The 69,236-nt window shown below is 43.7% G+C and overlaps 2 protein-coding genes across 3 annotated transcripts; both read left to right on the forward strand.

Moving 5' to 3' along the window:
* The first annotated feature begins 10,554 nt into the window (after window positions 1-10,554).
* LOC103711747 (cytokinin dehydrogenase 9) lies at window positions 10,555-12,821 on the forward strand. Its single transcript, XM_008798017.4, has 5 exons — window positions 10,555-11,230; window positions 11,316-11,443; window positions 11,537-11,797; window positions 11,897-12,159; window positions 12,255-12,821. The coding sequence occupies exons 1-5, from the start codon at window positions 10,615-10,617 to the stop codon at window positions 12,571-12,573; spliced, it is 1,587 nt and encodes a 528-aa protein (XP_008796239.1). The 5' UTR covers window positions 10,555-10,614; the 3' UTR covers window positions 12,574-12,821.
* A 16,534-nt stretch (window positions 12,822-29,355) lies between these two features.
* Window positions 29,356-48,066, forward strand: LOC103711698. 2 transcript variants are annotated; one of them, XM_008797939.4, is made up of 11 exons: window positions 29,356-33,292; window positions 33,559-33,798; window positions 36,847-36,976; window positions 41,739-41,891; window positions 42,068-42,312; window positions 42,387-42,483; window positions 43,296-43,502; window positions 44,057-44,292; window positions 45,440-45,518; window positions 45,585-45,722; window positions 47,246-48,066. In XM_008797939.4, exons 1-11 carry the CDS (start codon window positions 29,529-29,531, stop codon window positions 47,432-47,434), a joined length of 5,478 nt encoding a protein of 1,825 aa, XP_008796161.1. In that variant the 5' UTR covers window positions 29,356-29,528; the 3' UTR covers window positions 47,435-48,066. The 2 variants fall into 2 exon arrangements, with proteins under 2 accessions (XP_008796161.1, XP_008796162.1); XM_008797940.4 differs by having other exon boundaries at window positions 42,414-42,483.
* Window positions 48,067-69,236: the final 21,170 nt, after the last annotated feature.

Below are 69,236 nucleotides of genomic sequence, written 5' to 3' on the forward strand. Positions count from 1 at the left end.
TATAGTCTAAGCCTTCATCTTAATTTTAAACTAATTTTCCATGTTTTAATTTTTAATTTGCTTTTGTTGATATTTAGGCTACGAAGTAAGGTTTTCTATTCTTCATCATCCATTATAGAATGCGCATATCGATTTAGTCATTAAGAAGAGCCATGACTCGATAAAAAAAGCTATCATCCACATCAAAAAGCATACGACGATTTACACGCATAGCATGACATATAGAATTGACGACCCTATTATAGGTCCATTATTATTTGCATGCAATATTAACTCTATCATAGGAAAGATTTTTTCATTTCATATTTTTGTGGTAACTCTTTTATATACACGTCCTTGCTATCTTAGTTTACCATGCAAAGCAAGGAGCAGAGGGCGCAGTGAATGTCGAACCTGGAATAGGTGTAGGTGATGTGGAAGGGGTAGAAAAGTTGTGGATATTCCACACCCTACTTATTTCTTCAATTTATTTCTCTAACCAAACAACATGAGAGAATAACTTCAGAATTATCCATCCAATCAAATGCACAAAGTTTTATTCCGCAGAATAGACTATTCCCTCCCCCTCCACAAACTTATGCAAACAACTTTCTTTTATTCCATTTAAATCAAATTTATCTCGTGGCCAAACGCAGTCTAAAGCTCCTTTTAAGATGGGGGCCCCAAGATCCACTCCTATCACTGCCCTTGTCTCCGTGGGAAAAAGGTGGCTTTAGGCTGGTCCTCGCCGGCACGCTGCTCCACCACCACACGCTAGACTCCACCGGCCAAATCCATTGGCAATCCAATATGATGCCACGCCGATGGCCATGCGTGCAAATAATACCGAGAAATTATTCTCTACACTGCATGCACCATATGACTGTATACTTGCATCTACTCGTTTTTATGGGTCTTATTCATCAAATGGTGCATCTTGGTGCACTGCTACAGGAACGAGCGTTGTGATTGGTAGTGTTCATGGTCACGTGGTGTATGGGAATAATTCCTCAAAAATATGGGTCTTATATAAAGATGGCAATTTATTATCCGATCCGCCAACTTGATCCGCAAATGACCTACTTTAAGCAGGTTTGGGTTTGACATAAATAGACTTGGATCATAAATGGGCCAATCTGCCTAAACTTGTTTATTAAATAGGTTGGGTTCGGGATTAAATCTTTAACCCGTTTAACCTGTTTTAATCCGTTTAACCCGTTTAAAAATTGGATCGGGTTATGATGCGGCCCATTTAACTTGTTTGAAACCTGTTTCTGACCTGTTTAACCCGACTTGCTTAACCTGCTTAACATGTTTAAATCTATTTTACCCGTTAAAAATCCGTCTAACTTGTTTAATAAATAGGTTATATAGGTCGAATTGGGTTACTTGTTTAATAAATAAATCGAATTTAGATTTAAAATTTTGACCTATTTAATAAATAGATTGGATTTGGTTAATAAATTTTTGATCCGATCTGCGCATCCGACCGCCACCTCTTGTCCTGTATCAAACCCAACCAGCTGAGGAGAAATGCTTCTCTTATCTCATCCATGACAACTAGATATATCCTCACCGTTCCAACACTGTACAGAGCTTCTGAATAATCTATACAGTAGTATTTGTCATGAAAAGAATTGCTTCATGGACCACTCTATGAGATAGATTATACGGGATAGATAATATAACATAACTTATTATGTCAAGATCGATGCTAGGTTTTAAATTTCAACGTTAATAAAAAGATAACGTCGCTTTAGTTTTCTTATGAAGCTGACGCATGAGATAGCTAGGTTGCATGAAAGAGCTTATCAGCAAGGAGAATGAGGGGCCTTTGGATGATGGATGAGATTTTGGATCCATTATGGAGTGGAAACTGAGTCTTGACCTACCTCTTAGCCATCTTTTAATGCACAAATTGGACATTAATTTGGTGACTGCTGTGAAGATCATAATCCATCATGTAATGCAAGCAAATTCGAAGTGAAAACTTGGTTTTCACTTCCTGGCACACCCAAACCTTATTCTTTGATGAGAAGATTATTGTATTGAATTTAGTCATGGATGTTTTCAATCTCTACTTGTTCTTCTTGGACATGGCATAAATATGCCTGGTGGTTGCACCCCTCCAATATTATATGGGAGAAGGTAGTGGGTTTGGATCTCAGTTGTGTTGTTTCCCAGGTGTCTGACTCAAATAATACTAATTGGTGGTAGTCCAGTTGTTTACTCCATGGTCACATGAGATTGGATTATGTACTTCCTATAATATGACATATCACTTATAGCTTGGACTTGTTTATTACATTAACTAGGTTTTAACATGTCAACTTTATAATTAAAAAAATATAATAAATACATATGAGAAAACAAACTTTACTCCTAAATATTCCATGTCAAATTGTTGGTTCACTAATTACCTAGGTGGTGGGTCCTTTTAGGCAAAATTCCTACTCTAATAACAAGTAGGATACCTCAATATGAGATCTAATATGAGATTGCCCTTCTTTTATAATGGGAAGTCAATTACTCTTTACCCTATTTTTCTTTCTCTAAACTTTAGGCCATTGCTAGCTAGATCCTTCGGAGAAATTCGAAAATAAGGTCGCTTACATGGACATCTATTAATTAAGCACAGAATGATGGAACTCTTGCAGAATTTTTGTTGATAACAAATCTTTATTAGTATAAGCATGACAACAAATGACAAATAGATTGGGCTTAAGGAGGTTATGTTGACACTAAGATTAATATATGCATAGAACTATTTGTAAGTGCATCGAGATCTATTTTTAAGCATAGAGTAGATACATTATTTCCACTTTAGATAAAAGTTGGAGCTAGTTTTTTCAAGAGATTGATTCAAAGCTTTCTAATATCATACTTCATGCATCTTCGCACACGCATGAATGCATACACATGCACACGTGCGCAGACACATTATCTAGTACCTTGATTTAGACAATGCTAGGCTCTATTATGAAATAGAAACTTTATTAATTTCCATTTTATGGGCAAAAGATGGCTTATTAAAAGGGTGGAATGCACATCAAATGGTGATTGAAATGGAGAGGCAGTAGTAAAATTTTCGTGAACAAAGATTAGATACCACATAGTAATCAATCAAGATGATGGACCTCAATTTCTTCAAATATTTGAAGGGGGTCACCTCCTTCCTATCCAAACTTTATATCTTCTGCGGATTTATTTTGACCGACAAGTCTCTTTTCATGGATTTACTTTCGGATCATGCTATATCATGTAGCAAAATCTACCTTTCAAAACTTATATTTTCGTATTTCGATCATGATGCCGGCACAGTTGTCCTCCGATCATTGGTTGAGCATAAGACAATGTACATCCATTTAGTTTTTTTTCCTTTTAGGTGCAGAGCCTCTTAGAATTTTGACTGTATCATATAGTGAAGGCAATCATATGTCACAAAGAAATTTATGCTAGAACAGATGCTAGTAAAGCTGCCATCAAATCATTGATCAAGTCAACGATGACATGCATCCATTGTTTTGTTTGGATTTTTTCTTTTTCTTTTTCTTGGTTGAACAGTCTGCTTATCTTTGGATTGAATTATGTGATATAATAAAGTCTTACCCTCTGCATTTGAGAAATTCATATTTTGAACTTGATGCAAAGAAGCTGCCCTCAAATACATTAATCAAGTAGTTAAAAGCGTGGTACACATTGTTTAATGCAAAAATAAAACCGGTTTATATTTTAAATTCCAATTTCCTTGCTATTTCAGATAATTTCTATTTGTGCTCTTGCATGATCACTCACCAAAAGTTCAAAAGTCGAGATTCTCTACATTACATATTCTGCGACATCAGAAGGCATTACACCCTTGGATAGCTATCATATCATCTATTTTGGATAGGAACAACTTTTTTATCCCCACGAGACGCCAAATCATATTCACAGGATAAATAAGAGCTGCCCATCTCTGAGATCGATGACATTATAGCTAGTAATGGTTTTGCAACCCTCTGCAGTGCAAAACACGCATCATAGAGAATCCGAACTCTAAGTTCATCTTTTGTAGGTGCGCCATCGTTGAGAAATGCCCGTCATCTGCGGTTGATATCACCCTAGAAGCTGTAAAGAGTAGAGACTATAAATGATGGCTTGGCAATGACTAAAAAGGCAGGATGAGGAGGGTGGAGGGATCTGTTTTGCTGGAAAGGCTGGGGAGGGACAAGGAGACAAGATGTGAGTGCAATGTAGTAAGTTGGAGGAGACATTGCAAAAAGAGACCCTCTAGTTTATCTTCCCCTCTCCCTAGTTTTAGATGGTCCTGTTTCACTCCTGTCCAAATAATACTCTACATAATGGACTACTTAGTCTCACATGACATGATGCTGTTGATGGTGGTGTTGATGATGGTGATGATGATGATGATGAGATTGATGATGTGGCAATCTCGAGGACCTGTACATAGGTTGCCATGTGTTGTTTAGTTGTTGGTGACTCCACCAAAAGATGCAGCACAACTCAAAAGCCAATGGAGTACAATAGAAGCATGTAAAGAGAAACACTCTCTTTTCTACAAGAGAGAAAGAATAAATAAACAAACACTTCTGTCTGTTTTCTTTTGCTTCTATGTGGCTGTCATCTCCTGCTAGAATTGCTTCCTTCCAGCGTTCAAGATTCCACTTTGCCACCCTTATCGACTCTGCCACCCCTTCACCCGACTTGCTTCAATGCTTCAAAATTTTTTATTCCTCAGTGGGTGTAGCGATTGTAGGGCAGTGATAACTCTAGTGATACTCTGATTTGGAGAATCCTTATTGGGACAAACTGGGGGCAGAAATAAATAGTAAAAATATTCTCAGACAAAGGAAAACAGGGAATGATAAGGTATCTATAGGTAAGGTGGCTGTCAGCCATGATCAAAACAATGCTTTGCTGATGCTATGTTTCGCATTTTTGCCCTATATGCTAAGTGAGGTAGATTTGATTGGTTCGATATAGGCTAGGGTTCAAATTAGGTTTAATCCTAACAGACAGTCTGCTATAATCTTTTATAGTTATTAATTTTCTTTTTTACACTAGCTCAACTAGGTTTGATTGGATAAGTTCTAGCTTTTAAGTTTTTTTGATATGAATTGAAAATTGAGGTTCGCATATGGGATTTCAAGCCAACCATGTGCCGGATTTTAATTCCGGCTTCGAACATGATCATACTTGCTTCTTTCATCCCTTATGATCGCTCACCCTCTTTTTTTTCTTGTAAATATGACCGAGCTGGATGCACTACTAGTTTAAACCGGCTCATGGAGCAGAAGTTGAATTTGCATCTCGTTATTCATTAATGGTCTTTAAATTAGGTTATATATTAAAGTGTTTTTTTGTATGCATATCTTTTTAAATATTAAAATTTGCATGAATATCCTTTTAAAATTGATATTTGCATGTCTACCCTTATAAAATACTTATTTTGAGTGTATACCCTTCATTTTTCTTTTTTCTTGCATATATGCCCGTACCATCTAACGTTGTTAGAAAATTAGCTATTTAAAATTAAAAAATGACTGAAATATCCTTAATGGATAGATATGCAAAATGAAATATTTATAAGGATAGGTATATGTGTGTGTGTGTGTGTGTGTGTGTGTGTGTATATATATATATTGTTGCTGGAAATTGGACCCGGGGGCCGCCGCGAAGCTGGGGAAGGAGGAGCTCCGCCGCGGGGAGGGCGGACGGCGGTGCGCCGGCCGGCTGCGTCCTCCTGTGCCCTCCTGGGATGTGTGAGAGAGCGGAGAGGAGAGTGCGTCCTGTCCTGTCCCGTCCTGCAAAAAAGAAGCCGGTGGCCGGGCTCCCCGGCGCCGGCCCTCCGATGCTTAAGTCAGAGGGGGCAAATATGTGGAGAGAGCCAGCCAGAGGGTGAAGAAGAATAAGAGGATATTGGTGCTTAATTGTCTGTGCTGTTGTGTTTTGGTCCCTCCTCCCTCTCTTGCCTCCCAGGCTCCCTTTTATAGAGGGATTTTATGTTGCCCGGGAGGTGACAGGGAGTTTGTCCTCTTTTGTAATAATTGGGCACGATTTGGTCCATTAATGGCATAGTGGAAAATAAGGCCGACTCAGACCGGAACCAGGAAGTTGTCACGGTCGATCGGACCTGTTGGAGTGGTTGAACCGCCGGCCGTGGTAGGCCCGGGGTCCATGGATGGTAAGCGCATTTATTACCGAATGAACCGGCGGTCAGGGAGAGCCATACGCTTTGATGGTTCAGTGATCCGGAGATCGTCTTGAGCCGTGTTCATTAAATGACTGAGCGCATCGGAGACTTGAGGAGGTCTCATGCATTAATGGCAGGTCGTGCCAAATACCTGCGGAGATCTTATGCCTTGACGGCTTGGAGATAGCGGCAGGTTGTAGTGGAGTTGTCAAGTCCCTCAGGGGGTTCAGTAGGAGTTGAGCATCTGGTCAAGGCAATCGGCTCGGCAGGGGTGCCGAGCCGAGCTGGTCGCCCAATGGGGCGCCCTGTGGCGGGGTTGCTTCTAATGCTCCTGGTCGGCGCCCTTTGGTCGGCTCTTTCTAGCCGAGCGCCTTTATTCCGCGCGCTTTCCTCTCTGGTCAGCGCCTTCTAATCGAGCGCTTTTCTGGTCGGCGTCCTCTGGTCGGCTCTTTCTAGCCGAGCATCCCTACTTGGTCGTTGGTTGGTCCGAGCGCCTCTTGGCGCTCCGGTCGGCACTCTTGGGCCGAGCATCTTTTCAGATCGGCGCTCTCTAGCCGAGCACCCCTCTGGTTGGTGTTCTTTGGTCGGCACTCTTCGGCCGAGCGCCTTTCCGGTCGGCGCTTTTTGGCCGAGCGCCTCCGTGGCGGTATGACTTGGGGTTTTTCCCCCAACACACACACACACACACACACATATATATATATATATATATATATGCAAATAACACTTTCCGAGGGCATTCATGCAATTTTGCATATTTAAGAGGGTTTACATGCAAAAATATATAATTTTATTTTTTTCCATTTCAAGCTATTTTAACACTTAGATTTGTCTAGTACCTCCTCCTTAATGTTTTCCATAAAAATATTGGTTAAGAGAAAGATTGATTCGACAATCAGATAACAAAAAGAGTTATGAAAATTTTTTTACTAATTATGACATTATTGTACTTTATTCTTCTTTATTTATAACAACCACTATATCTTATTTCATCGAAATATAGCTTATAATATTTATTATTATATATACATATATGAGGCATGCATTAGACTATTAGAAAAGAATTAGAATCTCTTAAAAACACATAATAGATTATAATAATGAAGCTTTCTTACTACTGCTATGCTCATGGGTGAACAACATCAATCATCCCCAAGTAAAATCATTGAAGGACTTCGAACCTTTCAGACTTATTGACAATGTTCGTGGCCATGTGGTAGAAGGCTACCCCATACGTTCTATACCTTAAGCTACTTTTCTTTGGAGTTTCATTTTCTAGAATGAGAAAAGATCTAGTGTAGGAGCTCATCTTGTCACAATAATTTTAAATTAGCCATCAGCCTGAACAAATTTTCAACTCTAAAAAATAGACATTGCAAATCTCATACACTAAAAAAAAATATTACATATCTCTCACAACACCTTTTTTTAAATAATTCATAAAGCTAAAAGAAGAACCTAACCATCTTCATATAAAAAAGGATACAATGAGGGGTTGTCTATGGTGGAGAAGGGAGTCGAGAAAGTGGTTTTGATTCCAAACAGAGAAGTGAAAGAGAAGGTCGAGAGAGATCAAAAAATTTTCCAAAGGATCTGGAGATATTAATTTTCTGTAAGATCTGTCAACCTTTTACCTACTTTAGGAATAAAAAGATGCTTTTATAATTTTAATTATTTATTTATTTAAATAAATATAATTTTGGCTAATCATGTTAGCTAAATCACTATATCAAAGATATTCATACAAAAATAATATTTTGTGAGGGCATGCACATAAATATTAATTTGGAAGGCATTCATGGAAATCCAATATTTAGAAGAATATTTATGCAAAAATCTAAAGATTTTTTGCATATATACCCTCCTAAATATATGAAATTGTATAGATACCCTCCAAAATTGTTATTTGCATGCATACTTTTATAAACATTTCTTTTTGCACATTTATCCATTAATGGTATTTTCGATCGCTAACTTCTTAACGACATTAGATGGTATGGGTATATACATAAACAAAAAAAGAGAGGGGGTATACATACAAAACAAGTGTTTGATAAGGGTATATATATGCAAATATCAATTTTGATACGAATTGTGCAGCTGATTAGGTCGCTTTTTATGCGGCTCACCACTCTGCAAGTTTTGTTTGGAGGGAGCGCGACATAGTACCAGAGTCTCTTTCTGCTTTGTTATTTTAGAATTTTGTTGGACGTATCCACATCCGTAAGGTGTGAGCCACTGTTGTACCTAAAAAAAAAGATTATTTATGCAAATTTCAATATTTAGGAGGGTATGTACATAAAAAGTCCTATATTAAATCTTGTTCGACCAGATTTGTTTTTTTCTTCTAATGTCGCTTTAACTTTTTCATTAAGAAAAATAAACACTTCAACACTTTTTGCCAAGCAATTAGTGCAGACCTTCCATTTGATTAATGGATGCAACACCAGCCATTTGTCATGCTTCGAGATGCATAAGATACGTACAATGTACCCATGTATTGAACATCTTATACAAGCGAAGGACCGGGGGGCCAACGCCGCATTAGCCCTAACATTCTTCTCATTTTTAGCCATTTTGGCTAGTCCAATCTCTTTGTCCCTGCATGATGGAGACTAGTCTAGGCCAATGGATCCAAATCTACAAACAAGTATACCCCTGGTCAAAATTTGGTTTGGACAAGATCATTTATAATCTCCCCTAACCCACTGGCTGCTTTTATTAGTGGACCTCACATGTACTTATGTTGATGACAGACAAATGACAACACAAGTTTCTTTTAAATAGAGATGGCTACAAGTTTCACTTTCTACTCTATGAATGAGGCTTAATAGCCCATGGTGCTACCATGATAATATGTGACCCATCTTTTTGACCTTTTCGCAAGCTGTGGGCTTCTTCCTTCAGTTATTGGTGCAAAAATAGACCCTGGATGCTGAATCCCACCCCTTCGCATTCCCAGGGAAAGAGGCTAAAAAACTAATCAAAGAGAGACTCTGAGCTTTGTTGCTTGCACACAACTGGATGTTAGGCCACAGTTGGCTAAAACTAGTGTAGAAGCATCGACTACTCCCTGATAGAGGATCCCCCATTTGCGTAGCTAAAATGATAAAGTCATTGTATTGTTAAATAAAGAAATGAAAGCTTCAGCACTGTTTAGACTTTACACTCAAGTAGAGCTAGTAGGCTAGGGTGCAAGTTGATTAGTGGGCCCGGGACTGATCTGAATCCTACCTAATTTGGACCTGCTCCAACTCACAAAATTGAAATTTACTGGTCTATGCTTGGGTCCCATGGTTGGTCCCCAGCACAATTAGGTTAAGTTACTTTCGAAGCATGCCATTATGATTTGATGAGATCGAATTAGATCCGAACCGAAATAGTTCAGAGGGAAATGACATGCAGACCCGTCCGTATTCTTACATCTATATAAACAAGTCGAGTTCAGGTCGAAACTTTAGAGGCTAGGTATTGATCGAGATCATTGTACCACATATCCCTAAATTAGGTTTGATAGCTAGTGGCTTGGCCTTTGACTATTGCTGCACGCCGCACCGCAACACGTCACACCATGGTTGGACTCGACTCGAGTCGTTTGCCCAATGATTAGACCTTCATTGATGATTTCCAATTGGCCTAGAGGACGCATATGGTTTCGTTTATTGATCCTTGTCTCGTGCACAGGAAGTAAGGACCCCAAAATTTCAACAGTGCAGCCTCTCTCTCTTTTAAAAGATAACACATATCATTCATTCTTTCATCCCACTCCTCCTCTCATTGGTCACCTAACAACAGGGCTCCAGGCCCACCATTTCCGAGAGCACGTGATGGCGGGCCTCGTCGGACCCGGGCCAACCCCGCGAATCTCAGCCCGGGCCGGCCCGGCAATCGCTCCCGGAGCGGCACTGTTGAGGCCCCGCCCCTTCTGACCACCCAAAAGTCACCGACGAAAGGAACCCACAGGATGATGACATCCCACACCAAGTCATGGTGGGGCCGGTCGGTCACCGTCCGATGTCTTCGACTCGGGACCATGGCATTCTTTCTAGAATGTCATGTCGCCCCTCAGGTAAAAAAAAAAAAAGAAAAAGAAACTTTCGTTTCCTGGCCTTTCTTTCCCTTTGTCTCCATCTCACCTCCATAAGCTCTCCTCCATGAGAACAGAAGCCAGAAAGCAGAAAGGCGAGTAAAAGCTTTCAGAGAAAAAATTTCAACACTCCCCATCCATCATCCATGTAGCTAGCCAGTCCTCTTACGGATTCTTTCGCAAAAAAAAGATTGGTTGACCATCTCACCAGCCAATAACACGTGTGCGACCCCACAACTCTCTCCCTTTAAATCTCCCTCCCTCCCCTTGCATTTCCCCTGCTCCTCCCCTCCCCAACTCCTGTCTTCCAATCCCTTTCACTCCAGTTTCTAGCTGCCACAAATTAATAGCCATGGAACTATCACCCTCGCATTGCCGTAGACAACAACATAACATCGGCTTTCTTAAGCTCTTCGTGGTCTCCGTCCTTAGCTGCGTCACCTTGCATGTTTCAGACCCTGACGTGCCTTCCTCCCTCAAAACACTGAGTCTCGAAGGCCATTTCAGCTTCCACGACACTTCCGACGCCGCCAAAGACTTCGGAAACCGCTTCCGGTTCTTGTCATCGGCAGTCCTGCATCCCAAGTCGGTCGCCGATATCTCTGCCGCCGTGAAGCATGTCTTTCGGATGGGCCTGAGCTCCAAGCTCACGGTCGCAGCTCGAGGCCATGGGCATTCGCTCCAAGGCCAGGCGCAGGCGCCTGGGGGTATCGTCATCCAGATGGAGTCCCTTCGGGAACCCGAGACTCGGGTGCACGTCGGAGATTCCCCGTATCTTGATGCTTCAGGAGGTGAGCTATGGATCGATGTTCTGCTCGAGAGCCTTAAGCATGGCCTGGCGCCGAAGTCCTGGACTGACTACCTCCACCTTACCGTCGGGGGCACGCTGTCCAACGCTGGGATCAGCGGGCAGGTCTTCCGGCACGGACCGCAGATCAGCAACGTCCACCAGCTCCAAGTAGTAACAGGTATCATCCGATGAGCAGCAGCATGACTTGTTTAATGAAACAGCATTAGATTCTCTACTTGATTCTGTTTAACTACTGAGTGCAGGAGAAGGAGAGATAGTGAACTGCTCCGCTGAGGAGAATGCTGACCTCTTCTACGGCGTTCTTGGAGGTTTAGGTCAGTTCGGAATCATCACGAGTGCCAGAATTGCACTCGAGCCGGCGCCAAAGATGGTAATATTGGATATGTATCCAGTCTTTATAATAATGAGAACAGCAAACAGAGCAATGACAATCATTTCTAACATGACCATCATTTCCTCGCAGGTGAAGTGGATTAGAGTTCTGTATTCGGACTTCACCAGCTTCACCGAGGACCAGGAGATGCTGATATCGGCAGAGAAGACCTTCGACTACATCGAAGGCTTCGTGATGATAAACAGGACAGGACTTCTGAATAACTGGAGATCTTCATTCAACCCGCAGGACCCAGTTCAAGCCAGCCAATTCAATTCTGATGGGAGGATTCTCTTCTGCCTCGAGATGACTAAAAACTTCAATCCAGACGAGTCTGACGTGATGAACCAGGTGACTCTCTCGGACCATCATCATTGCCATGCTCGCCGAAGCATGGGAGTGCAGAAAATTATGGTTTCTGAAGCCATGCCCTCCTGTTTTCGATTGCAGGAAGTCGGAACACTCCTGTCGAAACTTCGTTACATACCGTCAACGTTGTTCCGATCGGAGGTGTCGTACCTGGAGTTCTTGGACAGGGTACATGTCTCTGAGGTGAAGCTGAGGTCCCAAGGCTTGTGGGAAGTTCCACACCCATGGCTAAATCTTTTCATACCAAGAACCAGAATCCACGACTTCGCTAAAGAGGTCTTTGGGAAAATTCTTCCAGACAGCAGCAATGGTCCCATACTCCTATACCCACTTAATAAATCGAAGTAGGTTAATTAGCCTGTCCACTGTGATCTCATAACACCATCAGAACATGGTGCCAATGGTTTCTGAAGATATGAACTATATGATTTGGCTGCAGGTGGGACAACAGAACGTCAGCAGTCATTCCAGATGAGGAAGTCTTCTACTTGGTGGCCTTCCTTTCGTCGGCGCCGCCTTCATCCGATCATGCCAGTTTAGAACTTGCATTGAAACAGAACGATAAGATCTTAGACTTCTGCGAGAAAGCAGGCATCCAAGTGAAGCAATATTTGCCGCACTACACCACGAAGGAGGAGTGGAAAGCCCACTTTGGGGCCAGCTGGGAGATATTTGCTCGGAGAAAAGCCATTTACGATCCACTGGCCATTCTAACGCCAGGACAGAGAATTTTTCAGAAGGCAGTACTTTCCTCATGACATCAACTTATACAAAGTGTTCGTAGCGGATGTTCTGAAAAAAAAAACATGATAAGAATAGTTGTTCATACGTACAAGGCTTTCACAGCTTGAGAGAGCCAGAATAGCTAATTGTATAAATGAGAAGGAGAAGAGAGGCTTAGAATCCTTTATGAACCCAGAGACCAAATGACAACACCAGCAAAAACAAAAGATCTATGAAAAGAATCTAGCAGCTCGAAATCATTTTCTATATATATGATGTTGGACAATGACATAAAATCTAAGACATCACCGTCAGATCAGATACTGGAGTAAGCAAATTGGCATGCATAGAACTTCATTTTGCTTGAACTTGAAGGCAATATACTAGGAGAAATTGAAAAAAAAGTATAGATCAATGTTAAATTGCAAAAAACGAACCCAAGAATATATACACATGCATCATGTAAAGGAGATCCTTTTTTTTCATGGTAGGGAGCATCTAGAGGAGATTCAGTGATCATGCCCTACATTCAAGCAGGAGTGGAAACATTGATTTCAAATGACACAGTCCTTCGAATACAGTAATCACCTTTGAGATACAACAGTAATATCCAAATCAACCATTGTTAAGAATTGACAGCAATAGACACCCATATTCTCCTCCTTCAAAATCCCCTTATGTCACAATATGAGGAAGGAACAAAAGCAGCAGGAACAAAGCTGCTAATATCATCTGTTGCTCCAAAACCTCCACATGTTCAGTATTGTTCACTATTATGGCAGCTACAATGTTCACCTCATAGGCAGCATCCTCCAGTCCTGCATTAACTGATAAGCAACTATTAGCAACTACTATTTGATTGCGCCATGTTAAAATATGTTAAATTTTAGGTAACTTGCATCTTGACATAGGAGATCTAGTATCTCCATCACTTGTTTCTTTGTGTTCATTGATGGGAGTCATTCTAACACTTAATCGGTACCGGCTATCTTGAAAATATATTCAAATATGAGAATATAACTAGAGCGATGCTTATGCGAAGCCAAAAAGAAATAAGAAGCTCTTCAAGTGGAATATGATGCGCAATTGTCAGGTTGCCAGTAATCTGAAGAATGTCTAACCCAGATTGCATACAGGTTCGATATCTTGTGAGAGCTGACCGATTAATGGCATCTTGTTTATTAAATTGGTGTTGAGAGTTACATATGGACAATGAAGTCTAAGTTAAAGATTAGAAATTAAACCCAATATTAACTTAGTGAAACAAGAGTTTGTCAAATTCTTTCTGCAGGAAAAGATGGGAAGAAAGCCTGCAGAATTAGATACCATGGTTCTGAAGACACCTGAGTTCTGCACAGAATGCAACAGGTTGCACAATCCAATGATTCAAAATAATGGAAACGATGTGTTGCAGAATAAAAGATAGATAAATGAGCTCGTCTACAGAAAAAAAATAAAATCCAGTACGATAATTTATATATTCTGTGTTTTTGTTCTTGGTTTAAACAGAATTAAAGTTTCATGCATAAAAAAAAAGAAGAAGAAAACAGAATTAAAGTTTCCAGTCAAGTAAGGAAAACCTTGCCCTCTGATCACCTGCATATTCCAACTAAACCAAACTACTATATAATAGTAAAAAAGATTTCCAGTATTGATGTTTTTATTATTTATTTTGCATTCATATGGCTAACATTTCCTTCTCAAACCATGCCTTGCATTATGCAAAATACTTATTTGAATCTTTTCTTTCCAGTTAAGATAATCCTCAAATGCATACATGCCATTTGTTAAAGTTTAACATCCACTGAGTTTGTATAATCCACAAAAGCCATATCCTGGCATTTGATAATTGAATCCTCTTAAGGTGTCAATATACCAAATCAAAAATATTGTATGCCACCATGTGTATATGCCGATAGCTCTGTGTCATGTAGATAGCATGCGATATGAGTTCATGTCTATCTTTTTTTGATGCATAAGCCTACTTGTCATATGATATTAGAAGGAGAACACATCTAAAGCCATTAAGATAAAAAAAGAGACCATGTTGTCCTACAATTGGAAGCAGGAAGATCAAAAATTGTCATCACACTGACTAATAAATTTGTATTTTGACATTTTAAAAATGGTATCTTCTTGCTAGTTCCTAACCTCCCCTACCTTTCTAAATATATTTAAAAGATTACGTGTACATATATCGCCTTTCACTTGTTACAGACTAAGATTGTCATAAGATTCATGTTGGACATTTGTGTTGCCTACACAACATATAGGGTAAGAAAATCGAGCATACGACAAAAAAGAAACAAGATGAGGAGCAATTAAGAATAATCTATCATGAAATCTTTGTAGAGGTTCAAGGAATCTGTCGTTTACAAGACAATGTGACCCACTTTTAGCACTTGTAATATCCTTCATCTTTCTCCATATGTTTAAATATAACAAACGTTTTCCTTTTACCTATTCAAAAGAAAAAAAAGAGCTTATCATTAACAATGTCCCAAGCATTTATATTCATAATACTTAATTCGAATTGAAAGCATGTACCCATATGTGGATTGAAAATATTTGAAGAATCTCAAATATCAAAATGCATGAAGATCCCATTGGCCAATTGAATGTCAGGACCTAGGACAAATTACTTTTAATTTTGGTGTTATCAAAATGGGAGACCTATGGAGAGAGACATTGGATGCAACTGTATTCAGGTTTCTACTCAACTCAAATAAGATTTAATTCCAAACTATTGGGCTCAGCTACATAAATCCTTTTCTCCATTCTGAACTTTATTTATGTTTCCTAATTTGAATATTGGGAAGTCAATTGCTTCCTATTACAGGGCCTTCATCTTTAATTTATCGACTGCACTGGCAAGGCATCAATGGCTCCTTGTTATGGTAAAAATAGAGCTTAAGCCTTACTGAATTAGTTGTCCTTTTAAGCAAAGCCTAAGGATTGATGTCTCAGTTATCTAGCAGCAGCAGTGTCACTGGTTTTCCATGTTCTTATAATATAGAATAACATGACTCTGTCTTTCATCCCTGCATGCCAAGTCTCAGCAATGTGCGTCGATCTTGAAATTTACTATTTGGATACATAGGACTAGGAACATTGTTTAAGACCTTGTTTGAGATGTCACACAATATAAGTCTACTTATATGGATGTCGTTCGGTCACCGGCAAGATAGCTTCCTTAACAAAATTCAGATTGGAGAATCATGATGCATGATCGACATAGCACACACATTCTTTTGCAGCATGTGCATAACCTTGAGTTGTTTTCAACATCTATCACCGATCGTCTTATAAACTCATATGAAGGTCCAACTTCCACACAATACATAACCATGGGTAATTGTATAAAATGTTGAGTGTAGTTTTTGTCGAGTGAATCCTTGCATAAAATGTTGAGTGTAGTTTTTGTCGAGTGAATCCTTGTATAAAATGTTGAGTGTAGTTTTTCAATTTGGCTAATTGAAAGTATTAGGTGATTTTATAATTAGGAGGCGAAGAATTCATTTAGATAGCAAGTTAATGACTGGGGGTGCCAAGTTAAATTTGTTCTTGCTCCATTTTATTTTTTCCTTCATATGAATTTTGATAAAATAGCAAAAAAAAAAAAAAGAAAAAAGAAGGAAGCTTCATGGTAGTTCTTCTCTTTTCTTGTTTGAGAATAGGATGGAGGGAGTCCCATTTGGGCGTCCCACCAGTATTTAACTACCGAGGGAGTCATCCTTATAACATAATTACTTAGGGCAAAGTCTTCGGGAAGAAGTAATATCGCTCGATTATTGTCAAACTGATTGCAAGAACAAATTCAAGACTTGAATCTCAGAATCCTGCTTGCAAGTGGGGGATATGATCACCAAGATAACACTCATGGGAGACCATTAAAAGTCAATAATGAAAGCTAGTTATTTATAGTGTTGTAGTGATAATCTGTTCAAACTTATGCGATTAATTTTTGATAGTTTTCAACAATAGACCAAAATGTTAAGTGTAGAAATCATCCGTTTGTGTTTTTTTTTATATCTTTTTTTTTTTGAATGGTCAATTGATGCATGAATAATATAAAAATAAAATGTTAAAATTTAATTTTAGATGTTTTAGATGCCATAAATCATGACAACAATCAAAATCATCAATCTAGACTCCTCTAGTTAATTTGTATAACTATCCTATGTGTATTCAAGTCATTCTTGCATAAATGTTAGCTTTATAAATTTTTTTTTCAGATTTAGCAAGTTAGTCCCAAAAATGTTTCCTTTTATATGACTTGACCGGTTAATAAGCTAAGCAACTAATGTGGGTGGAAGACTAAATGGGTTGCATATATGACATATGTCATGTATGAGCTACAATCAACTTGATTATACCTAAGTTGGGCATTGCATGATACGTCTCCTAGCACGAAGGCCCGCTCATGATAGCATCTCTCATTTGGCACATCTATTACTTCATATCATGTTGCCATTTTGCACTATGAATCAAAATTATCATTGTCATACAATATAAGATACATGAAAGTGTGAATTAAGGCTTGCCCTACTAACCATACGTCTTGTCCTCGCCACCAGAGGATACAATTTTGATTATTGGATGGTGTGTTTTCAATAATCTAGACGTCGATAATAATAGTGCAATAGGCTTCCTTCCCTTCCTAACAAAAAAAAAAAACTCTCCATAGTCCTAATTTATGATCATTTATTGTATTCCGATGAGTGATTTGCATGCATGAGAAATAATCATGCTAACCAGATGCCCTTCTCTATCACTTTTGGTCATCTACCTGTGCATGCGATTGAAGCAAAGAATTGTTTTTTCCCCCTTTTTTTCGAGCAAAAGATATTCAACCAAAGCAAAACTGTCATGCCCCTGATAAACTCAAGCTGGGCTTGTGACATGGACAAATATTCCACAAGCATATCTCAAAGAATATGCAAAGACTTCAAAATAATATAAAACCCAATAAGGCCGAATAATACAAAAATCATGCTCTAATTATTCCACCTCTCACTCATTATCCAAACTTAGCTGAGTTCTATACATCTTATGGCTCTAAAAAGAGAAATCAAAGAATATTATGAGCTAACAACTCAGGAACAATTTCCTCCATGCACACAAGCATATATTAAATAACAAACAAAATAAAGTATTTAACCCGATTAGGAGTGCAAATGGGTCGAGTCGTGTCAGGTCCTGACTGATCCTGATCCGACTTGGTTTTTTGTTCGAATTCTAATTTTGGACCCAGATCTGACCCGGTTGAAGATCGGATCGGGTCGGGTCCGGGTCGGATCTGACTCCAAGTCGGGTCGGGTTTGGGTCTGAATCGAGTCCACTTTCATTATGCTTTTGGGAAAGAATTTGGGCAAATCTAATTTGGCCATATCATAATTATGAGGTGCTGGGTGACCCATGACTTGAAAGACTTTCAATTGACCTCCCTTCCACACTTGAACCCTACTCCCCTTGGGGGCTTTTCCTCCTCTTTTTTTTTTTTTTTTGGTACAAAGCTTTTCCTCCTTGTTGGCTGTCATTTCCCATCCCTTAGGGAGCAAGCTAACGAGCTCCTAAGAAACCCATATCTCCTTTCTGTCTACCTTGAAAACCCGCCATAAATTCACTCAAAAATGACCAATAGTACCATGACCCACACACACAAAAAAAAAAGAAAAAGACTCTCTTTTGCTTTTCCCCTCTCTCTCTCTCTTCGGGTTCATTCGGACTGGGTCGGGTCCATTCGGTAAACTCAGAACCGACCCAGAAAATGATTCGATTCCAATTTTAGGACTCGACCCGGACCTGCGGGTCCTAAAATTCGGGTCGAGTCGAGTCTACGCGGGTCGGGTCGGGTTGGGTCACGGGTCGACCCGACCCATTTGCAGCCTTAAACACGAGATAACAATTAGAGTATAATAAAGATACCATCATATGAAATGCACATTCAAATAATTGATACCAGAATTCCTCTCTCTCACAATAAGGGACAATAATCAGTAATAATCAAGCAAGTAATTTATGATCTATTCACTAAATTGTTCATTACACATATAATTCTTCTAAAGATTCAATTCGGCGAATATTAGTTAACAAATGTAGTTTTAATTTGAATTCAACTTTGGGCTAATCATGGATGCATTTTCAGTCCATAATAGAGCAACAATTTGCCATATTTCTAGCCTATAATGGAACAATAATAATGCTACATTTCTAGCTCATAATGGCTAATAATAATGCCACATTTCCAGCATATGATAGGGCAATGATGTTAACGAGACTACATGTAGCCCATACCTATCCATATATATTAAAAGTGCATATCAAATATTTTAAATTAGTTTGGTCATATTTTTAGTATGTGATAGGACAATGATAATGCCACATTTTTAGCTTGTGGTGAGACAACCATAATGCCATAATTCTAGCCTGTGATCGAAGTCAAAGTAAACATAACCAATCCATCACCACCACCGATCATCAAATTATACAAGTCTTATTTGTATTAATTTCATGCATCCATCATACTTACATTACTCTGTATAAACTTTATCAAGTTCATTTACTTTTTGTAATAAGCAAATGCATATCAAAATATATGTATATAGAAGCACACATAGCAAATTCTCTTATCTCAATGATCAACCAAAATCCAAACAAGATGTATCAATCTATCCAATAGTCTACCTAACAATTTCCAATAGATTTGATATTTATAATTATCATAATTAAAGTGTCTAGCAATTTAACAAAATTAACCCTAACCGCTAAGTTTTTTTTCTAACCTTCGCTTAACTCAAATTAATTTAACCAAACATTAATTAAATGAGAATCAAAATTTTACTGAAATTCAAAAATTCGACTGTAGGACCCATGCTAGATCGCTTCCTGCCCGGTCAACACACCTCTACAAAATTACTATCACCATGTTAAGAGGAAAAAGAATATGAGAGAGGGATAAGGGATAAGAGACAAGGCCAGTCGAGTGGTGGCGCACGACATTCCAAATTTGATCAGATCTGAGTATCAACCAATAAGATCAAAGATAGGGGGTCCAATCTAAATAGGGGCGATATCATGGCCAAAAGATCGTTGATGGCCAGATCTAGTGAGGCTAGACGAACATCAATGATCGAGTAGTGGAGGTGGCATGTGGATAGAAAGAGAAGAAGATGGAGGGATATAGAGTATTAGAATCCCTTATTCTCGACTTGTGGTACGACCATAGGGTAGGGCAAAGGACCCACCCCCAGCCTCTCATGCACTCGAGGGGGGAAAGATTGTTGGCCACAGAGAAGGTGGTGGAGGCAGTGGCAGTTAGCCAGGTTAAGGGGCCAAAGGGGAGAAATAGGGAACAAGAGATCCATTGGGTCTAGGTCTTGGATGACTACAAATCGCACGGCAGAATCCAGCAACAAGCGGCAGCATGGGGAAGAGGTAAACACGAGAGATTCTAACCCCTTAGATTTAGGGAAAAAGGGGTGGTTGCATAGCCACAAAATAAGGGTTCGACCATGTAACAAAGTTGCAGGGAAGTAGGCTCAGTTTAGCCACTTGGTGGATGACAAGGTCTGGAGAGCATGTTGATGGCACAAGTGGTGGTTGGAAGGAGGGAAAGATTAGAGAAAACGGGGTGTCTTTGAGCTCGGTCCAATGGTGATAGGGGATGCTCTATCTCGACACAAGTTCACTAAGTCATACTCGGGATCGACCACCACCCATGTGACAAGATCCAGCAAGCATGCCGGCGCTTGAAGCCTCTACAAGGAAGAGAAAGAGGCTTGAGAAGAAGGGAAGAAAAGGGGCCTAGCAACTTGGATCTTAAAATAAAGGAAGCACATGATGGCTTACATAACTTTGATATTGAAAATGCATGATGTTGGATCATCAACCGTCTCACCATGCTTAACGAGGAGGAGCTCCGACACCCTGAAGGAACATGGGAGGTGGCCAAAGATCAGAGGAGAGAGATCTAGAGAAGAGAAGGAAAAGCATTCATGGTGGCCATAGGAACAAGGAGAAGAAAAGGAAGAGTATTGCTAATGATTTCGCAATCTCCTTGCACTCACCTTCCTAAATTGATAGAAAAAAATCCACCCGCTAGCAACAGTAATCAGCAAAATGGAAGAAAGGTAGAGGTTATAGAATAGCTTTGGCCCCCCCTCGCATCGAACCCAGTTAGCTTTGTCGGCCTTCACCAACTCAAGCCTAGCTCACCAGGTTGGTTGGCTCGGCCCGACTAAATCAGAACGGTTGATGCAGCACCAGTGCGGGGGAAGAGAAGAAGAAGGAAGAACAAGAGAGGAAGAAGGAAAAAGAGGTTCTAGAGACACAGGAAGAAGAGAAGGGGAGGAGGAGGAGGAAGAATAAGATCTGGGGAAAAAGAAATTCTTAATCATTCATTAAACCCTAATCATGAAAATAGTTCCCTATATATAGGGCCCAAATACACAACTTGCATAAACCCCCCTTACACAGAAATAAATCCTAATGAACCCACAAATAACACAAATAAGCCCTAAAATGCAAATAAGCCCAGAAATAAAATAAACCACAAATAAACCCTAGAATGCAAATAAGCCCAAAAATAAAATAATAAAATAAATATGCAAATAAACGAGTCTGGCTCAATCCGGGGGCTCAGGATCATCTGGATGAAGGGCTCTGATGTCTCCATCAACTCCTCCCGGGTGAGAAAAACTCGACCCTGTCGAGTACAGGTCTGGCCGGCTGTCGTACTGCTCCAGAAGATCGGGGTCAATGCGCTGCAACTGTGCTTTGGAAATCCACGTCACATCAGACTTTGGTCGACCTTTCCACCGAACAAGGTAACGTTGGTAACCACCGTTCCTGCTTGAAATAACCTGCTCATCCAATATATGTTCTATTTGTTCTCTGCGTGCATGAAATTTGGGAGGTGGTGGCTCAACAGCAGGTAATAGGGCAGGGTGTCCAACATGGGCAGGTATAGCAATAAAGGGGTCAGAAGGCAGGAATATTATCTTTTTGTATGGGACTAAATCTTCAATATTAAATGTCGCACTAATCCCATAGTCATCAGGAAGATCTACAACATATGCATTCGAACTGGTTTTCTTTAAGATTTTGAACTGTTCTGCACTACAAATTTGCAATTTCTTAAACGTTTCCGAAGAAAGTCGTTCAAACCTAATTCTTATCATGATGTAATCTCTTTCACTTAACTCATTATAACGTCTGTGTAAATCAGCAAAGGATTTATATTTTAAGTTATTAAAGTGACTACAATTGCTGATTTCTCGATGCAATGAATGTGGATGTGATACAATTGATTGTACAGACTCAAAGACTCTATATTGATGAGACATGAAAAACAGGTCTATGGGTTGCCTAGGTTTGTAATCATGCACTACTTCGAATGGACTCATACCTATGGACTTGTTAACCGAACTATTACATGCAAACTCAACTGTCGGTAACATTAAATTCCAGGTCCTAGCATATGCATTCGGTCTGAGCCTATGATGTAGAAGGTTGGGCAGAGATGCTCCGGGAACTAGATCGATTGCGCGTTGGATATCATGCATTGGAGAAAGTGCATCCGGAAGATCATCAGGGAGTGCATCATGAAACTCCTCTAGAAGGGAAACTACTACCGGGGAATGTTCAAGGTTGGACTCCGCATGGGTAACTTTAGCTACAAGTGCCAATTCAGATGATTGGCTCTCAATATCTGTCACTACCTCTTCCACAGTTGTGATGTGAAGTGGCTTGGTTGTACTTAGATCACTAGTCTCCCTTTGGGAATCATTTTGGACAAAGTCTAATTCTGTAAGTTCGTCTTCAAAGTCTTCTTCATAGTCTTCTATATTTGGTTCATAGACTTCTTCGACATATTCGGCCTCTTGGTTCTTAACTTCTGGTTCAGTAATCGAGTAGGTTTTAGTGGAACATTGGGGCGCTATGTGGCCGAATTGTTGACACCTAGAGTATTGGGTTTGGTGCCTAGGAGAGTGGGGAAGGACTACAGGTGGTGCGACCAAACTGATTTTAGGTTGGGCTGTAACAGGGGTTGGCGATTTAGGGGTCCTAGAATTTTGCACGAGCTCACGGATCTCTTGTCTGAATTCCTTGTATCCAGCCCGTATGGCAACGATCTGTTCCTTGATAGACCTCAAAATGTCGGAATTCATGGTAGCTACAGGGGTTTTAGGTTGACTGAGATAGTACTCCATATCACTACAGGTTGGCATGCAATGATGACACTGGGTGATGATGTGAAATGCAGTGTCACTAATGAAACCTTAATAACTATAATGTAGGACCAAAGTTGATGCTGGACAACCTACTAATGCAATCTGTTATGACTTCAGAAATCAGCAAGTCTTCACAATAATAACTTAAAATTTAAATGTTGCTGATTTTTACTTCGGTTATTCAGAATTAAGGATTAAGATTATTCAATTTAAGAAGTTAGATTGCAATCAAGTAGTACAGTTGTTCTGATCCTAAATCAATATGATCGAAGAATGTTGAGAAGCATCCAGTTGTTAGGGTGTGCTAATTTAATATTTAGATTTTAACAGGGCAAATAGGATGGGTTTGAAAGTAGGGGTTCTATGTTCTGAATTTTGACAACAATATAAATTTTCAAGTATATGGCTATCATGCAAGAGAACTAGAACATAATTAAATGAACAAATCCAAGAAAAATGGAAACCTATCACCTGTGGCGGATGCAGTCAACCAGAATGGTGCGTTCGAGGTCTGGGGCGACTATCAGAAGCGAAGTGCAGCTGATGGGCTTGAAAAGGGAGGAGGGAGGGGGTGGTGTGGCCCCCCTGGAGAAGAAAAGGTCCGTTGAAAGGGGCTCTGCGGTGGCTCGGCCTGCTGACTTGGGCTCGTGAGAGAGAGTCGGGGCAGGCTCCTGCTGCGTGGGCCTGGGGTTGGCCCGTGTTGACTTTAGAAGGAGGGTGGGAGGCGCGTGGGATCGGCCAGATAGGAAGGGGTTTGAGGGGAAGAGGGGCGGCGGAAGGTGACAGGGGTTCGAGATGGGGACGGCCGGCGGCGGAGCAGAGGAGGCGGCAGGCAGGTGGCGGCGGTCTGGTGCAGCGGCAAACGGAGGGCAAGCCGGAGGCGGCGAGGGGCTTTGGTGGAGGGGACGGCGATGGGAGTTCGGAAGGTTGCGGCGAGGCGGAGGCAGCAGTGGGCGGCGTGCGATCGGAGAAGAAGCGGTGGGGGTGGCGAAGGCGGCCAGGCGGAGCGGCGTGGTGGAAAAAATGCTCGGACCGGCGGTTGCGAGGGCGGCAAGACGAAGGCGGCGCTGCGGTGGAACGGCGACGGCGGTCGCGGCAAGGACGGGCGGCGCTGTGGACGGCCGCGGTGACGAAGGCGGACGAAGGCGGTGGCAAGGCGGCGAGGCGGGCGGCGACGGCGGACGAAGGCGGTGGCGAGGGTGCTCACGGTGAGGAAGATGAACAGGTACCTTTTTTTTTTCCTTTTTTTTTCTTTTTTTTTTTTTTACTTTTTTTTAACTCAGACCCGTTAGGATTCGGGTTAACGGGTTTGACCCGATCCGATACCCTTTACGGACCCGTCACGTGTGGGTCACGTGAAACTTTTTTTTTTTTTTTGGACCCGGGTTACGGGTTGTGGGTTAACGGGTTGAGAACTCCCCGTTACCCTGATTCTTTCTTCAACCTCCCGACGGATTCGGGAGGGCGTCGATCTTCGCGGCGGCGGCTGCGGGCCGGGACAGGGATCACGACGGCGGCTCCACGACCTGCGGCGGCGGCGAGATCACGGCCACGGCTTCGTGGCCTGCGGCGAAGGTCGGCGGCGGTCCCCTCTATGGACCCGATGCAGGCGGTTGGCGGCAGACGCGGGCGACCCGGGTTGCAGCGGCGGAGGGAGGCGTTAGGGCGGCGACGGAGAAGGAGAGCGGTGTCCCACTTCTGGATCTGGCCACGGACGGTGGCCACAGGGGTCGCGGCCGAGAGCTTCCTCCGTCAGGACGGTTGCCGCGCGGTTGATATCAGGACGGCGGGCTTCCGTGGGGTCACGGCGATCTCCGGCAGCGAGTCGAAGCGGCGGCGCTGGTGTTGTCGTCGGTGAGGGATGGAAGCGGTGGCCGCGATCGCGGTGACGGGTGGTCACGGGAACAGGGAACCTGCAAAGGTTTGTTTTTTTTTTTTTTTTTTGGAAGGCTTGATGATGGAAGTGGGTGGTAGTGGGCAGTGGGAAGTCAAAGGAGAAAGGCGGAGGCGGAGGCGGTGGGGTGAAGCTGTGCAGCGGGCGTGGGGGTGACTATTCAAATGGCAGCAAAGAAGAAAGGCGCTGTGTAGGATCTGGGGCTTTGGCACAGGGGCAAAGCCGAGGCTCTGATACCAAGTTGATGCAGCACCAGTGCGGGGGAAGAGAAGAAGAAGGAAGAACAAGAGAGGAAGAAGGAAGAAGAGGTTCTAGAGACACAGGAAGAAGAGAAGGGGAGGAGGAGGAGGAAGAATAAGATCTGGGGGAAAAGAAATTCTTAATCATTCATTAAACCCTAATCATGAAAATAGTTCCCTATATATAGGGCCCAAATACACAACTTGCATAAACCCCCCTTACACAGAAATAAATCCTAATGAACCCACAAATAACACAAATAAGCCCTAAAATGCAAATAAGCCCAGAAATAAAATAAACCACAAATAAACCCTAGAATGCAAATAAGCCCAAAAATAAAATAATAAAATAAATATGCAAATAAACGAGTCTGGCTCAATCCGGGGGCTCAGGATCATCTGGATGAAGGGCTCTGATGTCCCCATCAACGGTTGAGCCAAGTCTCACAAAAACTCTATAACTAATTATAGAAAGAACAAGATAATATGTATAAATGTATGTATATATATACGTATATGTATGCATATACTTATATATGTTGTATGTATGTATGTGTGTGTGTATATATATGTGTGTGTGTGTGTGTATCTCAAATATTTTAAGATACACGATAGAAAGTATCTAATGGGGGGCAAAATCGTCCTATTTTTTGGCATAAGTCATCCAATTTTGGCCAAGCCGAGACCAGAAGGCCAAGCCTATAGGGCCCACCCCAGAAGGCCGAGCTCAGGAGGCCAACCCCAGAAGGCCGAGCTCAGAAGGCCGACCTCAGGAGGCCAACCCCAGAAGGTCGAGCTCAGGAGGCCAACCCCAGAAGGTCGAGCTCAGGAGGCCAACTCTAGGAGGCCTAGCCCAGAAGGCCGACCTCGTCGTTCACATGCTGCGGCCATGCCCTATAGCAGCTTCACCGCACCATGCTTTGCTTGCTGACCACGCCACGACATATCAACCAGAGATCATGCCCTGCTTTTCCAGCCATACCCTGCTATGACTGTCAACGCCTTAGCACTCACAAGGACGGGCTGCACCGTGCGCCACAAGCAAGCTCTGGCTGCGCGCCATCCCCACTCATGATGAGAACGGGCCATACCTCCGCCACCTAGATACCCCCTACATTGACTATAAATAGCCCCGTCAGGTAACGCCTAAGGAACTTTTTTGGCTGGACAAAATATACCCGACTCTAACTTAAGCGTCGGAGGACCCTCACTGGAACCCCACCGGTGAGGCTTTTCGCTAGCCGGAGTATACCATTATTTAGAACCATTTTCAGAGACAAACCAGTAGGAGACAAGGGATGGATGTCGCTAGGCTAGGTCAACTCTATCATTGGTATCATTATCCCTATCACGATCACTATATAAAGATATGTGCTACTACTATCCCGATGCAGCGAAGCTAGGTGGTGCTATTATGGCGGGGGAAGGGTCTACTTCTGCTCCATCGGAATGCTTTTGTGGCAGGTCTTTCTATTACCGATATGGACCTCACTAATGGGTCTCGTTCTGTACCTAGGTATGGATCTATATCACTAAGGTCAGTATATGAAAGTAGGAGGTGGCCCCTGTCCTCTCCTTCCACACTTCGGCAGCTCCTTCGACCCTCCGACGTGGTCACCCTTGGACCAAATTTGAACCACAACGTATTTGGCGCTAGAGGAGGGCCTGAGTCGTGATCATGAGATTAAGAGGTCACGGAGCTTCAAATGCATCGAGGAGCCAGGCACCAGCTCTCGGCAACTCGCTCCAAAGTCCACCTCCTGCAAAACCGGCAGACCAAAATTTTCAAGTCCAGCCGTAGTAGTTCAACCTGCTTGTTCAACAAGTCCAAGCACTCACTGCGGTCGTTCAAGGTCTGCAGTAAGTAGAAAACCAGCCTGTACTCCCTCCTCACGAGCATGAGTCCTTAGGATGCCGCTCGCGACGCCATTCTCCTGCAGAGCATCACCAGGCCGACCTCAAAAGGCCGAGCTCAGAAGGTTGAGCCGACCTCAGAAGGATCAGAAGGCCGAGCCGACCTCAGAGGGATCAGAAGGCATGGTGGGAGAAGATGCTCCCAATATAGCTCCTATATCTTACATGTCGACGACTCCTCGACCTGGGGGGCAGCGGCGCGGCCGAGGGCTCAATGCCAGTCGCCTAACGGCCCCCGACGACTCCCAGTCGGTGCTGACCCAAGTCACCTCAAAGCTCGAGAGCTGTCAAAATGTCACTAAAAGATACGGAACGCCACTTCGGCTTTAAATAATTTCAATATTTCACATATTTCAAGATCGAGGAATGCAAAAGCCGACCTATAGGTATCTCCATCTCCACCATCGCCCCCCATCTATATTCTCGGGCTGGTGCTTACCCCCGAGCTGGATTCTATTCTCGAGCTCATCTAAGTGCTCGAGCTCTTCTACTCTCGAGCTCATCTAAGTGCTCGAGCTCTTCTACTCTCGAGCTCATTTAAGTGATCAACGCCAATTCGACGCTATTTCAACGCCAATTCGACGACAATTCGACGTCAATTCAATGCCAATTCGACGACATTTGACCCCATTTCGACGACATTTGATGCCAATTCAACTACATTCGCCGCCATTTCAACGGCAATTTGACGATATTCGACGCCAATTCGACGACATTTGATGCCATTTCGATGCCAATTCAACTCTATTTCAACGCCATTCGACGCCTTCTACGACGACGCGCCCCGATCTGAGTGGGGGCGCCCTGCTGAGTCGACCACAAGCCAAAGAAGGCCGCTGAAGTTGACCTCAAAGCAGAGTCGCTTAGCTCGGCTTGGACAGCTCGGCTTAAAGCCCTTAACTCCAACTGCACGAGAGGTACACCTTACTCGACACATACATCTCCATAGATACTTGGCTATATTACAGGACGATCAACGACTGGACTACTTCCTTCGCCCGATCCAAAAGACATCTCGGACTCGGAAGTCGGGGGGCAAATGATGGGGGCAAAATGGATTGTCCTATTTTTCGGCATGAGTCACCCAATTTTGACCAAGCCGAACCCAGAAGGCAAAGCCCAGAGGGCCCACCCCAGAAGGCCGAGCTCATAAGGCCGAGCTCAAAGGGCCGACCTCAGAAGGCCAACCTGAGAAGGCCGAGCTCAAGAGGCCAAACCCAGAAGGCCGAGCTCAGAAGGTCAAGCTCAAGAGGCCAATCCCAAGAGGCCGAGCTCAGGAGGCCAACCTCAGAAGGCCGAGCTCAGAAGGCCGAGCTCAGGAGGCCGACTTCAGAAGGCCGACCTCGTCGTCCACATGCTGCGGCCATGCCCTGTAACAGCCTCACTGCACCATGTTTTGCTTATTGGCCACGCCACGACATATCAGTCAAGGACCATGTCCTGCTTCCCCAGCCATACCTTGCTATGACTGTTAATGCCTTACCACTCACAAGGACGGGCTGCACCGTGCGCCACAAACAAGCTCTGGTTGCGCGCCATCCCCACTCATGATGAGAACGGGCCATACCTCCGCCATCTGGACGCTCCTACAGGGACTATAAATAGCCCCATCAGGTAACGCTTAAGAAACTTTTTTGGCTGAAAAATATATTTTCCACTCTAACTTGAGCGTCAGAGGGCCCTCACCGAAACCCCACCGATGAGGCTTTGTTCAGGTACATCGCTGCACAGGAGGTGGCCCCGTTCTCTTCTTTCATACTCCAGCAGCTCCTCCGACTCCTCCGGCACGGTCAACCTCGGGCCAGATTTGAACCACAACGGTTTCTAACTCTATTTACTCTTTCTTCATGAGCTAATATCTAGATATGTTTTCAGAGTCCTTTTTTTTCAATATTTTATAATGAGATAAATCTTGATGTGACATACAACAAACCACCTTATAGCTGTTAAGCATGGAAGGGAACTCACGGTAGCCATATGATACTCCATGTAAATACTCCATGTATCGGCCAAAAACATGCACCGCTCTGTCACTATGCTCTATGCATAGTAATTTGTCGTTGTCTTTCATCTTTTATGTTAAGGAATCATACACATACAAATATTTATTTTCGAAAACTTCCTGTATAATTAATTTATAATTTTTATATAATATTAAAATAAATTTAAAATCAAAAACTTTATAAAAAAATGTTATATATTCTAGCACATAAAATTCATTATATTCATTCTAAATACGGATGCATGTCATTTATCAGAAATTAAAATATATTATTTATGCTTGCTGTATGTACTATTTTTTTTTTGTCAAATAACCTCTTAATGCCTTTCCAAATTCCAATCCTTTCACTAACCTTACTAATATTACAAATTGGTACCTCGCACGCAAGGCGGATAATTTCAAAACGTTCATTTCCTCTCCCAAGTCCTACCGCAAATTCAAGAAAATAAAACTGGGATAAAAAAGGAAACCTAAACGCCACGTCGCCAACCCATTTCAAAACCAGACCACGAAAAAAGAATAATAAGAAAGAAAAGAAAACCAAAATAAAAACAAGAACCCACGTCGCCGCCTCCAGAAGCACAGCAGAGAGATCATCGCGAAACCCTGAAAGATCGAAGCTCTCCGCCGTCGTATCCCCGCTGTCACCGGTGATCCGGTACGCCGGGATACCGCCTGCCAGAAAGTTCATGACTCCCTCCCGGCGATGCCTCCGGCGATCGTAGATTTCCGGACACGGGCCGCCGCCTCCCCCCAGGTCCGTACCAAGCGATTCTCTTCTCAAAATCCTAGAGAAGGTCAGATCCCCGCTCCTTTCTCCCCTTTCTCCTTCGATCCCACTGGCATTTCCGCCACCGATCGCCCCTCCGCCGCCGCCTCTGCCCGCCCCATGGATCGGACGAACCTAGGGCATTCATTTCCGAGTCCCGGGAACTCCATCGATGGTGGATTCAGTGGTGGTTTCGCCTCCTCTACTCCTTCTTTCCCTCCTTCCCCATTCCCCTCGGTTTCGGCCTCCGGGAAGCCCTCGCCAGCGGCGGGGCTCTCGAAGCCACGGCTCGTGAAGGTGAGGAAGCATGTCGCGCCCCCCCGGGTGAGGCCTACTGTGGCTCCGGAGGCGGCGGACGACTCTGGGTTCAACCCGTTTCGATCGGCTCCGGCGGCCTCGGCCGCTGACGCTGCCGATCAGGAGGGTGGTAGAATGCGGGGGCTGAATGAGAAGCTTCATTCGTGGAAACCTTTCATTCCTGAATCAAGAATTAGGGTTCCTGAGAATTCAAGTGGTCCAAATTCGCGTAGTTTTGAACCTGTGAAGTCTGAGAATCCTGGTTTTGTTTTTGGTGCTGGTTCCGCCGGCGCTGCCGATCAGACGGGTGGCGGAATGCGGGGGCTGAATGAGAAGCTTCATTCATGGAAACCTTTCAAGCCTGAATCAGGAATTAGGGTTCCTGAGAATTCAAGTGGTCCAACTTCGAGTAGTTTTGAGCCTGTGAAGTCTGAGAGTGCTGGTTTTGTTTTTGGTGCTGGTTCTGCTTCGCAACCAAGTGTAATTATCGGGTCTGAGAATGCAAAAGATCGTGCATTTAGTTTTGGTAGTGAGGGAAGCCGAGGTTTTGATGCAGGTCCGTCTGTATTTGGGAGTGGTGTGAAGAAAAATTCTGATTCGGGACTAAGCTCGTCAGAGAATTTGAGTGGTCCCAATTTGGGTAGTTTTGAATATGTGAAGTCTGAAAGCTCTGGTTTTGATTTTGTTGCTCGTTCTGCATCAAACCAGAGCGAAAAGAATATTGGCTGTGGGAGTAGTGTAGATGGTGCTGCTTTTAGTTTTTGTAGTGAGGGAAGTGTTGGTTCTGAAACCGGTGGTTTTGTGTTTGGGAGTGGTGTGAACATGAGTTCTGATTCGAGATGGAAGTCACCAGAGAATTCTGGTGGCCTGAATTTGGGTAATCCTGAATCTGTGAAGTCTGAGAGTGCTGATTTTGTCTTTGGTGCTAGTTCTGTTTCAAATTCGAATAAACCAGACCGCACATTCAATTTTGCCAACAAAGATAGCAGCAATTCTGATCCATTTGCTTTTGTACCTGGGAGTAGTGTGGAGAAGAGTTCTAAATTGAGTCAGAACTTGCCAGGAAATTCAACTGGTCCGAATATGGGTAGCTTCAAAACTGGAAATTCTGAAAGCACTGCATTTGTCTTTGGTTCTAATGTGGGGTCATTTTCAGATACCAGAAGTGTTGGGTCAGGGAGTGCAGTAGGGGAAGCATCTGGTTTTATGAAAGAGGGAAGTGGGAAATCAGATTCCGGTGTGTTTGAATTTGGGAGTGGAACACAAAAAGGTGCCAGCTCAAGTTGGAACTTGCCAGAAACTTCTGGCATTCCAAACTTGGGCAGGTCTGAGTCTGTGAAGCCTGAAAATGTTAATTTTATCTTTGGCGCAAGTTCAACATCAAATATGGGATCCAGAAGTATGGGGTCAGGGAATACTCTGGGTGGTGAGTTTAGTTTTACAAGTGGGAGAAGTGTGAATGCAGACACAGACGTCTTTGTATTTGGGGGTCGTGCAAGAGAAGGTTCTAATTTGAGTCAGAGCTCATCTATTGTGTCCGAGCAGGGCCCATTCTCAAAGCTCCCTGATGAAATGAGAAAGCTGAACTTGCATAGCTCCAGTAATGAGGAGGGTTTTGAGAAGGCAAAGCAAGCTGATAGTAAGGCTAAGATTGATCATAGCAATGTTTTCATCTTTGGTGGTAACCAGAATGCTCCCAGTTCCATTGGTGGTGCTGTAAATATGCTGCCAGAGGAGATGAAGAAGTTGGATATAGGAAGTGCAAAAGCAACCAAGAATGCAAAAAATAAAAGCGTGGATCAGACCGCAAATGTGCCTGTCTTTGGAAGCAATATGAAGAAAACTTCTGCTTCAAATCAGACATCAGCCAATGCATTCACTAGTTTTGAGAAGAACACTTGTTCAGAGCTACCGACTGGCATACAGAAGCTTAACACTGATGGTTTAAGGAATGATGATAGTTTCACAAAGACAGAAAAGGCTGATTATCAGTTCAAGGTGGATGTTAGCAATGGACCTAATGGCTTCACTTTCCTGAGTAATAAAGATGTACCTGGCTCTTTCACAGGAAATGGAGTAAATATGTTACACAATGATATGGAGAAGTTGGATATCAACAAACCAGAAAATTTAACTGGAAATATAGATCAGACAGATCATTCAGCTGGAGATGCTTATACTTCCTCCAAGTTTACTTTTCAGGCAGGAAAACAGGGTGCCAGTTCAACAATGGGCCATGATCCACCATCTAAAACACAAGAACATTTTACATCCAGTGGTGTTGCTACACCTTCTTTTTATCCATCGTCATCTGGCCCTGGTTTTCAGTCTGTTGGGACTGAGTTCACTTCCACAAGCATGCATGGAGGACTGGAAACACCACACATGGAGTTTAAACAGGACAGCCATCTGTTGTCTAAGGAGAATTTGTTTACTGGACCACATCATAATATGGCATTCAATGTGAAAAAGGACAATGTTCAAAGTACAAGAACAAAGAAGAGGAGGGGTAAATCAAGACAATCTGTCCCAGCCCACCAGACCTTTGCTAAACCATTTATTTCAATGGAAAAGGGTCCTTTGGAAAATTTGAAACCTGAGTCGCCTGGTGGTTATTCACCAATGGATTATTCTCCTTATCAGGAGAATCAATGCTCAAGAGAAGCTTCAGTGGCATCCGGTGAGTCCATACATATGTTCTCCCACTGTGCATCAGCTGATACAGAAAGATCATTTTCTGTAGATGAAGGAGAAGAAGACTTGGTCTCTGCAGCAAAGCGCTTAGATGTCAATGAAGGTGATGTAAAACATGATAGTGATGGTTCTAGAAGCAACGTTGAGAAGAATTTTGCTGCCAAATCTTCTGTTATAGAGGAGCAAAATTCTGGACCTGGCAGAGAGAGTTTTGTTTTCAAGTCTGACAGTGTAGGTCTCAGTAGTGACACTAATAATGCTGCAATGGAAGCTGAAACTGGTCCTTTTAGCTCTAATTTCGAGAGGCAAGCAAGCGAGGGTGGAACATGCTTCACTTTTGTAACCAGCTCAGAGGACTTCGGTGGTTCAAACTTCACATTTGCTGCATCTCCTTTTGCTCAAGGTCCATTATCAGCAGCAAAGCGCCACCATAGAAGGAAAAGTAGGATGAAAACTGGTCATGATTTTTATAGTTCCACTTCTAATGCCAGTGCTCCTTTGGCTTCCCCCTCTCCAAATCTGTTTTCAGCTACCAGCACTTGTACGCAACCGGATCCCGCACAAGACATGAAAGGCCTGCCATCTTTTCACCAGGGTGGAGATGATAGCAGAACAGAAACAAATAGAAAATCAGAGTCCAACAAAGATGACTTAACCAAAGATGTGGCAAGTGTTGCAGCAGAGGAAGCTTGTGACAAGTGGCGTCTCAGGTGTTTGTTGCTCCTCTCTCTCTCTCTCTCTCTCTCTCTCTACATTAATGGGACGCTTGCATATATTTGGCTTTGTCGTACTTATTCAGTAAGAGCGTGCTCTTGCTATTCTGATTACCCCTTGCCTCTGTGTGTGTGTATATATATATTGAGTGGTAGTTTTGATTTATAGCTACAGGCTAGGACTTCCTGGTATGGTACATGCTGCTTTATATTGAGTATGATCAAATATGATCTTTGATACTTTTCATTTTTTTGTGCATTAGGGGCAATCAAGCTTATGCAAATGGACATCTATCTAAAGCAGAGGAGTATTATACTCGTGGGGTGAATTCCATCCCTTCAAATGAAACTTCTAGGAATTGTAGTAGAGTATTGATGCTGTGCTATAGCAACCGCGCAGCTACACGGATGTCTCTTGGAAGAATGAGAGAAGCACTCAATGACTGTATGATGGCTGTTGCAATTGATCCCAGCTTTCTCAGGGCTCAAGTTAGGGCTGCAAAGTAAGGGGTTCTTGGTTCTCTCCACCATTTGACTCACCACTATGTCTTTAAACCCATTTGCAATTCATGCATCAAGTTGTTGAACATGATTATAGGCAATGCTGTAGTTATAAACAAATGATGGAAGAGTATTGAGAAATAATTACATAATTCATTTTTACTGAAAAGGCAAATGTGGAAAATAGAAGTAAAGGTCATTAAAATAATGAAAAGTATAAAATCCTTCTAGTGAATTAAAACATGATAATTTTTCAACGGTAAACAAATGCATGCACTGTAATTAAAATACTTTTCTTTTCCCCCATTAAACTTAAACTGCAAAGAAGCTAAAACATAAAAATTGTACCCCCAAAATATATATTAGAGGCAAAATTGACTAATGGGGCCATGTGCTCAATATAAACTATTAGGATAGACCCTGCTCCACAATTACTAAAGTCACCAAATATATGGAGACATAGTTCATGTACAACAATTTCACGGTGGATCATAATTTGATTCTCCATCATATGTTGGAGATAGGAAGACAAAATTGTGTTTCATTAAAAGTGGACAAAAAAGTAGGTTCAATCTCTTTATGTTTCATGAAGTTATGAAAATAAGATTATTGTCATTGGATAATGCTCTATATATCCTTTATCACAATTTGGGCCATGTCAATATATTTTATCTTCATGCTGTAGCAAGGGATGAGATTTTTTCTTTTTCTTGATTTAGGAGCAATAAGGTACTCAAGAAAGATGCATAAGTCAATTTTCAGTGCCAATTGTTCTTATCATTTGAGTTAAGAAAGATACAGATGGATATTTCTATTTGGGCGAATAGGAGGAGAAGAGTGTCAAAAGGGTAATAAGGATCTATACTCTATAGGATAATTATGTGATGAATACAGTGTAGATTATGAAAGCACTGGCTCTCCCAAGGTCGGCAGAACCTTTCTAAACCGTCTGATTCGCGGCGTATTGAGCCGTACTGGCGGCGGAACTGAACGACTCCAATAATCAAATTGAGAAACCGGCGAAGGAGGGGGAGAGAGAAAGAAAGAGAGGAAAAGAGAGGAGGGCGGGGAGGGAGAGGAAGAGAGAGGGTGGCGGAGGGCCGGGGAGTGGCCCCGCCCACCGGTTCCGTGTTTTGTCCAATAACAAGGATCCAAGAGGGTGGAGTTTCTCCTCCGCCCATCTGCGCCCCTCCCCCCACCGTTCGCCACCCTCTGTCTCTCCCCCTCTCTTCCTCCCTCGCTCTTCCTCCCCCTCTCTTTCTTCTCCTCTCTCCCATTCTTCCTCCCCCATGTCCTCTCCACCGTGTCAGGCCGTGCTTTGTCGGCCTCCGCTGGCCTTCTCCTTCTCTCTCCCTCCCTTCTCTCTCTCTTTTCCTCTCTCCTGTTCTCCATCACCCCGCCCTCTCTGTTGTGTCGGTATGGCTCCGACATGGAACGATATGGGGCACACCATACTATGCCTCTAGGTAACCAGTACGGGCCCTGATACTGGCGCAACAATTCTTGCGCTCGCCAATTAGTCATTATGACAGTTTGGATGGTTTATGGTCAAATATATTATGTCAACCTTAGTTGATGAAAAAAAAGGTTTAGGGATTGTCAAGAATGCAATCCATAGAATCTATAATCTCTATCACAGCATCCACGATGTCAATGGGATGCATGAACGATAAATTTGGAGGTGCATCCTTGTCATGAGAGGAAGTACTCGTTAGGATACTAGATAATGTATAGAGACCTTCAAAAGTATTAAGAAGGATCGTTCATCTTACATAAGTTTTGAGAGTGATTCCTTAAATTTGCCAGCATTACTAGCAAATAACTATGTCACTTATATAGGTTAGTAGTGATGCTATAGAAATATTGGGTGAAATAAGCACAACTTGAGGTGTCAAGTGTAGAGTAGCATATCGTGAAATTGTATATTGTTTTGCATTACATATCCAGACATGTAAACTGAGAGGTATTGCTTTAATTCAAAAGTCAGCATCTCGCTATCGTTGCTGGTGGAATTTTTACAATTGTTCATGACTTGTATACAAAAGAGTCCCTTTTTTGGAAAAGAAGACATCAAATCTCTGAAACTTCATTTAGTTCCATGGAGTTTGTTACTAGTACATAGAGGTGAACTGTTATACTTAAAATTGAGTCAGTACTTTTTATAGAGAAACCTTCTGCCAGGTGCAAGAACCCCCTATTCTGCACTTCTTTATGTATCTTTAGATATTCCATGCCTTTGTGTGCTTAGTGCTGGCATGGTGTGACAATCTATATGTATCATACTTAAATTCCTGGCCTGGGGTCTCTCACATGAAGATTGTCATGGCACTTTGATCTCCACCTGGAAGCTTTGTGCAGGTAGATGGTAACCAGTGCTAAATGCCATGTTCCTACTCAAGCAAGGAGAATGACTGCATAGTAACTAGAACCTACTGCCCCGCTGCACTGCACCAACACGCTAGAGAGAGAGTTTCTAATCTAATGAGTTATGCAGCAATGAGAAATTTAATGTGGCAAGAAGGTTTCATGTGGGCCATGATGTTATTATGTTATTTAATTAACTCATGCGAGTTTGAGTAGGAGATTGAGGATGTGGACACGTAGATAAGCACGTCTAAAATTGTGGATAAATTAAGTGTGCAATTCAAATCATTTTTTTGAACACATTTAACAGTTGTCATGACCCAGTCATGGTCACTGACTTAGCTGAATAATTATTAACAATTGGTAATTATAAATGGATGGGCCTTGGATGGTCAAATACCAATGATAGAGGCAGTGTCGGTGAAGATTTTATTTGTCAACTGCTTGGTGGTTTCATGATGCAAACAAATCAGATCTCTAAGTTATGAGAAACATTTAAATTATCAAGTGGTCATTGTGTTATGCTTTGTTTCATGTATTCATAAACTGTCTTTTCTTATTTTGCATACTGGTGTTATTACTTTGGACTTAATAAAATATATTCTTGCTCTATGATCCATTGTCTCTTTTTGAGTGCTTTAGCAACCAAAAGAGTGCTAAACTATTTGATTGATTCACAAATGTAGTTGTCATCTTGCACTGGGTGATATTGAAGATGCATTGGAGTATTTTAAGAAGTGCTTGCAATCAGATGATGATGCTAGTTTGGGCCAGAAAATCTTATTAGAAGCTTCTGAAGGTCTGCAAAAAGCTCAGGTAGCCAACCTTTCTACCACTGGTTGTATCTTTTGATTAACAACATAATATATTTTAAAACTACTGTCTTTGATACAAATCCTCCTTTCTTTACCCCACAGATTTAGATATAAGATCTTAGACAAAAGCTATCAAATTGAACATATTTTCTTGTCTATGCATCAAACAAATGAATCATTATTTATATGTAGCATAAATGGCAGCTAAGGTCATCTTCTTAAAAATGGAGCTTGTAAAATGAACAAGAGCATCCTTGTTTCGAATGTTGTGGTTATTTCTGCCAAATTTCTATAGTTAAACAATGGATGTAGGCAAGGTTAGCTGAACTAGTACTAGGACTTGTGTCAGTCAGTTACTGGTTCGTGCGGTACTGGTTCAGTACAGGGTGAATCAGGCGGTTCACCTCAGTCCAACAAACCATGATTTAAGCCTTTTGAGATATTGAAAGAGAGCCCCAAGGGTGTGGTTGGGGGGGGGGGGGGGGGGGCGCAAACTGGTTTGAACCGGTTCTTGGTTCGCACTGATTATGCTTTGAACTGCCCAGTTTAGAGTGGTTCGCGCTATTTTTTAAAAAACAACACCAAACCGTTCCGGTTCTATGCTGGTTCGGTTCGGTATAGGGTGAACCGGGTGATTCGGCCCGGTTCCATGGATCATGGATGTAGGCAGCTTAGTCTTGGTGTCCAATTTGGAATAGCACATGTACCATTTTACGCACATGTACAAATGGAATTCAGATTAGTTGACTAAGAAATGCTGATTCAGTTGCCTTACATTATCTTTAAGACAAATGTCCCTGAAAACATATAAGTTAAATCAAGAAAGAGTGTAATACTTGAGTCAATGTTGAATAGTTTATTGTGTGAAGGGTACATATATGTGTGAGTGTGTGTCAAAGCTGCTTGTGAGAATGTGGAGTATTAATGTCAATGATATGGCAACATATGCATTTTTTAGCTGTAAGGAATCTTCTATATATAGTCACAGCTGTGAATTTGCATGGAAATGTTATGGTCCATTATGGGAGCTGATTCTTGGAATTGGTCTATTGGGTTAATCTGCAAGCATAATGTTAGTAAATTAATGAAATTCCTCTTCAAAGGAGTTCTTTTTTAATGATGGACCCCATGTATTTGATTGGTGTGACTACAATTGACTTCTTGTCAGTTCAACTCTACATAGACCTTCTTCCAGAACAGTGCAACTTTGATTCCAAGAAGTGAGGTGCAGAGCCTTTTTTTTAAATTTGAAATCCAACAGTAGAAGATAAAAGAGTTACTTTTATGCTACTTTTCTTCGTAACTTTGCACGACATGAGTGTGGCTAAAATGAGAATGTTGAGATAAATGTGTGATAATACAAGAAAAGATAGAATAAGAAATATCATTCGTGAAAAGGTAGAGGTAGCACCAATTGAGGACAAATTGAGAGGATGACTTAGATGATTTAGATATCTACAAGATAGGCTGTGGAATGCACGAAAGAATGATTTGATACATGTAGAAGGAAAGAGGGGTAGAGATAAACCCAAAATTATATGGGATGAGGTAGTAAGGAAGGACTTGGTATCGCTATATTTTTCAGGAAACGTGGGCCCAAATAGAGCAGAATGGAGAAAAAAGATTCATGTAGCCGACCTCAACCAGTTTGGGATTAGGGCTTAGTTGAGTTGTGTTGCATTAAAAAAATGTATTCTTATTCCTTAAATAATTTGCCATTATGTGCTTGAAGATAGTAGGATTATCAAAGAGGTTACTTAGTGTTGGCGATATTGCATCTTGATGTAGTTTATCAAAGAACATATTAGAGTTGAACTATATAGGGATCTTTGTCCCTAAATTCCATTTCCTCGGCAAGCTTATGTAGAACATAATATTCGAGGTTTACAACATTATTTTATTGTTTTTTATGGAGGTAAATCCTTTGATGTTCCATGAGAAAGTTGGAGTGCGATAAAACACTTCGTGGACAAGGATTTGTAAAGAAAGGGTTAAATTCTATATTTTGTCGTTTCTATGCTTTGGACTTGAACATTATTTTACATAAGAATTTATCTCAAGTAACCAAAATATCGCATATATGAGTGGTGCCCCTTCTGAGGGTGTTTCTGTCTTTTGACCACTATAGTGTAACAACCTAGTAATACTTAATGCGAAAATGTGTTCCCATGGCTGAATTTTCAATGCATGCGTCCCCTTCTTCTTGTTTTTCTCCTTTCTCCTCTCTCTCTCTCTCTCTCTCTCATCCATCCTCATGTATGCTTCTTGTATGAATGCTGTCCGCCATTTCTTCTTTTTTTTGTATAACTTGCTGCATGTAGACTCATTTTCTTCTGGATATTGGATTTTTATAAGACTGGTTGAGTCAAGGCTTCTCAGGGTTGATATTCATATCTGAGGCATTCCTCTATTAAGATTTAGGCCAGTTGATAGGATGTTGAATCATCTCAGTTACTGCAATCTGAAACACAATTCCGGGATTTAGGTACTTGATTTGATAACAAAATTTGTATAAAGAGTATATCTAGGATTAATAAAAGTTATAACAGGATTAGTTTCAAAAAATTAGGAAAATCTTACACATCCGATATCCAGCTATGCTAGAAGTGGCAGAAAATTTAGATCAAATTTTGTATATGCTTTTAGTTTTTTCCCTAATTGTTGAACTATGTGACTTTTTTCTAACAATATTCTGTCTCAGTGTACAAGTGATATTGATGCAACCCAAGATAAGAATTGAAGATTTCAGGATGAATAATCAGATCTCTAGAGTGATATATGAGAAGATTTATATCAAATTCACACCAAAGTTGATATCACCAGATACAGAGGATGATGTGGCTTGGGTAGGGGTCTTTTAAAGCCCTTCCAAGTGTGTCCACACTTTTGACCATTTAGATTCATAAATTATAGAAGTCTGCCTCGCTTGATTCCTTCCATCTAGGAGTCTATGATAGGCCAAGAGGATTAGAACATGATATAGAGACATATATGCAGTCTATGAAGATTGTGTCGGCTAATGATATGTCATATATGTATTCTAAGTGCATATGTGTTTGTATGGTGACATATTAAATTAAATATACAGGATTGTATTACCAGTCCTCGTAGGAACGAATGTAGATTCCGTAACATTTGCTCACTGTATATTTATACTGAATTTTGAACCTAACCACAACGTTAAATACACCTAGGGGCTGTTTGTTTGCCTGCAAGTCAAATATAGGTTGCAATTGGAAATGCTGTAGTTGAAATTACAGCTGCAAAAACTGTTTCTGTTTGGTTATTTGTAATTGAAAAGTTGAAATACAATCCCATCTATTTTATTATATGATGTTGAAAGAGATGTGGTGACCCTAAAAATGATATGATAAAGTTATCCCCATGGAAACGGTGAACTATCTACTTCTCTATTATATATAATAATGATCACACTATTTTTATTGCTATAATAAAAATAATAATGCTATTAAATTATTATAACACTAATTGCTATAGTAATTATATCTCGAGAGAATAATTTGATATTATAATTATTATATATATTATTATAGTCATAAATATATTTATAATATGTATTATTATAATAATTAATAATTATGACATAATAATTACAATTATACTATATATAGATTAGACTAATAATCATCATGATACAATAATAATAATTAAATAAGTGTATTATGATCATAATAATAATAGTTATTACTAGTAAATGATTATTATAACATTGTGACAGTAGTTATTATTGTTACGTACCTTTTTCTATTCTTGTATAATAATTATCATATTATTTTTCTAATTTAAATAAAAGTATTTTTATTATTAAATTATTATTATTAATAGTTTCTGTAATAATTATATCATTATAAAATAATTTGATATTGTAACAATTAGATATATAATTAAATATATTTCTTGTATGTATTACTATAATAACTATTAATTATTATATACTGTAAATTGTAGTATAATAATTATTATCATATTATATATAGATTATCATAAGAATCATTATGATGCAATAATAATTAAATAAGTATATTATTATCATTATAATATAGTTATATTATTGATATTATAACAATGATTATTATAATAATATACTATTATAAAATTTATTTGATATTGTAATAATTGTAATAAATTTAGGTTTTATAATACATTAATTAAAATAATATATTTAATATATTTAAATTATATAATATTAAATTTCAATGGTTGGAGAGTAGTGCAGCCAATTTTGCTTGCAGTTCCAAGTACAATATTCAGGTTCTTTTTCTCAGTTCACATGTAACCTGCAGCTATGATTTTAGCATTTGCAACTACAACCTACCCTATTGCAGGAAATGAGACAATCTTTCGGAAAAACTTGAAAACAACTAAAGGACATATACAGGTTGACTGAATAAAAATCCATTCCAACCATGACTACTAACCCCTGATGAAGGTTAATGCGTGTTCCTTGTATAATTTGTTCCATGTGACACAATATTCTGATTTAATCATGACCAACTTTCATCTAAAGTTTGTTACTATTTCCATAATGTTTCCTTCTAACTTGCAACATTGTATTCGTGAAAACAAGAGTATCATAATTCATATTCCTCTCGTTTTTGTTGTTTATTGATCAATAAATTCTTTTTATCAAGGGAAATAGTTATGTCATTTGTTTTTGCCATGCTAGTAACCTATAGTCTACTCCTTTTTATATAATTTAGTCTATAATTTGATGAATAACAAGTGTTGTCCTTGTTTGACAGCAAGTGGCTGATTATATAGTTCAGGCTAAGGAACTTATACGAAAAAGAACACCTAATGAAGTGACAAAGGCCTTACAGTTGATCTCCGAAGCCCTGTCAATAAGTCCTCATTCGGAAAATTTGATGGAGATGAAAGCAGAGGCTCTATTAATGGTGTGTGGTTTTACTGTTTGTTATTAAAGTAGTTTATAGTAGCACCATAAACATTCTCTTCCTCATTATCTGTTAGGTGTATCAGATACCCATTTGAATCATCCCACTTCAACATATAATATCATGATATACTATCTGTTTTTTGTTGCTAACTTGTTATCGTTGCGCACAACCAGCTGCATAAGTACGAAGAAGTAATTCAATTGTGTGAAGAATCTCTGGATTCTGCCAAAAGAAATTCTTTCTTGGCTGGCTCAGATGATCAACTTGAGAATCTAGATTCCTCTGGATACACGAAAAGTTCTTCGGTGAGGCTTTGGAGGTGGCGCCTCATCTCCAAGTCTTACTTTTATTTAGGAAAACTTGAGGAGGCTCTCGAGTTGCTAAGGAAGCATGAACAAGTGAAACCCATTGGAGAAAGGTATTGCTTGATTCATAATCTATCCCTCTCATGATTCATGCCCATCAAAGTTTATAGCTTTTTCTTGATGTTAGCTTTCTACTGCAAATGAAAACTAGCAGATGTGGAGATAAGTCTGCAGAAACTTCCGCATCATTTTTTGTCACTGTACGTGAACTATTGCGGCTTAAAGTAAGTCTGTTTATTTCCTCAATGATAACTGAGTATAGTTCTTGAACTATAAAAAGAAAAATGCAATTCTAGTAATGTAGTTTTCATTGATGAACCGGATATGTTTGTCTGAATAATCCTTTTCTGTCATAGAGGAATTTTTTTTTTCTTATTTATATTTGTGCATGTGGGTGGGTGGGTGGGTGAGCAGGCAGGTGTGTGTAAGCATGCGGCTACTTGTGTGTATCTGTACAGGCATGCCCAGTGGAGATAATATTATACACATTACAATATTTTGATCTTTTTCTTAGGCTGCAAACATGTAGAAGAGGGATTTAGCGTCAAACTTATGGGCTTCATCTTGTTATTTATGTTATATATGCCAAGGGATGTTACTGTTGTAGCGATGGCTGTTCGCTTCAGTTTGGCATGGCTTCGCCGACATGTATGTTTCATTTATTATTGTTGCCCGTAATTGGTCTGACCATGAATGCAGGTCTACAGATGTTGATTTGGCAGGTTCATTTGTCTGCTTATATGCTGTTAACATGTTTTGTATATGCGAAAATACCTGAAATGGTTTAGAATCAGCCAGGCAATTTTATAATGTTTACATATATGTTGCTCCCTGCATGAAGATGTAGAATATCTTATTAACTAATTCTGCCTAGTCCTTTACTAGTATTTACAGTTTTTTATGGTTGTTTCTTTGAAATATTTCTGAGTTTTTTTTCCTTGAAAAATGTATTAGCTATAGCCTATGAAAGGTAGAATTTCTTGTGCCTCATTTGCAATCTGTTTATTGTTTATTATTATTTTTTTTTAATTTGCAGGCTGCTGGGAATGAAGCATTTCAATCAGGAAGGCATTTGGAGGCAGTGGAACATTATACTGCTGCTTTAGCATGCAATACTGAATCACGCCCTTTCACAGCGATATGCTTTTGCAATCGTGCTGCAGCGTACCAAGCCCTAGGCCAAATCACAGATGCCATCGCTGACTGCAGTCTAGCAATAGCTCTTGATCCTAGTTATCCAAAGGTTGGTTACATACAGGATGGAACATGCACCCTTATGTATTATTTTTTTGGCGGCAATGTTTGGGTTAAAGTTTTAAACTCCACACTGTATAAATTATGTTGTATCGCATTGCCTTGTTGATTAACACCAGCTAACTTGTGTAAATAGTGATGCGGATTCCTTTCGTATTGTTGTATCTTACTGATCCATTATGTGTTTATTTATAACTGATTCTTGTACTTCTGTATTTTCTCTAATCATTAATTTAAAATGGGGTTTTGTTTTTCAATCCTTTGCTGCAGATAGGCATGCTAGTTTGATAAATGTTGTCATTTCTCTTTGCTGCAGAGTGGCCTTATGCCAAAGATCAATAGGTTATTCTAACACCTTTCCAGGATAAGTTCTAGGGTATAATGTTGGTCTACATACTTGTTGAAAGTGGATGTACGAAATGGTGTTATTAATCCACCAAAGAAAAACAATATCATGGTCATTTTATTCTGTTTCATTTGCATTAGGTTTACGACAAGGTACTGTAGAAGATATTTATTTTAATCACCAGTATTGCATTGCAGGCTATTTCTAGAAGGGCAACCTTACATGAGATGATCAGGGACTACGGGCAGGCAGCTGATGATCTCCATAGGCTAATATCCTTCCTTGAAAAGCAATTGACAAATAAAGGCAATCAGTCCGGATCAGTGGGAAAATCAACTAGTAACAATAATGATCTAAAGCGAGCCCGTTTACGGCTTTCTTCAGTGGAGGAGGAGGCTAGAAGGGAAACCATGTTGGATATGTACATGATTTTGTAAGTTATTGGTTAAACCTATCCTGTACAATTGCATCTTTTCATAATTTGTGCATTGTTCTGCAGAAACCGTTTTTTAAAATTCTCTGAACAGTGTTTTACTACTGTAAGTTTTAATTTATGTTATACATGTTATATATGACCTACTTTTTGACTGCTTTTCTTCCCTGTTCAACTGTTAGGCAGGGGGTAGGATCAATTGTTGTTTTATATTGTTATTGCATATACTTGTTGTCCACCTGGAAAGCAATATACTCTTTGTACTGCTTGTCTACTTAGTAACAGTGGCATCATCATTATTTATGTAATAAATGGATAAGCTAAAGGTCTATTTAGTTGAAAATAAGGGGCCCATCTGCAAGTTCAATTGTTGCAACTGAGGCTTTTTCTGATGTTTGGTTCACTTTAAGTGCACCGTCACATGTAACTTCCATTTTTAAAGTGCAGCCTAAATGCTGCAACCTTACTTGTAGCAAAGCATCTGTTATCGAGTTGAAGAAGCTGAGAACAGTCATGGGAATTTTTGAGAAGTTACATATATATGTAACTTTAGATGTGGTAGTTTCAGCTCTGGGCAACTCTGCTTAGCATCTAGAGTTACTGCAATGAAACAAGCTGTGATTTCAATGTTGTCAACTCAAATATGCAGACATGCTGTAAAATTATGGAGTTCCTGTGTGGGATTTATAATTTTGTTTATGAGAAATGTTTGGGTACACTACGTGCTTTGATTTGTTGTTAGATTATCTTTAGTATTTTTGGAGTCTAGGAGTGCACGTAGGTTGCATCTAATCAATGTTAAGCTTAATTGGAACATCTTTTTTCTCGGAAAGTAATTAGAGCATCTTTTATCATGCCTCTATGGTCAGAATTTGTTCTTACTGGCCCAGATATGGTCAGTTTCCTTGTCTTCTGTTCTGAACATCTGGACCTAACTGCTTCCTGGATGAGCAAGACCCAGTCTTGGATCTTAGTCAGCAGGCCTGAGATATGGTCTCATGTATGGTTAATTTTTGAGTCTGGTTAGGCTTGCTTCTAGTTTAACTTCTATCATGGCAGCCATAATAGATCTTCTGTTGTTTTGGCAGCTCGGCATGAAAAGGTTTGTCTGTCCTGGTCTTTATAATCACTTGCTCCCTATGTGCAGGGGAATTGAACAATCAAGCTCTGCAGCTGATGTGAAGAAGGCATACCGCAAAGCTGCACTCAAACATCATCCGGACAAGGTCTTTATATCTGTTTTATGCATAGAAACTTAATGTTTTATTTTCCTGATGAACTTGGCTCTGTAGGCTGGTCAGTTCTTAGCAAGGAGTGAGAATGCTGATGATGGGCTTTGGAGAGAAGTGGCTGATGAAGTCTATAAAGATGCTGATCGATTATTTAAAATGATAGGAGAGGCATACACCATACTTTCAGACCCTGCCAAGGTATTCACTTATAAACTTAATTGTATTATTTATTGATGTATAGGTCTGATTTAGCATTATCTGTGACACCTTTTGTAAAAAGAGTTGGTTTAACTTGTGCACAAGAGACAAAACGAAAAGAAGCAAACAGCTAGGAGATGTGGATAAACAATCCTCTCTTTTATGTTTGTAGTAATGTATAAGACATGGGGTAATGATGGTGGGAATTAATGATATGAAAGATGATGATAAAGAAATGTGACGGATGGGGAATAGGATAATAATAGTTAGGTTTCTGTTAGAGAGGAAATTGTTGTTGTTGGTATGACTCTAGGTCAAACTGGAGAAAGGACTACAAGTTGAATCAGATGGATGCATGGATATGCAAATTTTTATTAGAAAGTATATTTTTTTAATCTATGAATATTTTATTGTTCACAAAAGAATAGGAGGAAATGAGAGTTTCATGGAGCAAGGATTCACAGAGCAAAATGTGAGTAGAGCAATAATTAATGCCAGTTTTGAATCTGCGACATACGATATTTCAGAAGTAAAATACATATTATAAAAAGAAAAACTGCTATAGTTAGCAGCTGGCTCATTCAAAAAAAAGAAAAGAAAAGAAAAAAACCTTTTTAGATAAATAGAAATCTTTCAAATGTTGTGAAATAATGTCAATGTTGAGCCTGCCTGCTGAAAATATTCTAATGTTATGGATGTATCACTGGTCTTTGGTCAAATCTGACTCTGATTCTGCTTGGTCCAGCAATTAAAGTATATTTAAACTTTAAAGGTGCTCCTGCTACTAAATAATTCTCAAGAATTACTGTTTTGACCCCAGAGAATGCCTCTACTTTAAGTTGTTTGCTCCCTTATAACTAACACTTTGAGTTATTCTGCTTAAAACAGGCAGTTGATGAACAAATTTAACTAAAGACATAAAAAATCTAACAAAGCTGCAGTTGATGGCTCAAGTAGGCTAAGGATAAACATCTTTAGCTAACTGATACTTGTGCTTCCTAATTTTGAGACCAATGCTTTGGCACCCTTGCACCAAAAATTGCTTCTACATATGCTCTCGGTTCAAGCTACTATATTTGGACCACCTGAGATGTGCATGTAGAAGTATCAGAATCTATGAAGAGAGTTGGAGGAATATGGTGAACTTAATATAATGAGATTCTTTAGCTGATGGAGAACCATTGCATAGTTGAATGATAAATACTAGATGATATGATTCAGACTAAAGGCATTTCGCTTAAATTGCACTAATCATAATGGAGTTGGACAACTGAGGCATTCTGTGAAGCTATGGAGGCCGTCAGAAAAAGAAATCTGTTATGATCTGCGATATACATATTTACATTGTGGCAATCGTAAGAAAACTTCATGAGCCTCACCCCTTACGGAAATTGGTAAATTTCATTGTGACATCAAACCAATTTACTTGCTTATACATGATGTTACTTGTGATTCAGTAGTAAAACATTTTTTGCGTTGGCTTTGTCACCAAAAGGTGCATGTTTTATGTTGTCTCTTTGCAGCGGCTGCAATATGATGCGGAAGAGGAGATTAGGACAACCCTGGAGAAGGGTTACAATATGAACAGGACATCTAAGAACCCCGCAGATAACTACAGCAGCCAGTATGAGAAGAGTAGTAACATGCATCAGTGGCGGTCATATGGAAGTCCACATAAGCGATGGTCAGAATATACACGTTCCAATAGATAGTTTTTCTGACATTCAAGTGATGGGACAAAACGTATGATCTAGAAGCATCATTTTTTGGATTCCTTTCAAAGTTTTGCCTCGGAGGACAGCCATATTGGTGCTGAATCCATTCTAAATGATGAAGATGGTCTCTGGGATGAACTGATTAAAATTATCTAATACCTCATATATATGGGAATGAACATGTAATCACGAAGCTCATCATTTCCTCTCACGGATTTTATGGCAGCAGACTCACTTGAGTTGTAGATACGGAGCTTACTGACACCAAGAAGTGATCTATTCTGTCAAAGTTCGGCCATCAAGTGACGGTTTTTGAGCCACCTGGTTGCATTGGTCGGAGCCAAGATTCTTTTCTCCCCTAGTTTGATTGTAGGGAAGATGTCTAGCAAGGGAGACATTTCTTATTGTTCTTCATCTCCTGATCAAGTTTTGCTTGTGATTGTACCAAGTGCTAAACAGAGATGGAAGCTTTGGATGTGCTTGTTGGTAGCATCATGATTTAACCTGTAAATTGAGTAAGCTGTTGTTTCATTTATGGTGTTTTTGAGTTATTTCAGCTGTTATTGTTGATCTTGTTGCTGAAGAACATGTATTTTAATCTGATGAATGACTAGAACATTAGATGCAAACAAAACAGGCACAACTTGAAGGTGGGAATTTTATTATCCTAACCAAATCCTTTAAAAGGATTTAATGTGCTCTTTTCCTTTGGCAACATAAAATGGATAAGAGATCTAACCAAGAAGTTGAATTAGGGCCTCAGAAGTGGGTTGGAAACTCATCTTGCTCGCACCGATACGATCGCTGGGAGAAGCAGGAGAGGAGCCCATATTTAACCATTGTTTTTTCAATTGGAGCAAGTTTTTGTGTCTATACCTTGAGCTGCAGGTGGGATGCAGTGTTCGAATCTGACATGATGTTGGATCCCTGGCCGCCAGTTTGTTTCTGCTATTGCTTAAAAAGCAATTTGTCGAGCGGTAGTCGCTAGAGACCTGTTTTGGACGGCCGCTGCCATCTGAAAATAGCTCAGATCATGTCTCCGGAATGGCAGCTCAAATCATAATGACGGCCGCCTCTGAAACTTCGTAATGGCTGCTGCAACCTTCTTTTTTTTTTTTTTTTTTTTTTTTTTTTTTTTGGCTAAAACAGGTGATTCATATTAGTCGGGTACGAATACACCCAGAAGCGTCTGCAAACAAAATGTCCCGGAAAGCACCGGGTAAATCATCCTCACCAACCCATAGGGTATCTCCCGAGTGGCGAGCCACATATGCCGCCACCCAGTCCGCGGCCCCGTTGGCCTCCCGATATATATGCATAGCCCGAAAGGTGATCCCCTCCCCTACTATCGACCCTATATCACGAAGCAGAGGATGCACCCCTCCTCCGTCCCTGTGAGGGCCCTGCTGGGCCCATCTGATCACCGTGGACGAGTCGCCCTCCAGAAGGATAGCGCTCGCCCGAAACACACGCCGCGCATGTCGCAATCCCAGCCAAGCCGCTCGCAGCTCTGCCCCTGGGACCGAGGTATCAAAGATCTGACATCCCCCTGCTGCCACCATGACTGCTGCAACCTTTCAGCTGGCCCCCGGGTATAAGTCGCGGGCACCATTTTTTTAATTTTTTTCGCGCACGCACCCCCCACCCCACCAGGCTCCCAGACTCAAAAGTCAAAAAGTCTTCCTCTACCAGGGAGAAGACCTAAATCTCATCTCTAAAATCCGGATCCAATACTCTTACAGAGTCTTTCTATACTCTTATGAAGTGTCCTACTAAGAGCCAACTATAGAGTCCATATGGTCGCGAGAGATTATATGGAGGGAGATTTACTCCTATACACTGATGGTGTGGAATGCGGTCAAGTGGGCGGCGAGTGATGGACGATCCATTGATGCCCTGGAGGATAGCTAGGTATTTGAGTAGGCGCTCTATCGAATTCCAACTCTATTTGATCAAGCAAGGTTGGAGGGTCGGCGAGTCAGCGATTTGATGGTCTTGGGCCGGAGTAGGTGGGATAAGCCGCTGGTTAGGGAGATTTTTTGGGGTGCAGTTGGCCAAGAGAATTTTAGCTATTCTATTACCTGCGAGGGAGACGCCAAACATATTGGTTTGGGCGGTTACAGGCAAATCCATGGTACGTACCACGGACATACATGAGGTGATGGGAGGGCAAACTGCTAGGCAGGTGGATTTGGAGGATGCGGGTACATACCTGTGTGGCTTTATTTCTATGAAAAGTGGTATGGAGATGTCTACCTACTAGGAGTGTGTTGGCGAGGAGGGGTGTTCGGATCACTCCGAGTTGTACCTAATTCTCGGATGTGGAGGAATTCATCAGTCATGTGTTGCTTGGATATGAGTGGGCAGCACAAATCTGGAACTGGACTGGCTTTCCCCAGCGTCAGGCTATTCGATCTGCAGACGACCTCCTACACCAACTGAAGGAGGCTAAGTGGAGCCTGAAGACGATGGCGTGGGGGGATCAAGTTGGCCTATTTAGCATATCATATATGGTTGGACAATAACGCTTGGATCTTCGAAGACAGCCGCGAGCCTCCGTGGACTGTCATAGAGAGAGCCCGCCTCCAGGCTGTTGAGATCATTGGGGCCACTACGGCGAGTTTTATCTGGGATGGGAGTCTCCTACTCTGTGACATCCATCAGATGCTGAGAGACCGTAGCGTCTTTCAGATAATGCATATCTATCGAAAGGCGAACAGAGCAGTAAACTGGATCGCTTCCTATGCTGCGCAGTACTTCAGAGAGACACGATGGCCACACCAGGGGGCACCCCCCTTGCAATTGTGCCAGATTGTAGCTATTGACTTTGCTGGCTGAACCTATACTAGAGTAGGGTGAGCAGTTGTTGTACCAAAAGAAGAAGAAGAAGAAGAAAAGAGAGAGAGTTCTGCCATGGCAGGTGCAATTTTATCTTCCATCATATCAATCGCCAGCAAGCTGGCAGCAGCTCCGATACGAGGATCATCATCACTAAATCCATTCAGCTGCGTCCAAGAAGATCTCAAGCATCCGAGGAGGACACTGCTGAGAATCCAAGCAGTTGCCGAGACGAGTCAGTGAAGCTGTGTCTGCATGAGCTCAAATCACTAGCTGACCATGCCGAGGACGTGCTGGATGAGTACAGCTACGAGCTGCTGCGGATCCAAATAGAAGGCAGGAAACGCGACGAGGTAATCCCTCGTCTTCAACTCATCTTCCATTTACTGCAGGCATGGCAGATAGAATTAAGATCAGGAAGAGCTTCGGTGACATTGCAGAGGAGAGGGATGCCCTTCATTTAAGAGAAGAAGATGGAGAGATTCGATCACTCACAGAGTTTATGGTCGAGGCGGTGAGAAGAGAGAGCTGACTGAATTGTTGCCATGCAGTGAAGATAGGTTTTCAGTCCTTTCCCATAATTGGCATGGGAGGAGTCGGTAAGACTACGCTCGCTCAGCTCGCTCAGCTTGTTTTCAATGATTCCATGGCATGTCAAGAACTCAGCACAAAGATATGGGTTTGTGTGTCTGAAGATTTCGATGTGATAAGGATAATGCAAACAATCATTAAATGAACTACTTCGGCCCTGTTTGATGGAGCTTTTATAGGGCCAAAAAGTACTTTCTGGCCCTCCAAAAGTACTTTTAGATAAAAAATGGTGTTTGGTAAAATTTTCGAAAAGCTGTTTCAGCTTTTGGGGAGAAGCTCCAATTTGGAGCTTTCTGAAAATACTGTTTTCAGCTTTGTCGGAAAGCTATTTTTTGGACCAAAATACCCCCATTTAAATCTCACTTTTTTTTCCAAAACCCTCATCCCACCTCTTCCTCTCTCACCCATCCTCTCTCTCTCCCTCTCTATCTTATTCTTCCTCTCAACGCCGCCGCCTTTGTTCCTTCTTCCTCTTTTTTTTTTTCTTTTTTTTTGTTTTGGGAGCTCGTGGCTGCCCACGGTGGCAGCCACCACCCATGGCCGGCAACCCTTATATATTTCAATGAAATAAAATAATAAATAAATAAATAAATAAAATAAATAAAAAGTAAAAGAAAGAGTGAGTGGCAAATAATCTGATCTAAATAAATAAATAAATAAAAATATTAGTAATTATTTAACCAATTTTATCACCTAGCTAGAAAATTTGTTAGAGAGATAAATAGTCATTAGAAGGATGAAAAATTAATTTACACTAATAATTATAATATTTTATATATTTATTATTGTATTATACTATAAATATAATATTATATCTTATTATATCATAATACATTGATATGTTATGTTAAATAATTTAATATTATATTAAATTATTTAACATAATATATAATGTTATAGTACTATATTATAATAATATTATATTACATTACATTAATATTATATCATATTATATATTTATATATTAATACGTATGATATTTTATTATGCTCTATTGTATAATATTGGTAATGTCCTTTATGATCATTTTGTCACACAAAAGTACTTTCTCAGTTTGTTTATCAAATACATGTTAAAATGCCATAGCTTTAGTTACGCAACAACAAACAGCTTTTTATAAACGCTCTATTTCAGACATCTCTACTTCCAAAAGCTCTACTACTAACAGCTCCCCCATACAGGGCCGAAGGACTACTATGAGTGCTGATGATCATACCGAACTGGACAATCTTCATCATACTCTCAAGGAAGCATTAACAGGAAAAAGATTGTTGCTTGTACTAGATGATGTGTGGAATGAGAGGCTGAGCCTATGGGAAACACTTCATGGACTGATAAAATCATAGCAACCACAAGAAATGAATCAGTTGCTACGATGATGCACGCTTGGGCTCAAGGACAAGGTTGGATTATGATCGATGCTCCACCAAATTTACGAGCAATTGGCCGTCAGATTGCTCTGAAGTGCAAAGGACTGCCTTTGGCTGCAAAGACTTTGGGAGGCCTCCTACGCTTTGAAACTGATGAAGAAAGGTGGAAGGAAATTGCAGAAAGTGAGCTGTGGCATATATTTGATACACCATGCAACGAAGCTTCATTTTAAAAATCTTGTTCCTAGACTGAATTTTTTGAGCATCGAGTCACGAAAACACCATCTTAAATCAATGAAGAAGTACAATTTCATTCAAAATAACAACAAATTGACCATGCGAAGTGAACATTTTCACTGCAATTATGAACTCCTTAAAATTTTAAACCATAACAATCCGAATTCATACCTAGACAAGGGCCTGGAGGTCATAACCCTCAAGGGGCTCCACTGAAGAGAATGTGAATCAGACCCAGGAAAAGCTATGGAAAGTTCCCATGGTTGGGGTCAATAGAAGAAAGCTAGTGCCTGCATCATTTGAGAGCGTTACCCTTATCATGTGGAGGTCACTTGAAGGGTAGTAGATTTGCCCAAGGAAAACAGGGGACCAGCAGAGGGAGAGGAGAACAGCGAGGCGAGAAGAGCTGGAGGAGCTTGGGCCATGACACGAGAGAGAGAGAGAGAGAGAGAGAGAGAGAGAGAGAGAGAGAGAGAGAGAGAGAAAGTATACTTTGTTTTTTAATTTAAACTTTCATTAACATGCGTACCCATTAATTAGAGACTAATTTAAGTAAATAAATAATAAGATAAGTTTATTTCTACTATTAACTTTTCTTTTCTTTTTTTCTTTGTTTCCATTAAAAAAATCAAATGATAAATGGTCTTTTGATGTGCATAGCAAATATAGAATTTTTTTTACATATATACCCTCCTAAATATATGAAATTGCATGAATGCCATCGTAAATTACTATTTACTTGTATATCTTTTTTTTTTTTTGGCATATATATCCGTATATGTTGTTAAAAAAAATAGCTTAAAAATAAAATGACTAAAATACTCTTGGATGGATATGCAGGAAAAAGTTATAAGCCCTTGAATAGATATGTAGAAAAAAAAGTTATAAGGATATACACATAAATAACAACTTTACAAGAGTATTCATGTAATTTCTCATATTTAGAAAAGTATACATACAAAAAATTATTAAAAAAAGATCAAAACTCGGCTGAAATTTGCTAAGTCTTTTATGATTCAGATGTATTGACAAATTAAAAAAAAAAAATTGAGCCACATTGTCAATTTTCTTTTTAAGATCATGACTAAGTCAAGTTGGAATATTAGATGACCATTTTGGTAATGCTATTCTCCATTTGATTTTAATATAATTATCATTATTAAATCTATGACACCTATATATTCTTCATAATTTTCAAAAGATTAAAGCATATCAAATTTAAATTAATTATAAATACTTAGATTAGTAAAATATTTTAGTAATTTGTAAATATTGAGTTGTTTATTTCTTAGGCAAAAATTTTGTAAAAGCAATATGATTCATTCTATAAGAGTTGATATTAATATGAGATTATGTGACATGATAATATTAATATTTTTTGTCACCTTTTATTATTAAGAACAACTAAATTATCTTTATTGAATTTTGATCATTTTTTATTGGATTTTTTAAGTGTATACCCTCCTAAATATGTGTAATTTGTATACCCTTGTGTTGGGGAAAAACCCAAATCATCCGGAAGACGCTGTTTCAAGGGGCGCCCGATGCAAGGCAACCACCTCGGCCAGGCGCCCGACTAGAGGGCGCCGGCCAAGCAACGTCCGGGCCGCAGGCGCCCGACTTAAGGCAGCCAGCTCGGCCCGGAGCCCGACCAAAGGGCGCCGACCAAGCAATACCCGGGCCGTAGGCGCCCGACTTAAGGCAGCCAGCTCGGCCCGGCGCCCGACCAGAAGGCGCCGACCAGGCAACGCCCGGGCCGCAAGCGCCCGACTTGGGGCAGCCAGCCCCGCTCAGCGCCCGGCCGGATGCCAGGTTCCGAAGCATCCCACCCTAGTACTCGCCCTCGGCCTGACACCTTTCGGGAGCCTAACTCCAGACACTCAAATCTCGCCATATCAGGCTACCGTCAGACCATTAATGCGCATGGCCTCTGCAGGCCTCCAGTGCACTCAACCATTAATGAGCATGACTCAAGATGATCTCCAGATCACTCGACTATCAAAGCGTATGACCTTCCCCGATCACCGGTTCGCTCAACAATCAATGCGCTTGTTATCTATGGATCCCAGGCCCTCCACAGCGGGCGGTTGAACCACTCCACTAGGTCCGATCAACCACGACAGTTCACTGACTCCGGTCTGATCCGGTCTCATCCCCCACGACACCATTAATGCACATGATCGTGCTCAATTATCACAAAGAGAACAATCTACCCCGTCACCTCCCAGGTAATACAATATCACTCTATAAAGGGGAACCCCTCCATGGGGGGAAGAGGGAGACAAAAAAACCCGAAAAAGAAATATCCTCCTCCTTTTTTCCCTCTTATTTTCCCCTCTGACTTAAGCATCGGAGGGCCGGCGCCGGGGAACCCCGGCCACCGGCTTCTTGCAGGTCCTCCGGAGGACGCCACCCGCCGGCGTACCGCCGCCCGCCATTCCAGCAGCGGAGCTCCTCCCCCCCCTCAGCCAACGGTCGCCCCCGGGTCCAATTTCCAGCAACAGTTGGCGCTAGAGGAAGGGACCGAGTTGCGGTCATGAAGTTGAGGAGTAAAGGAGCCTCCAATGCCTCCCGGCGTCCCCCACAAAGCTCCAGACATTCTGTCCAGAATTTACCACCTCCGGCTGATCCAATTTCCCAAGTTCAGCCGGAACAGCTCAATGTCCTAGTACAGCAAGTTCAGGCATTAGCCGCTGCCGTCTAAGGTCTGCGGCGCGAGGAAGCCCTACCTACGCTCGCCCCGCAGGCCCAGGTCCCGCTGGTGCTTCCTCCAAACGGCCCGATTCTCGAAGGCCAGAACCTTCATGGCTCTTCCAGGGCCAACAACGAGGAGCGGTGTCTCCCCGGAGAGAGCTGTTTGGGGGATCTTTAGACAGAAGGCTCCAGCTCTCCGAAGCAGAGTCGGCACCGGACCACCGCGAGCCAGAGCAAACTACAGCGACAATTCCTCAGGCTGGAGAATTCGACAGGAAAGTCGAGAACCTGGAGCGCCAGATCGAAGCGCTCCGCAGCAGAAAGGCAAGGCATGAGGGAGACTTTGAATTCACCACCAAGTCCCCCTTCTCCTGACAGATTGAGGACGAGCCGATCCCCTCGAGGTTCAAGATGCCTCAAGTGGAGCCTTACAGCGGAACCACCGACCCCCTCGACCACTTGGAAAGCTACCGGGCTCTCATGGCACTACAAGGTTCCTCGGAGGCTGTGCTCTGCAAGGTCTTCCCAGCAACCCTCCGAGGGACAGCTCGACTCTGGTTTTCCGGGTTGAAGCCAAGTACGGTATCCTCTTTCGAGCAGCTCGGCAGGCAGTTCGCCACCAACTTTGCTGCCAGCCGACGCCAGCGGCGGACGTCGGATTCCCTCCTAGATATCAAGCAGAAGGAGGAGGAATCTCTCAAAGAGTACCTCGACCGCTTCACCACCACGACCTGGGAAGTTTGCGAGCTCGACCAGTCGATAGCCATATCGGCGTTAAAGACTGGAGCTCGCTCTTACAGATTTCTCTTCTCCATCGAGAAGAGCTTCCCAGCTGACTTCACCGAAATGCTGGCCCGGGCCCGAAAATATGCGAAGGCCGAGGAGGCCATCGCCTCCAGGCGAGGCGCGACCGAACAGGCTTCAAAGAAGCAAAAGAGGCGCCGCGAGGAGCGCGGCCGCCGACGAAGCCCATCTCCCCATCGAAATAAAATTTTGCCACGACTAAGGAGTCCACCTCGGCAACAGAGGCGGCGCAGAACAAGGTCCCCGCCCCGACTGAGGTCTCCAACACGGCCGCGGGTTCAGCCGGGGAAGTATGAGAATTATATTCCCCTCAACGCTCCCCGGACGGAGATTTTGATGGAGATCGAGGGCCGAGATTATTTTCGACCTCCACCACCGATCAGGGGTCCCGGAGCCCACCGCAACTCCAGGAAGTATTGCCGCTTCCACCGAGATCACGGTCACACCACAGAGGACTGCTTTCAGCTCCGGGACGAGATCGAGGCACTCATCCGTCGCGGAGTATTGAACCGGTTTGTACAAAACCGGCTCGAGGAACGAAGGCCAGCAGAAAATACCAAGCAGCCCGGAGCCTCAAATGTCAATAGGCCCATCGCAGGCACTATTGACACCATCGGAAGAACCTTGGTCGAAGGGCCGGCCGAGGAAAGGGACCCCCCAAAGCGCCTGCGCATCTCCGAAGCCATCTCATTCTCAGACGAGGACTTAAAAGGGGTTGAAGTTCCCCACGATGACGCGGTGGTGATCTCAACGATTGTAAATAAGTTTGATGTAAAACGTGTCCTTGTTGATAATGGAAGCTCGGCAAACATTTTGTATTATGCTGCTTATCGAAAGATGGGGGTGGCAAAAGACCAACTTCGGAGAATGAATGCTCCGCTGGTTGGATTTACCGGAGATTCGGTCCCGGTTGAGGGCGAAGTCGGCCTCCTGGTCACGGTCGGGCTTGCCCCTCGAGAAAACACCGTAGAGACAGATTTCCTTGTGGTCCGCCTGCCCTCAACCTATAATGCCATTCTTGGATGACCAGGGTTGAACACCCTCCGAGCCGTGGTCTCGACCTATCACTTGCTTATGCGATTCCCTACTGACCAAGGAGTCGGCGAAGTTCGCGGGGACCAATTGATAGCCAGACGATGTTATATGGCGGCTTACAAAGTAAAACGGCCAAGCAAAGTATCTGGCCAGCAGGAGTTATCGGCTGAGGTGTCCACTCAAGCAATGGACCGCATGTTGCCCATCGAAACCTTGGAGGTGCGGGACCATCCTTGGGAAAAGCGGGTGGAACCTGGTGAGCTTCTTACTCAAGTTCCCATACAAGAAGATTGTCCAGAGCTGACCGTGCAAGTCGGCTCCGGCCTGAGTTCCCTGGGGAAGGAACAGCTGATCGGATTCCTCCGGGCCAACAAGGACATCTTCGCCTGGACGCCCACCGATATGCCGGGAGTCGACCCCGAGGTCATGGTTCACCGGCTCCAGGTAAGACCAACTTGCAGACCCGTAAAGCAAAAGAAGCGGGGATCCGCCCCGGAACGACAGCGAGCTGCGGCCGAGGAAGTGGACAGACTCCTCGAGGCCGGCTTCATCCGGGAGGTCTCCTACCTGGATTGGCTCGCCAACGTGGTCCTTGTAAAGAAAACCAATGGGAAATGGCGTATGTGCGTGGACTACACCGACCTGAACAAGGCCTGCCCAAAGGATAGCTTCCCCCTTCCGAGCATCGACTAGCTCGTGGATTCCACTTCGGGACACCAACTCTTGACCTTCATGGACGTCTTTTCGGGATACAACCAAATCCGAATGGTGCCAGAAGACGAGGAGAAGACAGCTTTCATCACCGACACGGGCACTTATTGCTACAAAGTGAGCCGTTCGGGCTAAAGAATGCAGGAGCTACATACCAGAGGTTGGTCAACCAAATATTCAAGGACCAAATAGGCCGAAACATGGAGGTCTATGTGGATGACATGCTGGTAAAAAGCCGGACAGCCGAGTACCATGTGGCCTATCTCGACGAAACATTCTTCAAGCTCAGGAAGTACCAAATGAAGCTTAACCCGGCCAAGTGTGCGTTCGGAGTCACCTCGGGCAAATTTCTGGGTTTTATAGTAACCCAGCACGGAGTCGAAGCTAACCCCGAGAAGATTCGGGCGCTGCAGGAGATGATACCACCAAAGACGGTTAAGGAGGTACAGCGACTCACCGGGCGGATCGCGGCCTTGGGAAGATTTGTCTCCAGGTCGGCCGAGCAGTGCCTCCCATTCTTCAGAATTCTCAAGCGACCAAAGGACTTCTTATGGTCGGGAGAGTGCCAACGAGCTTTCGAAGAACTTAGATGCCTTCTCGCCTCTCCGCCGCTGCTCACCAAGCCTCAACAGGGCGAGCTTCTCTACCTGTACTTAGTTGTCTCCCCGGTCGCAGTGAGCTCGGTCCTAGTCCGGGAAGAGGACAAGCTTCAAAAACATGTCTACTACACCAGCCGGGTCCTCAGAGATGCTGAGACCCGATATTCTAAGCTGGAAAAGACAATCTTCGCCCTAATCATCTCAGCTCGAAGACTCCGACCCTACTTCCAAGCTCACACAGTAGCCATACTGACCGACCAGCCAATAAAGCAGATCTTACAACGATCGGACCGGGCCGGGAGAATTGCCAAATGGGCAGTCGAGCTCGGAGAGTTTGATCTCGAATACCGCCCAAGACCGGCAATTAAAGCTCAGGCGCTCGCTGATTTTATCGTAGAATGCACCCTGCCAGACGACCCCGAGCATCTACACATACCAACGGAGGAGATCCCAAGGCCGCCCTGGGTCCTGTACGTAGACGGCTCCTCGACCTCGGGGGGTAGCGGAGCAGGACTCATCCTCACCAGCTCGAATGGGGTAGTTGCAGAGCAAGCCTTACGCCTCGAATTCCCTGCCTCGAACAATGAGGCGGAATATGAGGCACTCATCGCTGGGCTCAAATTGGCAAGAGAGCTGAAGGTCGAAGACCTAAAAGTCTATAGCGACTCCCAGCTGGTCGTAAGCCAAGTTCTAGAAGATTTTGAAGCAAAAGAGCCTTCAATGCAGAAATATATTCATAAAGTACGGAAACTCATCTCCGCCCTGGGCACCTTCAATATTCAGCATATCCCCAGAACGGAGAACCTCAGGGCCGACCTGTTGTCAAAGTTGGCGACCTCTCGCATGAGCGAGCTCCCCAAGGCGATGGCGCTCGAATATCTCCAAACATGAAACACGCAGCACAGAAGAGCCTGATCCGGCCATGTGCATAGACACCGAGCCGAGCTGGATAGATGAGCTCGTCGACTATCTACAAAGTGAGGTCCTCCCCGAGGATGAGCTCGAATCTCGCCGGATCAGGTGCCAAGCTTCCCGATTCATATTATATGAAGGCAAGCTCTACCGGAAATCGTTTACCTCTTTTCTCCTCATATGCCTCCGCCCGTCGGAAGCAGATTATACTATGCGAGAGGTCCATGAAGGAATATGCGGGAACCATTTGGGAGGCCGAGCACTGGCTCATAAAATCTTGCGCCAAGGATATTTTTGGCCTACACTCCAGAAGGACACACTAGACTTTGTCCGAAAGTGCAACCGATGCCAGCGAAATGCCAATGTCCAGCGCCGGCCTTCGGTCCCGCTGACTTCAATCGGTGCACCTTGGCCGTTCGCCCAGTGGGGCATCGACATCCTGGTGCCATTCTCCCTGGCGACCGGGCAGAGAAAGTTTCTGGTCGTCTCCATCGACTACTTCACCAAGTGGGTCGAAGCCGAGCCGGTGGCCCGGATCACTGAGCAGAAAATGAGGGAATTCGTCTGGAAGTCAATCATTTGTAGGTTTGGGCTCCCCCGCATCCTTATATCTGATAACGGTCGTCAGTTTGACCTGTTCCGAGCTCGGCATCGACCACCGCTTCACCTCGGTAGCTCACCCCCAAACAAATGGAGAAACTGAATTAATGAATCGCACCATACTCCAAGAACTCAAAGCCAGGCTGGACCGATCTAAGGGGCAATGAGCTGAAGACCTCTACAACGTCCTGTGGGCCTACAGAATAACATTTCGGCTCCCCACTGGTGAGATCCCCTTTAACTTGGCATACGGAACGGAAGCTGTTATTCCCCTGGAAATCGGGCTCCCCTTCCCAAGGGTCGAGCACTACAACGTGGTCTCCAACTCCTCCCAGCTCAGAGGGAACCTGGACCTCATCGAGGAGACCAGGGAGGCGGCCCGGGTTCGTATGGCAAGGTACCAACGGAAGACAGCACAATACTTCAACTCCAGAGTAAAAGCCAAGCTCTTCAAGATAGGAGACCTCGTCCTTAGGAGGGCCGAAGCTTCTCAACCTGCCGAGCAGGGGAAGCTAGCCCCGAACTAGGAAGGACCATACCGAGTCACGCGAGTTCAGCGACCCGGAGCTTACAAGTTGGGAACCCTCAAGGGGGCTCCTATCCCTCAAAGCTGGAACTCCGAGAACCTTCGGATGTACTACCAATGAGCCCTTTAGGAGTCATCAACAAACAGGAATGCAATTCTCTCTCCATTTATGATAATTTGTTTACGGTTCTCCTTTAATTACCTCATACTCCTGACGCTGGGACACATAAATCCCAGGAAATCCCGACAAAGCTCGAATGCCCGACGGAGCTCGGGCGCCCATCTGCTCGACAAAGCTCGGGTACTCCAGTCAAGTCTGAGCGCCTTGCTACACTGCTGCCAAGCCCGGTTATACCTCGACAAAGTTTGGGATGCCCCGTAGGTCGACCGTAGAGTCTCAAACTCCCTCGACCTCGGAAAGCGCCGCAGGTCGATGGTGCGTTCCCAAACCCCTCAACCTTGCGCACGACACCTCAACAAAGTTCGGGATGCCCCGTAGGTCGACCGTAGAGTCTTAAACTCCCTCGATCTCGGAAAGCGCCGCAGGTCGATGGTGCGTTCCCAAACCCCTCGACCTTGCGCACGACACCTCGACAAAGTTTGGGATGCCCCATAGGTCGACCGTAGAGTCTCAAACTCCCTCGACCTCGGAAAGTATTGCAGGTCGACAGTGCATTCCCAGACCCACAAGCTTCAAAAACATGTCTACTACACCAGCCGGGTCCTCAGAGATGCTGAGACCCGATATTCTAAGCTGGAAAAGACAATCTTCGCCCTAATCATCTCAGCTCGAAGACTCCGACCCTACTTCCAAGCTCACACAGTAGCCATACTGACCGACCAGCCAATAAAGCAGATCTTACAACGATCGGACCGGGCCGGGAGAATTGCCAAATGGGCAGTCGAGCTCGGAGAGTTTGATCTCGAATACCGCCCAAGACCGGCAATTAAAGCTCAGGCGCTTGCTGATTTTATCGTAGAATGCACCCTGCCAGACGACCCCGAGCATCTACACATACCAACGGAGGAGATCCCAAGGCCGCCCTGGGTCCTGTACGTAGACGGCTCCTCGACCTCGGGGGGTAGCGGAGCAGGACTCATCCTCACCAGCTCGAATGGGGTAGTTGCAGAGCAAGCCTTACGCCTCGAATTCCCTGCCTCGAACAATGAGGCGGAATATGAGGCACTCATCGCTGGGCTCAAATTGGCAAGAGAGCTGAAGGTCGAAGACCTAAAAGTCTATAGCGACTCCCAGCTGGTCGTAAGCCAAGTTCTAGAAGATTTTGAAGCAAAAGAGCCTTCAATGCAGAAATATATTCATAAAGTACGGAAACTCATCTCCGCCCTGGGCACCTTCAATATTCAGCATATCCCCAGAACGGAGAACCTCAGGGCCGACCTGTTGTCAAAGTTGGCGACCTCTCGCATGAGCGAGCTCCCCAAGGCGATGGCGCTCGAATATCTCCAAACATGAAACACGCAGCACAGAAGAGCCTGATCCGGCCATGTGCATAGACACCGAGCCGAGCTGGATAGATGAGCTCGTCGACTATCTACAAAGTGAGGTCCTCCCCGAGGATGAGCTCGAATCTCGCCGGATCAGGTGCCAAGCTTCCCGATTCATATTATATGAAGGCAAGCTCTACCGGAAATCGTTTACCTCTTTTCTCCTCATATGCCTCCGCCCGTCGGAAGCAGATTATACTATGCGAGAGGTCCATGAAGGAATATGCGGGAACCATTTGGGAGGCCGAGCACTGGCTCATAAAATCTTGCGCCAAGGATATTTTTGGCCTACACTCCAGAAGGACACACTAGACTTTGTCCGAAAGTGCAACCGATGCCAGCGAAATGCCAATGTCCAGCGCCGGCCTTCGGTCCCGCTGACTTCAATCGGTGCACCTTGGCCGTTCGCCCAGTGGGGCATCGACATCCTGGTGCCATTCTCCCTGGCGACCGGGCAGAGAAAGTTTCTGGTCGTCTCCATCGACTACTTCACCAAGTGGGTCGAAGCCGAGCCGGTGGCCCGGATCACTGAGCAGAAAATGAGGGAATTCGTCTGGAAGTCAATCATTTGTAGGTTTGGGCTCCCCCGCATCCTTATATCTGATAACGGTCGTCAGTTTGACCTGTTCCGAGCTCGGCATCGACCACCGCTTCACCTCGGTAGCTCACCCCCAAACAAATGGAGAAACTGAATTAATGAATCGCACCATACTCCAAGAACTCAAAGCCAGGCTGGACCGATCTAAGGGGCAATGAGCTGAAGACCTCTACAACGTCCTGTGGGCCTACAGAATAACATTTCGGCTCCCCACTGGTGAGATCCCCTTTAACTTGGCATACGGAACGGAAGCTGTTATTCCCCTGGAAATCGGGCTCCCCTTCCCAAGGGTCGAGCACTACAACGTGGTCTCCAACTCCTCCCAGCTCAGAGGGAACCTGGACCTCATCGAGGAGACCAGGGAGGCGGCCCGGGTTCGTATGGCAAGGTACCAACGGAAGACAGCACAATACTTCAACTCCAGAGTAAAAGCCAAGCTCTTCAAGATAGGAGACCTCGTCCTTAGGAGGGCCGAAGCTTCTCAACCTGCCGAGCAGGGGAAGCTAGCCCCGAACTAGGAAGGACCATACCGAGTCACGCGAGTTCAGCGACCCGGAGCTTACAAGTTGGGAACCCTCAAGGGGGCTCCTATCCCTCAAAGCTGGAACTCCGAGAACCTTCGGATGTACTACCAATGAGCCCTTTAGGAGTCATCAACAAACAGGAATGCAATTCTCTCTCCATTTATGATAATTTGTTTACGGTTCTCCTTTATTACCTCATACTCCTGACGCTGGGACACATAAATCCCAGGAAATCCCGACAAAGCTCGAATGCCCGACGGAGCTCGGGCGCCCATCTGCTCGACAAAGCTCGGGTACTCCAGTCAAGTCTGAGCGCCTTGCTACACTGCTGCCAAGCCCGGTTATACCTCGACAAAGTTCGGGATGCCCCGTAGGTCGACCGTAGAGTCTCAAACTCCCTCGACCTCGGAAAGCGCCGCAGGTCGATGGTGCGTTCCCAAACCCCTCAACCTTGCGCACGACACCTCAACAAAGTTCGGGATGCCCCGTAGGTCGACCGTAGAGTCTTAAACTCCCTCGATCTCGGAAAGCGCCGCAGGTCGATGGTGCGTTCCCAAACCCCTCGACCTTGCGCACGACACCTCGACAAAGTTTGGGATGCCCCATAGGTCGACCGTAGAGTCTCAAACTCCCTCGACCTCGGAAAGTATTGCAGGTCGACAGTGCATTCCCAGACCCTCGACCCTGCGCACGATACCTCGACAAAGTTCGGGATGCCCCGAAGGTCGACCGTAGAGTCTCAAACTCCCTCGACCTCGGGAAGCGTCGCAGGTCGACAGTGCGTTCCTCGACCCCTCGACCCTACGCACGATACCTCGACAAAGTTCGGGATGCCTCGAAGGTCGACCGTAGAGTCTCAAACTTCCTCGACCTCGAGAAGCGTCGCAGGTCGACGGTGCGTTCCCAAACCCTTCGACCTTGCGCATGACACCTCGACAGAGTTCGGGATGCCCCGTGAGTCGACCGTAAAGTCTCAAACTCCCTCGACCTCGGGATGTGCTACCGGATCAACTGCAAGCCCGAGTTCCAGGTGTTGAGCTCGATTCTCCGACTGAAGTCAGAATGCCTCGAGAACTGGTTCCAAACTCCCTAGACCTCGGGTAGTATCGCGGGTCGACTGCAAGCCCGAGCATCTTCGGCCTTGCATCCATCGGCAAAAATCAGGATTTTCCGTGATGGCTTTCCCCGACCGCGAGAAGATTGGCAAAAACGGGGACCTTTACGGACCCCCCGATCTGTAGAAGACCACCTTTAAAGAATGCCCCTTGGAGACGATCGCAGAGCGGACTCGGCCGTCAGCCTGAAGTGCTCGGCCCCGGTGGTGCGAAAGATATTACTTACCTAGCACCTACATTTATCACATTTACTTTATGCACCAGGATGGTCGACGAAGTCTCGGTCGAGCTCAAGATCTCAAGGGTGAGATGCCTTCCCGAGCCAAATACAAGCCAAAGAACGAGGAAGCAGGCTACGCCTTGGCGCAGGGCTTTGACCAAACCGCCGCCTCGTTCTCCTGCGGACGACACTGCATACGAATACGTGTCCCCGAAGCCAAAGAATGCTTCTAAGACCTGACTGCAGAGTAGACCCGACAGTGAGAAAGGTACTCCTCAACACTTATGCTATCGCGTTCGTTTGCTTACGCTATAACATTCAACAGTCCTGACTAAGCTCGGAAGCTCCCCCGACAAGGGTTGAGATCCGTCTAATGTCTGTCCGAACCTTGGTTCGTAACCCCGTCGGGGACAGACTTTAGAACCTCTACGAGTTTATACCCGTAAAGCCGAGTCTAAAGACCCGGCCAAAGCCCCTTGGAAGGTTAACCTCGCCAAGGCCAAAGAATCGAGCTTGATGCTCCAGAAATTCGGATCCAAGAACCCGACAGAATTCGGTTGCGAGCCCAAGGGCTCGGCAAGTCCGAGCTCCGACCAGAGCGCAAAATCGATTAAAGTTCGAAACGAGTTCCTATCAGATCTAAGTTCGGAGGAAAAGGCAAAACTTGTTAAAAGGAACTAGATCTAACCGGTTGAGAAGGAAAAGGCAAAACATGCGTAAATTTAGAATGAACTTAGAAAAGAGATCTTCATTAATAAAAGCCCGAAGGCTAAGTACAACACTCGGGCTCGGCCATACACTTTTAGGGGCCGACCTTGCTTACAAAAAAAAAAACAACAAAACAACAAAGGTAAATCCCGAAGAGGCGGGCGCTGCTCATTAGTTATCCGTAGTCATCGCCTCAACCCGGGCCACATCAGCAGCTTGAGGGGCAGCATCAGAAGCTCCTTCGACTGCCGAAATTTCACCCTCCTCGACCGTCGGGGGTTCGACCCTATCCGAGTCTTCGGACGCGTTGAGCCCCTCGACCCCTGCTCCGGGTTGGAGCAGATTAAGGTCGAACTCGGGGCAGAGCCGCCTCAGTTGATTTCGGAAGTCATTAAAACCGCGAACGAGCCCATCCACGGCCTCCTCCTCCATCAGTTCCTGAAACTCTTCCGATTCCCGGAAGAGTTGGACCGCCTTCTTCGCCTCCTCTTCGACCTTGAGGTGAACCTCCTTCACCTCCTACTCGTGGATAGCGAGCGCCGAATTGGCCTCCGCCAGACGCGCCTCTGAAGCACGCAGCTCTGACCTGGCCAGGGGGTGTGCGCCCTTCTCCTCCTCGAGCTCGGCGTTCAGAGCCCGAATCTCGTCCTCCGGCCGCCTCCACCTTCGCTTGGAGCGCTTTTTGTTCGGCCTCGGACGCGAGGCGCCTCGCCTCGGCTTCCTCCTGCCCCCGCTGATACTTTCGGGCTCGTTTCCGATAGTCTGCGACTATATGCATCAGCGTCTCGATCTCGTGGAGGTGCTGTAAAAGAAAAATATAAGAAACAAAGTCCGAGCCAATTCGAAACGAACTTGCACAAATGCAAAGGCAAACTTACCCGAATGGCAGAACAGATGGTCGTATCCATGAAGGCGCCGTAACTCATGGACCGGACCTTGGCTTGGTCGGCCGGGAGCAGCACGACCCTAAGAACTTCGCGCGCCGTTTGGGGATTATCCAGGGCCGAATCGCCCTCGAAGACTGCCCAACTAGGAGCATAAGGTACTCTCTCCTGGTGGCCTTGATCCCCCGACGAGCCCGGAGAACTGGGCCTTACTGGGCTCGGTGGATGCGGCTCCGCAGCCCCCTGACTGCTACTCGGCTCGGGACTAGGGAGTTGGGGTTGGGCAGGTGCCCAACCCGACCGCTGTGTGATGGGGACGGGACACGCAAGCGTAAAAGCCCCCGTAGGGCCCCTACCCTCTTGGCCGTGGTTCGGAGCCTCCATCCGAACAGGTCTAGCCACCCTCGCCCCGGCAACCGCACCAGATGAAGACCTGGCTTTCTTCCTAGGCTCGAGAGGGGCCCCACCAGCTTCGGCCGCCCTCTTCTGGAACCGAGCATACAGGGCCGAATCCTTCGTCACCATTTTTGGAATGTCTGAGAGCAAAGAAATAAAGAAAAAGGGTAAATATCAGGAAATAAGAGCAAGCAAAAAACAAAACACGAATAAAAACTACCCTTACCCTGAGGGCGCGCCAAGCTCAGGCCGACATTAACCAGAGCATCCTCGCTCACAAGGTCGTTTAGCAGAATGTCCTCCTCGAGGCTGCTAAGGGCATAGAGGATCTTCTGCTCGCCCTTGGACAGGATGGGGAGCTTGTTGACGGCCTTGAGCCGGGTCTGCTCCCACCGAGGATTGAACCCCCACGTCCGCTCAGAAGACAAAAAGAAAATTTCTTTTTCCATCCATGAATGGATGAAGGAGCCCCCGGAAAAGCGGCCGACCACCCCCGAAGGGCAAGGTAAAGCCACTCTCCGTCACTCGGGTTGGACTTCAATAAGAAGTACCACCGAAAAACGTTGACGGAGGTCGGCATCCCGTGCAAAATGCACAAGGATAAAAAACCGACTATAGTTCTCCACGCGTTCGGAACGAGTTGCGCCGGGACGATCTGTTATGTCGCCAGCAACTCGTTCACAAACCCGTGAAGAGGGAACCGCAGGCCGGCCCAGAGTGATTTTGTGTACACTCCGATCCGGCCCGGAGGGGGGCCTGGTCACCCGATCCCTCGACCCCGCGGATTCCAAGCGGAACCCGTATTGAGGGAAGAACCACTCCTCGACCATTTCCATCTCCTTGACACTAATGGCGGACCCAACCTCATCGGGACCTACGACCCATCCTAACAAAAAAAAGGGGGAAGGAAACGAACGAGAACAAGGCCCTCCCGAGCAGACGAAAGAGAGCACCTATCAAGATCACCCGCCAGAAATGAAGAGAAACTGGAGTGAAGGTCCCGGGAGGCCGCCGGAGGAATGGGGAAGGGGATAGTTGGAGGATAAGCAGCAAAGGTCGCCAAATAGAAACCCTCAGGGCCAAGTTGAGGGCTTGTATAAACCTTTTCAACAGCCTAGATCGGCGAAACAGGATCCCACGTCCCGTTTAGATCGTGGCACGTGCCGGATCCCGGGAGCCCTACGGGCATATCTAATTCGAATCGACGCCTTGAATGTCGAAATCAAGGCGGCGTCACATCGGATCGCGGAGCCACATCATGAGCCCACGACACGAGGCCGTTTCGAAGGGCGAAAAGGCGTCGCCCCGTATCCCCTTATTAATATCACCTTGAAAACGTGCAAAACGTCACCAAAATTTCGAAAACTCAGTCCCTACCAAATCGGCATTAAATTAAACTACTTCCGCGGTCCGAGCCCGCAACGGCTCGAACTAGGAAGTCGGGGGGTAATGTTGGGGAAAAACCCAAATCATCCGGAAGACGCTGTTTCAAGGGGCGCCCGATGCAGAGGCAACCAACCTCGCCAGGCGCCCCGACCAGAGGGCGCCGGCCAAACAACGCCCGGGCCGTAGGCGCCCGACTTAAGGCAGCTAGCCTTCGGCCGGAGCCCGACCAGAGGGCGCCGACCAAGCAATACCCGGGCCGTAGGCGCCCGACTTAAGGCAGCCAGCTCGGCCCGGCGCCCCCGACCAGAAGGCGCCGACCAGGCAACGCCCGGGCCGCAAGCGCCCGACTTGGGGCAGCCTGCCCCACTCAGCGCCCGGCCGGATGCCAGGTTCCGAAGCATCCCACCCTAGTACTGCGCCCTCGGCCTGACACCTTTCGGGAGCCTAACTCCAGACACTCAAATCTCGCCATATCAGGCTACCGTCAGACCATTAATGCGCATGGCCTCTGCAGGCCTCCAGTGCACTCAACCATTAATGAGCATGACTCAAGATGATCTCCAGATCACTCGACCATCAAAGCGTATGACCTTCCCCGATCACCGGTTCGCTCAACAATCAATGCGCTTGTTATCTACGGATCCCAGGCCCTCCACAGCGGACGGTTGAACCACTCCACCAGGTCCGATACCACGACAGTTCACTGACTCTGGTCTGATCCGGTCTCATCCCCCACGACGCCATTAATGTACATGATCGTGCTCAATTATCACAAAGAGAACAATCTGCCCCGTCACCTCCCAGGTAATATAATATCCCTCTATAAAGGGGAACCCCTCCGTGGGGGGAAGAGGGAGACAAAAAAACCCGAAAAAGAAAATATCCTCCTCCTTTTTTCCCTCTTATTTTTTCCTCTGACTTAAGCATCGGAGGGGCCGGCGCCGGGAACCCCGGCCACCGGCTTCTTGCAGGTCCTCTGGAGGATGCCACCCGCCGGCGTACCGCCGCCCGCCATTCCAAGCAGCGGAGCTCCTTCCCCCCTCAGCCGACGGTCGCCCCGGGGTCCAATTTCTAGCAACACCTTGCAAAGTTGCTATTTGCTATGTATCTCTATAAAGTTTTCTTTTTGTGCATCTACCTATAAAGATATTTCAGTTATTTCAAAAATTAATTCATTTATTTTTTAACGGCGTTAGATGGTATAGGTACATATATAAAAAGAAAAAAAACATAGTATACATGCAAAATAAGCTTTTTATGGGGATAAATATACAAATAGTAGTTTTATGAGGGTATTCATACAATTTTGGATACTTTGGGGGCATACATGCAAAAAAAACTCTTAAAGAATCATCCCATTTAAATATTCTTCCAATCTGAGATTTTGAATTTTTTTAATCATTTTTTAATCAATTATTTTTAAACTTATTTTTCTCTTGGTTATTAATTTCATGTGGAGGTCACAAAACTTAAAAAATATGTTACAAAAATAGTGAGGTACCTTTTTTTTCGCTTAGGAAGAGAGGAAGGAGGAAGGAAGGGATA

This window comes from Phoenix dactylifera, chromosome 13 (assembly GCF_009389715.1).
Source record: "Phoenix dactylifera cultivar Barhee BC4 chromosome 13, palm_55x_up_171113_PBpolish2nd_filt_p, whole genome shotgun sequence".
NCBI classification, from domain to species: domain Eukaryota; kingdom Viridiplantae; phylum Streptophyta; class Magnoliopsida; order Arecales; family Arecaceae; genus Phoenix; species Phoenix dactylifera.

Bases quoted from the DNA above. Each gene is read 5' to 3' on its own strand.
- LOC103711747 (XM_008798017.4), top strand. From the start codon at position 10,615: ATGGAACTATCACCCTCGCATTGCCGTAGACAACAACATAACATCGGC. The intron at 11,231-11,315 runs GTATCATCCGAT...TACTGAGTGCAG, and splicing joins CCAGCTCCAAGTAGTAACAG to GAGAAGGAGAGATAGTGAAC. The intron at 12,160-12,254 runs GTAGGTTAATTA...ATTTGGCTGCAG, and splicing joins TACCCACTTAATAAATCGAA to GTGGGACAACAGAACGTCAG.
- LOC103711698 (XM_008797939.4), top strand. From the start codon at position 29,529: ATGCCTCCGGCGATCGTAGATTTCCGGACACGGGCCGCCGCCTCCCCC. The intron at 33,799-36,846 runs GTAAGGGGTTCT...TCACAAATGTAG, and splicing joins GCTCAAGTTAGGGCTGCAAA to TTGTCATCTTGCACTGGGTG. The intron at 45,723-47,245 runs GTATTCACTTAT...GTCTCTTTGCAG, and splicing joins TACTTTCAGACCCTGCCAAG to CGGCTGCAATATGATGCGGA.